Here is a 72,089-nt window from a genome sequence, read left to right as displayed (position 1 = left end):
TATGGAGATACCGAAACGGACTGTCAAGTGAGTAACTTGACGGTCCCTGAGGCTCCCCCCATACGTTTTAATAGGGTCGAGGTTGAGAAAGCTATACTGGCCACCACCAAGAATAAAGCCCCTGGTCCCGATGGGATACCAGCCGATTTTTACATACACTCACCAAAGCTATGGACGGGAGTCCTGGCCAATGTCTTCACCGCCGCTAATGGCAACCCCTTACCAACTACTTGGGTAACTTCCACCATCGTTCCCATTTTTAAGAAGGGTCATCGTGATGACCCAGGGTGCTATAGGACCATATCCCCTTTGGACTCTGCAATTAAGATCTTAGGCAGAGTCCTTTTGGTCAAGCTGAGGGATAGTGTTGAGAGCTGCGGGGGGCTGGCTGACATCCAGTACAGGTTCAGGGAAAGGAGAGGAACATTAGAGCAGTGCTCCAACTTACATCTGTTGATCTCGAAATACACGGTAGCCAAGGAGGGGTCATTATTCCTTGCGTTTATGGACCTCTCCTCGGCCTTCGACTTGGTGAACATGTCTAAGCTGTGGGCCATTCTCCTGAGGATTGGGATAGACGAGGCACTGGTTAGGTATATGGCTTCACTTCATCAAGAGCTATTTGCAGCTGTGCGGGTCACAAATGAGGGAAGGTGCACGCCCCGTTTTAACTCTATGCGGGGGGTCAGGCAGGGCTGTATATTGGCCCCCTTGCTCTTCACAATTTACATTAATGGCCTGGGCACCCATCTGGAAGACGTAGATGGAGACGTTCCGCGTGCAGGAGTAGCTAAGATCCTCGCTCTCCTGTACACGGACGACGCGGTGCTGATAGCTCGTACTGGCGTCTGTCTCCAACGGCTCCTGGACGCCTTTGGTACCTTCATGGACCAATTGGACCTGAAGATAAATACGAATAAATCACATACAATGGTTGTCGGGCGCCAAAGAAATAAGGGGATATCTAAAACTTTCAAGTGCAAAGGCAAAGTTGTTACTAGAGTCCCGACTTTTCCTTACCTGGGGGTGCTTTTTGATGAAAGGGGTTCTTGGGGCCCCCAGGTTAGGGTAAAAAGCCTGGTGGTGGCCAGGTCATCAGCGGCTCTTATGGGCTTTGCAAATAGGCTGGGAGCTAGGCCGATGGAAGCACTTTTAAAGGTTTATAATAGCAAATGTATCTCACTGGCAATGTATGGCTCACCCCTTTGGGGTTATGTAAATCTTGAACCAATACAGAAGGCAGAAAATAGATTTTTACGTTCCCTTTTGTCTGTCCCACAGTCCACACCGACTTTCTCCATACATGTGGAGGTGGGCTTGGATTTCGTTATCGATAGACTCAACATGGCACCTTTAACCTTTTGGCTAAAGACGTGGCTCAATAAGGAATTATCCCTTAACCACATGATCATGAATGATGTCATGTCTCTAGACCACTTCAAAAGGGTGCCATGGTTGGCCTTTCTGAATAAGTCTTTCACAGAACTGGGCCGCCCGGAACTCTTTACATCCCCTTTAGGTATTAAGAAACAGGATGTAGATATAATCAAGAAGCAGTTCATGATCAGGGCAAGAGCGGGGCGGGAGGAAAGGGAACTGCAGAAGCCGGCTGTGAGAAAATATTATTTGTTAGTAAATTCCATTGCACTTGCACCTTACCTTAGTTTTGTCACTAGGCCATTCCATTGGTTTCTCCTGACCAAGTTTAGATTTAACCTGATACATTTTTATTTGGGTAGTTTTAAAACATGGGAAAAACCAGAGTTAGCCCCCCCTGTACCTGTGATAACTTTTCTGTTCAAGATACCTTGCATTTTGTTATGTTTTGTGGTCTTTTTTTGGAGCCTAGAAAAAAACATCTGTTGCCTGTTTTAAAGGAGGCTGGTTTCTCTCAGGTGAGACCAGCCCTGCTCTATCTTCAATCACTGAGTAACATCCGTATTCCATTTTGCATGGCAAATTTTTTGGTGGCGGCAGCTAGAACTAAAACATGTAAAACAGTATTGGGCTTTTCCCAATGAGCTTTATTTTATAAATTTTTAAATACTGATTTTTCTTTTTTTTTTATATATATAGCCCAAACAAAAGAACCTTACCACATGTATTTGATTAGTATGAAATTGTACAATAGCTTTTTATCTGTATATAAATGTTTTTATCTCTTTGTATGATTTTTAACTAAATCGAATAAAGATTTCTTGACTGACTGACTGACACTAGCCATCTTCTTCCACCGCAAGATCGCTGACATCCATGACAGCTTCAACACCATGACCGTCCCGACTACGCCAGACCCCACCTCCCCTGTGTACACCACCAGCACCAACCACCTGACCTCCTGGTCCAACGTCAACGACGACGAGACACGCAAGGTCATGAACTCCATCCACTCAGGATCTCCGTCAGACCCGTGCCCACACCACGTATTCAACAAAGCAGACTCTGCCATCGCACCCCAACTACGGAAAGTCATCAACATCTCCTTCGAAACATTCCCGGAAAGCTGGAAACACGCCAAAATCAACGCCCTCCTCAAGAAGCCCAGGGTGGACCTCAAGAACTTCTGGCCCATCTCCCTGCTCCCGTTCCCGGCGAAGGTCATCGAGAAAATCGTGAACATGCAACTGGCCCACCACCTGGAAGACAACAACATCTTAGACCCGTCCCAGTCCATATTCAGACACAACCACAGCACCGAGATAGCCCTCATCGCCGCCACAGACGATATCAGGCGCCAACTAGACAATGGCGAAACATCAGCCCTCATCCTCCTGGACCTGTCAGCCGCCTTCGACACGGTCTTCCATCGCACTCTAAAGACACGCCTCCTAGAAGCCAGAATCCGAGAGAAGGCCCTTGACTGGACCATGTCCTTCCTCTCCGGCAGAACCCAGAGCGTCCGCCTCCCGCCCTTCCGACCCGAGACCACCAACATCATCTGCGGCGTCCCCCAGGGCTCACCGCTCAGCCCGACGCTGTTCAACGTCTACATGGCCCCCCTTGCACAAGTGGCCCGCCAGCATGACCTGAACATCATCTCCTACGCCGACGACACCCAGCTCATCTTCTCCCCCACCAAGGACCCGCACACCGCCAAAACCAACCTCCACAAGGGAATGAAGGCCGTCGCCAAATGGATGAGGAACATCTGTCTGAAGCTGAACTCGGACAAGACGGAGGTACTCATCCTCGGACCCCCCCCTCAACCTGGGACGACTCCTGGTGGCCGACCACACTGGGAATAGCACCGACACCCGCCAACCATGCACGAAACCTGGGATTCATCCTCGACTCCCCCCTCTCCATGTCTAAACAGGTCGGCGCCGTCTCCTCCTCCTGCTACAACACCCTCCGCATGCTCCGCAGGATCTATAAGTGGATCCTGACCATAAAAAGAAGAACGGTGTCACAGGCCCTCGTCAGCAGCAGACTGGACTACGGCAACGCACTCTACGCAGGAATCCCAGCCAAACACCTACGATGACTAGAACGCATCCAAAACGCCGCCGCCCGACTGATCGTCAACGTCCCCCGCAGCAGCCACATCACCCCCCACCTAAGAGACCTACACTGGCTCCCCGTCGACAAGAGGATCACCTTCAAGCTCTTCTCCCACGCACACAAAGCACTCCACAACGTCGGACCAGCCTACCTTAACAGCAGACTCAGCTTCTACACCCCCACCCGCCAGCTCCGCTCCGCCAGCCTCGTCCTTGCCGCTGTCCCCCGCATGCAAAGAAAAACCTCTGGCAGCAGATCCTTCTCCCACCTCGACTTGAGACCTGGAACACCCTCCCTACCCACCTACGGCAGACCCAGGACCTGCTCGCCTTCAGAAGAGAAGTAGTGGCACCCCCTCCCCTCAGCGTCTTGAGACCCTCACAGGTAAGTAGGGCGCTTTACATGTACTTTGATTGATTGATTTCATGCTTCGTTTCTACAGAGTTTACACAGAAATAGATATTGACGGCATTTCAATAAAAAGGGTTTATTGAACAGTCTTATTTCTCGTGCAAGAGATGAGCTGCTACAATCATAAGACAGAATGCGAAGTATAATACGTACAGCATTAGCAGTAAGATAAAATAATACCGCAATAGCATGGTTTGTAGCTATGACAGATATTTATAAAAATACATACATAAATAACACCCCGCAAGAAGAGTCAGAAACACTGGAGCTGGATACTCTGCGAGGAGGATGACAGCGTCTGGTCAGTGCGTCAGATGGGGGCTCGAATTCCTTCTGAACTTGCCGTGGCAAGCCTCATAGCTGGGCCGTGCAGGTATACAGCTGGACCGTACCGTGGTTTGCCATGGCAAGTGAAGGTATATTTATACCTTGAAGGTGTTTAGGAATGCCAGTATTGAACTAAAAGTCGGGCAGAGGAATATCATGAATGAACTCCTAAGAAATAGATGTTCATGCATAATAAATGAGTTCTTGGAGAAATCAATAATCCAAGCAAGGGGAAGTCCTAAAGGCTTAAGAGTCTGGTTTTCCAAGAACTCGTTGTGACGTGGATGGACAGATGTAGGTGGCCATGCCTGTATTTGGTTAGCATGGATAATGCCTAAATAAGGGTAGGATTTCTGTGCCTAAATAAGGGCAATGTGAATTGTGCCTATATAAGAGCATAAATCGGGAAACCTATATACGGTATCTAAATCGACACACAACGCCATAACAATTTGTAAAACACAGGACCCTCCAGCTCATCAATAGGCTGGCCCCCAGTGACAAAACCAGCCCTCAGGAATAAAACGGGTCCCCAAACTTCCAGGCTCCTGGGGAAACACCCGATGCCTGGGACAGTCTGTCTGGCCTTGCTTCAGGGGCTATATTATCAAATGTATTCCAGGGGAGTAACAAGTGTCTGTTCTTTCTTTTTCAGCCTTGGGGTACTTTGGTATTATGAAAGGAGTTGCAGACATTTGCACAGCCCCTTCTATAATACAGATCACTGGGGTGATCTCAAGGGTGTGGACCCTCATTTGCATGGGCTGATCCCATGCTAGCACAATAAGATGTGTTCTCACTACTGATCAAGTTAAAAGTCATTAGAATCCCATGAAGACTCTCCCTTGTATACCAGAATATTCCCTTTATTCTGAAACCATAAAAGGAATTTACCCTGAATAAGGTATTCTTGTCCCTACCTCAAGTTTGTGCAAAACCCCTCTCCTGCCTATCAAGAAAACCAAAGAGGATGCATATGCTTGGTACAGGATCTAGGAGCTGTGAACTCTGTTGTGTTTCCCAGTTTTGTTGTTGTTTTAAATTCATTCTGCAACCCTTTTGTTCAGTATACTGTTGTGAACCATTTTAGGACACTATTGTAAACTTCCCGATTCATGCCCTTATGAATATAAGGGCATGAATAAGGGCATGGTATAAATCTCTATGTTCTTATATAGGCATAAGAATCATAACCATATTTAGTCATAGCTCATGCAGTCCAAAAACGGCAGGGCTACTTCCACTAGTTCCGAAAATCTACAACGATTTCTTGAAAAACTCGGCTTCAGCAGCTAGGGATTTTCCCTTGCTCGAGAACTGACTTGTCCAAGAACTCATGGAGTTTTCAAAGAACTGAGAGTCTTTAATGACGTTATTATGTCCACCTTTACGTCAAACTCGGCAACTTCAAGGTATAAATATGCCCACACTTGCCTTAGCAAACACACGGTGGTTTGGAGCAGTTCGACTATCTACTTGCCCGACGCGCCCTGCTACTGCAAGTGCTGAAGGAAGCCGACCCTCCAGCAGACGCACTGAGAGAGACGCTGTCTTTTCTCCTGCCGAGAAATCCAGCTTCAGTGTTTCCGAGCTACCCTTGCGGGTTGTTGGGAAATCGAGTCCTGAGCCTGACCTTCTTCGTTCCAAACTAAGGTACGGAGCTGATTAGATCCTAAGAGAAATCTTGGACAGATTCTTGGCAAAAGAATACTACATTTATGCTACACCTCACTTACTTCTTCCCTCGTACCAAGCTTAGGTTAGGTACAGCGGGATAGGTGCATTTTAGGAGCACCAGTTGAGTACTTTTAGCCTCTGTTATTTATATATATATTTATCTATGGTTTAGGCACCATACAATGCTCTTACAGCATTATTTTATTCTACTCTTTATACTATATGCATTATATTTTGCAAACAGTTTTACGATTGTAGCAGTTCATTTCTTATGCTTGAGAAAGGCTCAAAAAATACTTTTATTGAAAACGCCGTCTCTCTATTTCTCTGCACCTCTGGTGAAACGAAGCATGCACGATTGACTGAGTGAAATATCTATCTATTGTTTCCACGACTCCGATGATCAGTTTTATCTTGGGGAAACAAAGTTGTCATGTTTATGCGGTTGTCAGAAATTAATCCCTTCTTGTGAATTCGAGAAAGTTTCTAGTGACCTCTGAGCTAGCTGGCACTCACAATTAAGTCTAATATATTCGATAGAGACCTAGTAGACCTCAGTCCTACGTCACATCTATAGGATATGTTATTCCAATGCGCAAATCCTATTGGGAATATAGGAACTACACTACATGGCGCCCAACGTTTGGTAAGGCACTAATTTAACGCTAGATACTAGAGTAACTCAGTCGTGCTTTTCACAGAGACCCCTTTATCCCGTAAATACTCCAATAGAAGTCTGGAGTGGGTTAAAGGATAAAATATCTGCCATAAACCGAGTAGGACGAAAAATCATATGTATTAGTTTTGGTTTTGTTCAACGTTGAAGGATACAGTGTTCCAACATATTGTGCACCTTATCTTTATTTCATTGAAACTTGCTCTGCAAACTTTCATTAAACAATGTCGAATAATGGCGACAACAATGCAACCGGTGGAACTGCAGCAGCCCAACCGGGTTTAGACGTTACAGGGTTTAATGAAGACGACAATGATGCTATAATCATCCCGGAAAACTTAAGAAAAACCATAGCTTATAGAAAATGGCCTATCACCAAGAGGTGGTAGAGTCATATTTGTCATAGAGGCACATGAATATCGGCAGACAGAGGTATTCTATTCATGGATTATCTTTCCACAAGCAAATCCAACAACACATGTGTTCCACTTCTACAAGATGGACCTCGAGCGGAATACGCTCCTTTCGAGGACGTTGAAATTCCACTAACTTACCAAGAGCATCAGCTCTGGCTTAAAGGCACCCTACAACATCAAAATCACATTACCAGGCTCGGTCCACTAGGTAGACCAGGAGCAACATGGCCGGTACTAGCCAGCTATACACCACATCCTGCCATAGAACGAATGACAGGTCCAGAACTATTAGCTCAGCTAAAACAATTAATTAAAATACATAGACGATTGGTACAATATGTCATGTGGACTTTAACAGTCCAACCTGCTATAAGAATTCCACAGCAGACCCCTCATCAGGGGAACACAAACAAAATCACATCACAGACTATATAGTCAGTCATCGGTAAGTTGCCCGCAAAAAGGGAACAAATTCCATTCTGGTTAGCCCAGAAAATTACTCAAATAGAGGCAGTATTTCCCGATAGTACACCTCATCTGAAACACAGGATTCTACCAATCTGTTTACCAATGGGGATTGCACCACACGTAGAGGACTGTGACACTTGGGGTACAGTCTTTGCTTCAATCTACACAAAAACACATGGTGTCCCGTCTATGGCGGTGATACCACACGTTCTGAGACAGATTCAAAATTAATACGATCCAGAACCAGCTTTGAATCTTGGTATGAAATTACTGAAAGATTTCAAACAGGTCTCGGCTATTCTATTAGCTAACATTAAAGGTGAAGCAGCATCAGTGGCAATCTGGCAAAAATTAAAAGAACTGGATATTACTGAGCAACCGTATGAACTTGCCAGAATTATTGAAAAATCTTATGAAGAACTAGGAAGAGATAGTTTGGGAGGGAAACCTGTAAAGCCCAAATTAACAGAAAATCCTGGAGTTTTATCAAAAATAATCTAACTACTCCTAAAAAGAAATGGGAAAATAGTAGACAGTCACTTCCTAAAGAGAAGCGCTCTCAGTCCAGAGGCAGATCTCCTCAAAAGGAACACTCTGAAAAGAGGTATAACCTTAGAAATAGGGATAATTTAAGAAAACCTGATAGATATCAAGATATTGATACACAATCCTCTCGTACCTTTCAGACTTCCTCGCAGTAATCCGAAAGAAGAGGACGATCAGAACACAAAGAAGAACGTGTGAAATGCAAGGACGATCAACACGTTCCAAAAAATAAGAAAACTCAATTCTCCAAAAAGAAGGTAGCAAGTATAAACATCAGACATGCCGAGGATCTTGAGGACACAACTCAAGAACCGGGAGTGGGCCCAGGCAATGCAGGACAGTGCAGCAGAGATCACCATAGCTCGCAGGATCCTGAAAGATCATCTGGAGACAGTGAATCTGAATGAATGCATTCAGGTGAAAACTGCTGTAACCAGGGTTAATGTACCACATAAGTTATATGAAGTAACACTCCGGATAGAGGGGGACATAACTAGAAAAATAAAAGTACTCTTTTGGGTAAAACTATCTAAGGGTTATGACATCCTTCTGGCTGAAAAAGACTGGCCACCTGAATTTGACAGGCAGTGCCCACATGGCGAAAAGATCATTATGCCAGCCTTCTCAAATCATATTCCTATTCATAAAACATACACCTATGCCAGAAAATGGGCTGTGGCCCAGGCTCCAGCATTATATAAAAATCATGTGGGATGGGATGAGGACTCTCCTCACCATAACATTCAGTTGAAAACTCAACCTACTGCTCAGAGGCAGTACCCAGTAAAGCAGGAAGCTAAAAAACTAGTCAGGGAGATCTTAGAGCAACTTGAATACCAGGGGATGATTGAAAAATGCACCTCGTCCATGAACAATCCTTTGTTTCCTGCCAGAGTAACAAACAGAGTTACTACAAACGTATGGTGATGAGGCATTATCTTATGTCGATGGCATCTATCTTACAGATGATGATTTGGACAGGCACTTGAACAGGGTGAACACCATAATACTTGGATTCGCCTCTGAAGGGTATACATTCAACTATAAGAAATCAAGAATTGCCCACCTCACCTCCCTTTTCTTAGGATACGAACTTTCAAGTGAAGGCAAAAGCCTAGCAGCCAACTTTTTCGAAAAATGTGCGCTGCTCCAACCTCCAAAAGCGCTGAAAAACTTACAGTCAATTCTAGGATTCCTAAACTTCGGAAGAACGATTAGGTGCTGCCTGGGGTCCTGACCACTCTCCGCCATCTTGGGTGAGGATTAGAGTGAGCAGACCAGTGCTCGGGCCCTCCCGCCCTCGACGGCATAAAATGGTTCCCCCACCTAGGAAGCGAAGCGGGCGCGCCGGTGGTGCGCCGAAGGATCGCCAAAGGCGAGCCCGTCTGCGCCTGTCCGCGACGGGCCGGGACTAGGGGCCACAACCCTTGCTTCTCCAACCATCGATAAATCAGGTACTCCTACATTGACAAATTCTAGAGGGGAACTTCTTAAATTCAATACAATAACACCACATGGCCACTCTCCATGCGCCAAAGTCGGACCCTTTAAAACCATGGGCCCCTTTGGCTGCTGGAATTGTAGATGGGATGGTAATCCCACAGATTGTCCAACATACAGAAAGCCCCCTAATCTCGAATTCTCCTGCATTAACCTCAATGCAAGGTCTCTTCCCAAACACTCTATCGAAATATGGGACACCTTACACGAGACTAAACCAGACCTAGCCTTTCTTACGGAGACTTGGCTCGACAAGCAAAGTTCCCCTGATATCGCAGCAGCACTCCCTACAGGGTATAAAATCTTAAACTTGAATAGATCAAACAAGAGGGGAGGAGGGGTGGCCATACTGTTTAAAGAAACTCTTACTTGTCACCAGGAAGCAGCCACACAAGTTGGCAAACATGAAGTTCTGATTATTTCAGTTTCCATAAACACACAATCAATGTTGGGTGGCGCAATCATTTATAATCCCCCGGGGAGCACAGCAGATTTCAGTACCCAGCTCCTTGCTCAAATCCTTCCTGTTTGTCTTAAACATAAAAACATTCTAGTTCTAGGAGACTTCAATGTCCGCTACGACTTGAATAATAACTCATTAACCAAACACTTAGCAGACGATATGGAAATTATGCAACTTATACAGAAAACTGAACGACCTACACACAGAGCAGGACATATGCTGGACCTTATATTCACTAACATAGTAAACATCACCATTAAAGATATAAAGCCGCTGACCTGGACTGACCATCACAGGATTGAATTTAGTTTTAACTTGCCCATACAGAGCACGAGACCAATTGTTCAGACCGTAAAAATTCCAACAGCATTTTCATTATAAAAATGATCCGGGATCCCCTAGCGAGCAGGAAATCCACCATCTGCTAAATAGTATTGGGAATGCTCTGGATCAGTATTCAACGCTCTGTACAAACGATAGACCTAGACGAACGTTGTCAGAGAAATGGTATGGCCCAGATCTAAAGGTTCTCAAAAGAAAATGCACCACATTGGAACATAAATGGAGGCTAAGCAAAACCCCGGATGACAGACTCGCTTACAAAAGGGAACTGAAAATGTATAACGCAGCTATAAGGAAAGCAAAAAAAGAATATTTCTCGCGAAGAATATTGGACAATAGAAACTCTTCCAAAGAGCTCTTTAAAATAGTTAAAGAACTCTGTAGCCCTCCTAGCCTCACTTCGAATTTGACCCCCTCACAAGAGAGTTGCACTAAAATAAGTAATTTCTTTTGTGAAAAAATCGATAAAATCTACTCTTCCTTTTCGAACAACTACCAGGAACAAGAGGAGTATCACTTAGACTCCACTCTGTTGGTTAGCTGCTCAACTTTTGACCCTTTCTCTGAAGAAGAAGTAAGCAAGGTCATGCTGGAAATCAAATCAGGTTCCCCGTTGGACCCATGTCCACATCATATTTTTTCACAACTCACTCCCATAATTTGCCCAGCAGTGACGCAAGTACTTAACCTTTCTCTGGACCGAGCTGAATTCCCAAATGTTTGGAAAAATGCAGTAGTCATCCCATTATTAAAAAAAGTTGGGGCTGATATAAATAATCCTGCCAATTATCGCCCCATCTCACAGCTACCATATTTATCAAAAGTCCTGGAAAAATTGGTAAATAAACAGCTGTCAAACTTTCTGGAAACCAATAATCTGCTGGATTTTTCCCAGACGGGCTTGAGGGCCAACAATAGTACTGAGACAACATTCCTAGCTGTGCTGGACGATATCAGAACTCTGGCTGATAAGGGTTGCCCTAATACTATTAGACTTATCAGCGGCGTTTGATACCGTGTCCCACAACCTCTTACTAAAAATGCTGGCCACAAAAGGTATACAAGCTAAAGCCTTGAATTGGCTGAAATCCTTCTTATCAGACAGAACACAATCTGTTTGTTTAGGCAATTTCACTTCCAACCCCCGGAAGATCAAATATGGGGTACTACAGGGGGCATCATTGAGCCCGACATTATTTAATGTCTATGTATCCTCCCTGGCAACTATTGGTAAAAAGTGGGGCATCAACATCTGCTCATACGCAGATGATACGCAACTAATGGTCACCCTTAATGGCGAAGAGGACGCCAAAAACAGGTTGCTCAACTGCCTCACTGAATTATCCAACTGGATGCACAGTCATTGCCTGAAATTAAACGCCGATAAATCGGAAATCCTCTTGTTCGGCGGATCCCAACAGCTCTGGGACAACACCTGGTGGCCTAATACTCTTGGCACACCTCGCTATCCAACCTTGACTGCAAGAAATCTGGGAGTTCACATTGACAATACTCTGTCCATGAAAAATCATGTTACTACAATATGTGGCATGGGCTTTGCAATATTAAAAATGCTAAGACGAGTTTCCCCATGGATCCCCATTGAATGCAAAAAGATACTAGTCCAGTCACTTCTGATAAGTAGGCTGGACTATGGGAACTCACTGTTTGTCGGCATGGCAGACTATCTATTCACGAAACTACAGCTTGTCCAGAATGCGGCAGCAAAAGCAGTTTGCAACAGGAAAAAAGTACGACTCCGCTAAGAGCTGTTTGAGAGCTTTACACTGGCTCCCAATGAGGCAAAGAGCATCTTTTAAAATGTTATGTATTACTCATAGAGCACTGCATAAAACCGGCCCAAACATCCTAAAAAACAGGATCAAGTTTTATGCACCGAACCGGAACCTCCGCTCACACCTAGCCGCTAACATCTGGAACGATCTGCCAATAGATCTAAGGCTCACGGATTGCTACCTTACTTTCAGAAAACAATTGAAAACTGTGCTGTTTCCCAAAACAGACTAAACTCTCCAGTTTCAGGTACCCGCTCACCGCACACTGTTATAATCTTAGCGCGTGATATCCTATTAGGATGAATGTTGCGCTTTAGAAGTACGATTAACATAACATAACATAACATACATTATGAATTACGCAGAAAGGGTTAAGCCTCTCTACGAACTAATCAAACCTGATTTCAAACATACAAATTGGACTCAAAAACACACAGAAATTTTGCGTTCAGTACAAACAGACATGTTGGCGACAACACACTTACAAACATGCGACAATGTACGCAACCTTGTAATCCGAATCATCCCAGGGAGATGCGGATTCACATACCTAACCTTTAATGAAGGTGAAAAGGTACCAATAGCTTACAAGTCACACTTGTACACACAAGCTGAAATGAAATTCACTTCAACAGAAAAAATTCTGACAGCGGTTCAAACTGCGGTAGCAAAGGAGAGAGCCCTCGCACAGGGTAAACGCATTAAAGTCGTTACACCTGTACCTGCCTGAGAGGCAGTTACGAAGGCAAGCATTCCAAATGCAAAAGCTCTAAATCCAAGATGGATACAATGGGTTAATTCTCTTGCTGCAACAGACGTTGAATAAATTTTTGACCCTTACTTAAAGAATTTCTCCAATACGAACAAGAATGTCCTCTGCCTACTGAAATTCTACCTCTAGAACATTACGGCTGTATAATTTATACAGTCGGATCAGCACAACCCGCAATTGGGGGTAAACAAGCTTATAGTGCAGCGTGCGCGATTGGTAAAGGTCGCTGGCAGGATGGAAAATTCAGACCCATGGTCACAAAAACTCAATCTCTCAGAGACTGTACAGCTCAGCGAGCTGAGCTACAGGCTTTCAAGATGGCGCTTGAAAATACCGATTGCGAATTCCCCACACTCATAGTGTGCGATTCGTATTACTGCGTCCAGTCTTACAATGAATATCTGCAGAACTGGGTTCAAAATGGATTTAAAGACGCAAAAGGTGGCACAATCAAGCATAAAATGCTTTGGGAACAAGTAGTTCTTTTGCAGAAAGAACTACAAAAGACTCACATGATCCATACACTGAGTCATCAGCGTGATGGCGTTCACGTTGAAGGGAATTCATTGGCTGATGAAGCCGCGAAGGCTAACCCCAATGTTGACATTGACATGAGTCTACTTTTAACATCACATCTTCTAACTTAAAAGCCCAGTTATACAAAACGATCTATAATTTGTACTATACCCCTGCTAAGCTACATGCATGGGGCAAAAGAATAAATGATGAGTGCCCCAAGTGCGGAGTGGGTCCAGCAACCCTAATACATATGTTTTACGAGTGTGATAAATTAACACTACTCAAGAGGATGCTATCAGAATTCTGGGACGAGGTGTTTGGGCATAAAGTGGCGGAATCACCCACTCTTTTCATTCTTGGCTATGATAGCACTCTCAGACTAAGCATAGAAGAGGAATCATGTCTTTTTGTGGGTACAGCAGTTTATAGAATAATACTTGCGGCACGCTGGAAAGACCTGGATCCACCGACCTTCCAAATGTGGTTAACTCGCTTTTTGGGGGTGTATAATCAGGAAAAAGCCATCTATGCTACTAGAGGAAGACATTCTAGAGTACGTGGCAGTAAGATCTGATCCCCAATAGCGGCCTGGAGCAGGGATATAAGAGGTGTGTAAGACAGATTGTCCCCATTATAATATGTATATTATTGATGTCCTGGAATGAAATGAGTGTAATGTAATGAATTGTATATTCTAGTTATTTTTTATTAGCCAAGAAATTCAAAGAAATTCCTTCTTTTTAATATTTTGTACTGATGTATATCTCTATTTTTTTCTACATGTAATAAGTGGAGTTGTTTAATAAAAAAAAAAGAAAAGTAAAAAAAAGGGGGAAAAAAGGCAGCTGTGCAAACGGCTTCCGTAGCTGCAATTACTCGTTCAAAAACGAAAATAGACAGCGAAATAATGCACTAAACTACAAGGAGCCTCAGGGGGAAGGAACAGGGGATACAGGCCGCCCCCCACTCACTACATCATAAACAATCAATGGCCTGCCCCAAAAAACTCTGGGGTCGGTGACCCCTAGTTGTTAATATATTGCTTATCCAAACAGAGGGTACTCTACAGCCTTCTATCTGTGTGTGCTGATCACAGTCACTAATTTCAAAAGTAAAAACTTTAAAACACACTATGTGTATGCCTGAAACCCCAGTGTTATCCTTATTTCCTTAGCGAAATAATGCAAGCAGTCACTGCTTCAATAAAATACAGCGGTAAAACACTACCAAAAGGCTATCCACTCAAGAACTCATATATAACTGATGCAAATAATGTTCCGTTTGCTCGAATCCCTGGAGTGGGGGATAGAGCAATCCCAAACAAGGAACACAGGTCATGACTAATCTTAGCAGCACATAAAGGGCTTGCCTGTGCACACGCAGGTGTTTCCGCCACAGTTTAATTATTAAAACAGCGATACTGGTGGCCACGCATGAGGAAACAAACCAGAAACTATGTTTTGGAATGTGAAATCTGCCAGAAAATGAAAGTTTCAACAGTGAAATGACCGGCGCAGACACCCCTTCTGATTTCAGATAAACCACTAGCGTGTGTTTACCCGGACCACTGTGGTCCCTTACAAAGGGATGGCAACTATAAATATATCATGGTCGCAGTGGATTCATGCGCAAGATTCATTTGGATGTGGCCTCAACGCTCGGCTGACACCCGAACTGTTATAAAAGATTTGCGAGTCTTTATCGGCACATACGCAATCGGCATGCTACATTCTGACCAGGGTCCTGCTTTTAGCTCTACGGCTTACAAGGAGGCCATGGCCAGCTTGGGTGTTGCATTGCGATTTTCGAGTCCATTCCATCCTGAGGGAAATACGGTTGTGGAGAGAAAAAACTGTGACATAAAGCAATCTATAACAGCTAGGGTATTAGGTTCGAGTGATGGGTGGGTCAAACATCTAATAAATGTCCAACATAGTCTTAATAACCTGCCGAGAAATTCTCTGGGTGGAATAACTCCATATGAAATCCTTTTTGGTACTAGAATGTTGGTTAAGGACCTCGATCGTCACACTTCAGTGGTGGAACAAAAACCATTTGATATCAAAGATCGTTTGGCTGTTTTACAGGACTTAAATGAAACAAGAAGAAGTCTAAGCAACGGCCACTGAAGAAAACCACCTGTCCCAGCAAGACCTGTCTGGATTCCATAGTTTGGGGAGCTGGTCAGGGTGAAAATAGCATACAAGAAGGAATTTGGGCCTTCTTACAGAAAACCAGTACCTGTACTAGCAATCCATGGTTCAAGAACAGTGCTACTGCCGCCCCTTGCCGGAAGAAAGGAGAACAGGTCTGTATCAATTGACCTGGTAAAACCACACCATGTGGCCGATAATAAGTAGTAGGCCCAGCGGGCTCCCAAGATGTAGCAGACGACCAAATCTTGCTACTATCCAAGAGGTTCAAACTGAAAGACTCATCACCTTTGAAGATTCTAAAGTAAGAAAAGAAGGACTATGCAACAAAGGCATGGAACTTGTGCCTCTTGAACCCCAAACAGTTTGCCAAGAAACTCCTGTCTACAATGAAGTAGCATCTGATTATACAAACATGTCAAGGGAACAAGCAACTCCAGCGATTTCAAAGAATCCGGATGCAATACCTACTATTGACACAACTGCCTCTGGCTATTTTATCAACTTTGATAACTTTTCTGAGGACCTCAGTGAACCTGAAACTGCGCCAGCAAATAAAACTTTCAAGGAAAAATTAATGGAACTTGGTCAAGAGTTTGCAAAAACATATCTGGTTTCACCATGGGTTGATTTTTGGATTGTATTAGGTGTATTTTATCTCCTGCTATGGCTCATTCTTGTTTTAAGTTTGGGAAAGATGATAGATGGAAAACACATTAAAATGGACACAGCAAGTAAGAACATCAACTTGCTTCTGATGCCACACAAATCATCTAATCGTGGACAAGACCTGTCATCAGTGAACATCACAGTGGTTCCTCTACCTGGTGGAATAGCTTGGGATACAACTGATTATGACATTTATGGCCCTGTCGAGCTGCTGAAAATTCCACACCAATTTAAGGTTTCCTTGAGTGATTTCATTTCACCCAGCACATTTTCTGATGATTGGGGCTTTGAAACTGTTAATAACATGATGGCAGACTTAGAAATTTGAGCAAAATGTGCAAAACATGAATACTTAGAAGGTACATCAAATTATGAAGACATTTATTGTTTTAATCATTTTGGTCATCATTACTTGCATAAATCTGCAAACCCTAGAAATGTTTTAATTTATAATCAATGGGAACATTGTCCAACACCTCCAAAAGGTAGTTCTAAAACATTTTAAAGAAAATGTCCATATTTTACAGGTTTTAATGTTACAAACCTAGAAAGTTTTTACTTAAAAAATGTTAATAAGACCGGCATGAAAAGTATGTTGGCAAATACTAAACAAACTTATTCTGCGGCCTTTTATGCTCAATTGTCCACCTTAGGCTTTGACTTTTGGAAAGACAACATTGAGACAAAAACTGTCTGGGGCACAAAGGACTGGCAGGTACAAGGTTTAGAAACATTGTTCAGAGCCTGCATCATCCCAGAACAAATACTGTTCTTAAATGAAACTGTTCAACAGACATCTTGTCTTGGCCTGGCTAAGATAAAAGATTTAAACAAACCGTCCATACCTAAGCCCACACCTGATAGTAATTTAACTACAGTTGAGGAGGTAGACGTACATTACATTTTACTACAAAACAGAACACATCCTGATTGGAAAAAACTTTTAATCTGGCCAACAGACACGAATAACTGTCAAGATAGATTCCTGAACAAGACACAAAGGGTTCACAGTAACTCGGCCAGATCCAAGATATATCCAAAGACAACATCCAGGGATTATAACAACTTATAGTGTAGGAAAACTATGCCTTGAGTGGCTACAGAGATCCACACTTCCAGAAATAAAACAACACTTATCTTTGCTTAAAGATGGCGTTGATTTACGAGAATTCTTACTGGGACCTCGTAATCCACGTCATAAACTGTGATGTATTCCTATAGGTTCTGTATCGATCCCCCTATTCCTGACCCTGTTCTGGTTAACAATTAACTAGCAGCCATCCCATGATGCAAAAAACGTTATCTGATTAAGCCACACCACGGCACAGGAACGCGTTATCTGATTAGGTCATAACGCTTGCCATCTAATTAGGCAAGCACTATTCCTACAGCCCCTGATAAGGCATACGGAGTTCTCAAAACAAATCAAACCTATGACAAACTGGGAAAATCCCTGCGGCCATTGTTTTGGTTTCACCGAGAACTTCAGTAAAGAATGTGCTAACGACCAGTTCGTATGACATCCTTATTGACGTATCTATGTCCATCCTTACGTCAATCTCGGCACCTTACAGGTATAAATATTACCGACATTGCCTTAAGCAAACACACGCGGTGGTGACGAGATCGGAGCAGCGAGACTTGCCGAAGAGGCCAGCACAGAGCGGACCCCGCTGGCGCTGCCCCGCCTTCCTGACGCGCTGAGAACGAGACGCTGCTTTCTCCTGCCGAGAAATCCAGCTCCGGCGCTTCCAAGCAGCCCTTGTAGGCAGCCTGGAATATCGAGACCAAAGACGAGTGATAACAGCCCTCAACCATTCTAGATCTAAGGTACAGAACTGAATAACCCCTTGCAGAGAATTCTTGAGTCAGTCACTTGGCAAAACAACCTTAACTTAAACTGCTACTTATCTACTCCCGCCCACGTATTAGGCTTAGGTCAGGTACACTGGGGTAGGCGTAGTTAGAAGCACCAGTTGAGTACGATTAGTCAAATGTATATATGTATGTATCTATTTTATCCATTTTAAACAACCATATGGCTTAGAAACCATATCAATGTTTTTACAGTATTATTTTATACTTCTGCTTTTATTGTATACACAGAGTTAGGTAACAGGTTAACAGGGCGCACTGCAAGAAGTAAGGCCAAGGTACAAATAGAACAAATTACGTTAGGTGCTCCATGCAAGAGAGGGAGGTTACCTCACTCCCCCAAAATTCATTGCTCCAAGCAAGAGAGGGAGGTTACCTCACTCCCCCAAAATTCATTGCTTTTATTGTATGCACTTTACTTAACCATAAGTATTGCAATAATATCGATTCATTTCTCTTGTACGAGAAAAGAGACTGATCAATAAATAACATCTTTTATTGAACACGCCCGTCTCTTCCTTTTCTCTACAATCTGGTGAAACTAAGAATGCACTGAACTGACTGAGTAAAATAAGTTGTCTTTTGTTTTCACACAACTCTAGAGATACACTCTTGATTAGGGGAGAGCAAAGTTGTCATGTTCTATGGTTGTCAGAAACTAAATCCCTTCTTGTCTATCCAGGGAGGTTCAACTCCTCCTTGCCTATTCGAGAAAGTTTCTAGTGAACTCTGAGCTAGCTGGCAAACCCAAAACTTTAAGTCTAATATCGTCAGTAGAAGACCTAGTTAACCTCCGTCCTAGGTCTATACTATTGAAGGTATTATTCCAATGCGCAGAGCCTATTGGGATAATAGGAACTACACTACATGGCGCCCAAACGTTTGGAAAGGCGATAAAACTAACGCAAGACATTAGAGTAACTCAGTCGTGCTTTTTCACACAGAACCCCTTTTTCCCATAATACTCCAAAGACGTCTGGAGTGGGTGAAAGGTCATATCCGCCAAACCTCGCAGGAGGGAACTCCTATGTATGGTCCTTGGTTTAGTCAACGTTGAAGGATACACTGTTCCAAAATATTGTGCATCTAATCTTTGTTTCCATAAGAAACCTGATCTGCAAACAAACGGAATAACCATCCTGTCGGTAAAATGGTAGACAGTGATGAAGAAAGAGAGACAGCTAGAATAGCAGCTGATCTAGAAGCAGCTGATAATACTATGCAAGAAGCAGACCCGGATATAATACTCATCCCGGTCAACAAAAGGAAATCTGTAACTTTAAAACTTATAGAAAATGGACTGACACCTAGAGGTGGCACAGTCATATTCGTAATAGAGGCACACGAATATCGGCAGACAGAGGTATTCTATTCATGGATAAACTTTCCAGCAGCAAACGCTGTAACAAAGGTCTTCCACTATTACAAAACAGAGGAACCTCCTGATGAGTACATTCCTTTCGAGGAGGTGGAAGTACCACTTAAATTCCAAGAGCACCTGCTCTTGTTTAATGGCGCCCTAAAACATAATAATCACATCACCAGGCTCGGTCCACTAGGTAGACCAGGAGCAACGTGGCCGGTCCTAGCCGGATACACACCACATCCAGACATCGATGGTATGTCTGCAGCAGCTCTTTTAGTACAACTAAAACAATTAATAAAATTACATAGACAATTAGTCCAATATGTAATGCGGACTTCAACAATCCAACCAGCAATCAAAATTCCACAGCTGACCCCTCATCAGGGGAACACAAATAAAATTACACCACAGAACATACAGTCCTGTCTAGGTAAAGTGCCTGCAAAACGGGAACAAATACCTTTCTGGCTAGCACAAAAAATCACTTAAATCCAGACACCACTCCTCTTCTGACTATCTGTCTTCCAATGGGAGTCGCACCACACATAGAGGACTGTGACACTTGGGGTACAGTCTTTGCTTCCATCTACACAAAAACACATGGTGTACCATCCATGTCAGTAATACCAGATGTGCTAAAACAAATTCAAGATGAATATGGTCCAGAACCCGCTTTAACTCTTGGTATGAAATTACTGAAAGACTTCAAGCAGGTCTCGGCTATATTATTAGCCAACATAAAAGGAGAAGCAGCAAATGTGGCGATCCGCCAAAGGTTAAAAGAAACAGATATAGCAGACCAACCAACTGAAATTGCCAGAATCATAGAAAAATCCTATGAAGAACTAGGAAGAGATAGTCTGGGTGGAATACCGGTGAAACCCCAACTAATTGAAAGTCCTGAAAAAGTATTTATTAAAAATAATTTACCAACACAAAAAAAGAGCTGGGAAGGAAATAAACAATCCTATCCTAAAGAAAAAAGATTCCAATCCAGAGGAAGGTCTCCTCGGCGGAGAGAAAGATCTCCGAACCAAGGACGCAGGTCTCCCCAAAGTGAGCCCTCTGGGAAAAAATACAACCTTAGAAATAGGGATAATATAAAGAAACCTGATAGATATCAAGATAATGATACACATCCCTCTCAATCTTTTCAGACTTCCTCGCAGAAATCGGAAAGAAGAGGACGATCAGAACACAGGGAAGAGCACGTCAAGTCCAAAGACAAGGAACCTGCTCATCCAAATAAAAAATTACAATTTCCAAAAAAGAAGGTAGCCAGCATTAAAGTAATCAATAATGCAGAGAATACTGAGGACACAACTGAAAAACGGAGAATGGGCTCAGACAATGCTAGACAGCGCAGCAGAAGTGAGCATAGCTCGCAAAGTCCTTATGAATCATCTGGAGACAGTGGACACGAATGAATACATTCAGGTGGAAACTGCCGACACCAGAGTTAGCAAACCTCACAAAATATATGAAATAACATTACGTATAGAGGGGGATAAGACTAGAAAAATAAGGGGTCTATTTTGGGATAAGCTCTCCCAGGGCTATGACATCCTTCTAGCTGAACGAGACTGGCCACCCGAGTTTGTCAGGGAGTGCCCTCATGGCGAAGAAATAATTATGCCTGCCTTCTCAAATAATATTCCAATTCATAAAAAATATACACTTGCAAGAAAGTGGGCAGTAGCTCTAGCTTCTGCTTTATATAAAAATCATGTAGGATGGGATAAGGACTCTCGTCCTCATAAAATCCAGTTAAAATCACAACCTACTGCACAAAGGCAGTACCCAATCAAGCAAGAAGCTAAAAAACAGGTAAAAGAGATCATAGATCAACTTGAATACCAGGGGGTGATTGAAACTTGCACCTCACAAATGAACAACCCTTTGTTTCCTGTCTCCAAACCAGACAACTCATATCGTCTAGTTTTGGATTACAGACACCTTAACTCATGTTGCAAAACTTTTGCAGTACAAAATTCGCATAGTGCTGCGCTAATGAACAACATAGTGCGCAAAAAATACAAAACAACATTAGACATCTCTAATGGATTCTTTTGTCAAAATATAGCACCAGAGAGCAGATATTTGACTGCGTTCTCGGTAAATGGCTCGCAAAAAAGTTTCTGCCGTTTACCCCAGGGGCACAAGAACAGCCCAGGATTATTCTCAGCGAGAGTAACAGAATTACTACAAACATATGATGACGTGGCATTATCCTATGTCGACGACATCTACCTAACAGATGATGACTTGGAGACTCACTTGAAGAGAGTGAACACCATAATACTTGGGTTCGCATCAGAGGGTTACAAATTCAACTTTAAAAAATCAAGAATTGCCCATCTATGAGTTTGGGATGGGAGGATCGATTGACGCTGGCAACGCCGCTTTATGCCTCGGAACGATTGGGCTGTCTCTGGTCTACCAAGGGTTTCGACCGCTGGGATATGATTGGGATTTGTAAGGTGGGTGATGTGTGCTCGAAGGGTAGTGTGAAGTCGTTCCAGGCCCTCCAGGCGGAATATGGTTTGAATGGTAGGGAATTTTTTCGTTATCTGCAGGTCCGGCACGCCCTCGCCTCAGTTTTGACTCCTGATGAGGCCCTGCCTGAGTCTTCCCCCCTCGAAGATCGTGTCCTTGATGGGCACCTGCCTGATAGCACTATTTCCCTGATCTATAAGAAGCTGATCGATAATCGGGCGGACTTATTGGTCCGACTTCGGGAGGCTTGGGTCGGCGATGGGTTGGAACTAGACGATGAAGATTGGCAATCGGCACTCTCTTCTCCCAAGGAGGTAGCCATTCCTGCCCGTCTCCGTTTGGTTCAACTTAAGATCCTTCATCAAGTGTATGTCACTGGTCCGCGTCTGGTGAAGATGGGCTTTTCCTTGGATGGGTTATGTAAGCGTGGTTGTGGTTCGAGTGCTACCTTTTTACACATTCTTTGGGAGTGCCCGGTTGTAGCGGCTTACTGGACTGCTGTGCTTGAGGTGATGACTGATGTGACTGGTGTGGCCCTGCGGCCGGAGCCTCGACGATGTCTGTTGAATGTTTGGGAGCCCACTGACTACTCTGTGGCCCAGACCAGATGGGCTACCTTGGGTAACATGATAGCGAAACGGGATGTTGCCCAACTTTGGGGCGCATCCAGGCCCCCTGAGGTCTCGAAATGGGAGGACAACATGGACTGGTCCATGTTTCGTGAGAAGACTGTTTATGTGGCCAGGGGCAGACCCGGGGCGTGGATGAAGATTTGGGGCCAGTGGAATGAATATCGTGGGGATATCTGTACCCCTCCCCTTGTAGGCACTACTGAGGTTGTCTTATCTCCCTAGGCGAGCGTTCCCGGAACCCTTTCATACTGTTTTTTTAATTTCCTATTCTCCCCGCTGCTCCCCCCCCCCCGACCTTGTTGGAGCCTCCGGGCTCTGGGTATGTTCTCCTGATCGTGAACCATCCCCTCCGTTCTTTGAGCTGACCTTAATTACCGTGCATTCGCCTTTAGTGTTTGTTTTTTCTTTTTGTATAAAATAAAAATTCAAAATGCTCTGTGATATGTTGGGGGTAATGCTTTGTGCTGGATTCGTGCCTGACCACGGGTGTACATTCTACTTTATGCCTTGTGCCTTATTATTAGCGGCCAGCCCGTGAGGTTGTAGGCCCATTCTTGTATTTTTCTATGCTTGCTCAAATAAAGGTTTTTGAAGAAAAAAAAAAAAAAAAAAGAATTGCCCATCTAACAGTCCTGTTTTTAGGATATGAATTATCAAGTGAAGGCAAAAGCCTGGCTGACAATTTCCTAGAGAAATGTGCGGTACTCCAAGCACCTAGAACACTAAAAAACCTACAATCAATTCTAGGCTTCCTAAATTTCGGAAGAACATACATTGCAAATTACGCAGAAAGGGTAAAACCCCTTTATGATCTAATAAAACCAGACTTTAAAAGAATCAATTGGACTCAAATACACACAGAAATTTTGAGATCTTTACAAACAGACATGTTAATTAAAACAAAAGTAGAAACACGTGATAACACACGCAATCTTGTAATTCGAGTCATCCCAGGAAGATGCGGATTCACGTACCTGACCTGTAATGAGGGAGAAAAGGTACCAATTGCATATAAATCACACTCGTACACAGAAGCTGAAAAGAATTTCAGTATTAAAGAAAACATTGTTCATGCAGTTCAAACGGCTATAGTCAGAGAAAAAGACAACGCTGACGGTAGACGTATCACAGTCAGAACAGTGGAATCAGCCTTTGAGGCATTAACAACCCCATGTAATTTACCAACAATAGCGTTGAATCCAGAATGGATACAATGGGTGAATTCAATTACAACGGACAGAGTAAAATACTACTTTGATCCAGAATTAAAATATCTAGAATATGAAATGACATACCCTCTGCCAATCGACATTCGGCCCTTACAACAGTACGCCTGTGTAATTTATACAGACGGCCATGCTCAACCACAAGGGTGGGGAAAACAAGCATATAACCCCACATGTGAAATCACAAAAGAAGTGTGGCACGGAGGGAAACTGAGACCTCTGCTAATAAAAACACATTCAGTAGAAACTAATTCAGAAGAACAAACTGAAATAATAGCATTGAAAATGGCGCTAGATAATGCAGATCGCGAATTCCCGACACTTATAGTGTCCGATTCATATTACTGCGTCAAATCATATAACAACGTTTTGCAGAAATGGATTCAAAACGGTTACAAAGATGACACAGGTGCAACAATAAAGCAAAAAGTGCTTTGGAAACAAATAGTTCTTTTACAGACAGAACTACCAAAAACTCACGTGATACACTCACTGAGTCATCAGCGTGATGGCGTTCACGTTGCAGGGAATTCATTGGCTGAGACAGCCACAACGGTAGCAACTGAATCGGCTTCCGTAGTTAGAAAAAAGCGTGCAGTAAAATACATTGACGGTGAAACAGTGCTGGCGGTGAAAACGTCATCAAAAGGCGAATGCTCAGCGCTACCGATCAACTATCCACTCAATTATACATACATGATCGATGCAAACTCCATTCCTTTTGCTCGAATCCCTGGAGTGGGGGACAGAGTAATTCCAAACACGGACAGGAGAGGCTTGTTAATAGCAGACGCACATATGGGTGAGGGTCTCAGACACCTCAAACTAAAAGATTCTCTGGAAGAATTACAATCAAAGTACTGGTGGCCAGGCATGAGCCTGCAGCATCACATTTTTGTAAAGAAATGCCCTAACTGCAACAGAGAACGCAGTGGCGAGAGAAACGGTATATTACCATGGCGTTTCACTCCAGAATGGATCAACAATAAAAATTCATGCGTCCAATTAACATATAAAGACTAGTTTCCACTTGTAATGTAGATCCCCAGCACTCGGCTGACGTCTGAACTGTTATAAAAAGATTTACGAGTCTATAATGGCATATACGCTAGAAGCATGCTACGTTTGGCTAATGTTTTTTCTCTTGCCCTAAAGCGTGTGGGAAACATGGTCAAATGAGCATAGCATAGCGGGACTCTTTTCACTTCCTACCTGAGGGAACGGGATGGTGTAAAGAAAAAACCAAAGGCATAAATTAATCTATAACAGCGAAGGTATTAGGTTCGGGAGCTGGGTGGGTCAAACATCTAATAAGTGTCCAACGTAGTCTAAACAACCTGCCAAGAAATTCTCTGAGGGGATTCAGTCCGTACGAATTATTGTTTGGGACTAGAATGATGGTCTTAGATCTTGACAGTCAGACTTCAGTGGTTAAAGAAAAAAGCTTTGATATCAAAGATCGTTTGGCTATTTTGCAGGACTTAAATGAAACAAGGAAAGACCTGAGCAACATAAAGTTGAAACAACAGCCAACGACCACTGAAGAAAAACCACCTGTCCCAGCAAGACCTGTCTGGATTCCAAAAGTCGGGGATCTAGTCAGAGAAAAGATTGCGGTAAAGAAGGAATTTGGGCCTTCTTACAGAAAAGCAGTTCCTGTCTTGTCTATCAACGGGACAAGATCAGTAGTACTACCGCCCCTTGCTGGTAAAAAGGAGAACAGAGTTGTATCAATCGACCTGGTAAAACCACAATCATGTGGCCGATAACAAACAGTAGGCCAAGTGGACTCCCGATAAGTAGTAGAACACCAAGGTTTGCTACAAACACAGAGGTTCAATCTAAGAGGCTACTCACATTTGAAATGCCTACAGAACAACAACAAGGACTATGCAACAATGCTATGGAACTTAAACCTCTAAAAACCCAAATAAAAACATTTAGCAGAGACACACCAATCTACAATGAAGTAACAAATGACTATGCTGCTGCAACAAAACACACTAAAGCAAACAGTAATCCTGAAGCAATTGGAACAATAGACAGAACGGCATCAGGCTACTTCATCAACTTCGATGATTCATCTGAAGATCTGAGTGAATCAAAGAAACAGACATCAACAAAAACCTTTAAAGATAAAGCTAAGGAACTTCTTCAACATCTGAAAGAAACCTATCTGATTTCTCCATGGATTGAATTCTGGGTGGCCTTAGGTGCACTTATCCTCATACTTTGGCTCATCATGGTACTATGTTTGGGACATTTCATTGAGGGAAAATATGCTAAAATGGACACAGCAAGCCAGAAAATCAACTTGGTCCTCAAACCACACACATCTTCACACGTCGAGAAAAGAGAACTTTCTTCAGTCAACTTCACAGCCAATCCCATACCCGGTGGGGTAGCATGGGACAATACTGAATATGAAATCTATGGTCCGGTCGAAATCCTGAAATATCCACATCAAATTAAGATCTCATTGAGTGACTTTGTAAAACCAAGCTCATTTGCTGATGATTGGGACTTTGAAAGTATTAATGATATGATGTCTGACCTAGTAATGTCTGCTAAATTTACAAAACATGATTATTTGCAGGGTTCGTCTAATTATGATAAGATGTTCTGCTATAATCACTATGGTAACCATTATCTGCATAAATCTGCACAACCTAGAAATGTTTTAAATTATAATCAATGGGAACACTGTGCAACCCCTCCAAAAGGTAGCTCAAGAACCTTTTATGACAAATATTCATATTTTTCAGGGTTCAACACAAGTAATGCAGAAACATTTTATTTCAAATTGTCAAATAAGACAGGTACGAAGACCATGCTTACAAACACTAAATTGATATATTCAGACTCATTTTTTGAGCAAATGAGTACATTTGGTTTTGATTATTGGGACAAAAATGTTGAAGTAAAAAGTGTTTGGGGTACAAAAGAATGGCAAGTACAAGGTATAGAATCATTGTTTAGAGCCTGCATGATCCCAGAACAAATTATATTTTTGAATGACACTGTTCAACAAACTACCTGTCTTGGCCTAGCCAAAATCAAAGACTTAAACAAACCGTCTATTCCAAAGCCAACAACGAACAGTAATAGCTCTATAGATGAGGAGATAGACGTACACCATATATTAAGCCAAAACAGAACACATCCTGATTGGAAACAATGGTTGATCTGGCCCACAGATACTAATAACTGTCAAGACAGATTCCTGAACAAAATACAGGGGTTCACATTGACCAGGCCAGACCCTAGATATTCCCAAAGACAACACCCAGGGATAATTACCACGTACAGTGTGGGCAAGCTCTGCCTTCAATGGCTACAAACATCCACACTGACAGAAATTAAGCAACACCTAACTTTACTTACTGATGGTGCTGACTTGCGTGATTTCATTATGGGACCGCGCAAACAGCGTCAGAAACGCTTCATAGCAGCCTCTGTATATGCAGCTTATAACGAAGCCTGGAAAATAACTCAAATTGAAACATCAGAAAGAATACGGGAAATTGACCGTATTAATTTGGAAAAATTACTTTCTGTAGTGGACAATGGGTTAATGACTCTGTCCTCCAGAATATACTCTTTGGACAGCATTGTGTCTTCAGCAATCGACATAATATCGCAAGACTTACTGTTGTTACAACACGGTCAGTCCCAATTGCGTTCTATTGTACAGCTTGGCTGGACGTTACAAAATCTGCGTTCAGGCTATGTGCCTTGGCGTTTAATCAACACAACGTCACTATTCAATATCTTTAACCTTACTGATAAACAAATCAGTATGGCACAGAAGGGTGCTGATTATACAATCCTGAGCATTGAGAAACTCGAGAGATTACCATTGACAATGTCAGAACGACCTGTCAGTGAATGGATAATACATGGGATAATTAATATTCCAATATCTACTTTCAGGTTTCAATACTGCCAAAAATATATACAGGCTGGCATGTACGAAAAATTGGGTAAAGGGTACATTAAGTCAACATGGAACTTGCCCTATTCACATGCATGTATCAGTAATAAAGGCCAGAAAGTGTTTCTTAGTGGCAATAATTATGCGATGTCACTAAGCGGTACACTTCTGTGTAATGGAATTAGTTTACACGGAGCCTGTGAAGGGTCCTCCAATAACCTTTCATGCCACCAGCTAGGCGCACCTGCAACACAAATAGAACCATTTTTTAGGAGACTATCGAACGGGAGTTACATTATAATTGCAGAGCGCAGATGTTGTAGTTTGGTGCCCGGAATACCTTATCTCGTAACTACGACTGCGAAGGTCATGTGCTGTGAACGAGTATTGTTCCCCAGCGCAATGCCAGACAGGGAGGCAAGGTTATGGCCGAATTTGAAAATTGCTTCTATTCGAATTGATACTTTAAGCAGAATGAAAACAGTGCTCCTTCAGACGCCGACTAGGCTCACGTCATCAAAAGAAACGTATGATCTCCAAGTTGCAAGGACAACAGCAGAGATTCATTCATTGTTATCAACTAATTCCCCCATACATTTCGCAGAAATCCTGAACGAAATCTTAAATATTTCTGATACCAGCGGAGTCTCAAATATATTTAAGACAGTGTTTTCGGGGGCTTTAACACCATTTAAAGCCATTCTGGGTATTTTTCCGGACTTTGTCCATTCCATCTTTGGTGGACTTCCTCTCCTTTTGGGACTAGTGGCAGGAATCCTATTTTTGATCCTGTTATTTCGCTATGGCGGACCGTGTCACAGACAAAACACCTGCGACAAGGGAAGAAACAATCCTAGCCATTGGATACCGGGACCGGATATCTAAGATCCTTGGACTATCCCGGCTTAGAGACCTGAACATGACTTGGTTTCTTTCATTTCGACCAATGTGGCAAAGATGTGTTTTACCTGTATTAAGGTGCTTGCTATGCGGAGAAGAATGCGTGTTGGACACCTGTCTGACGCTACAATCGGATGCGCCAATGGATGCAGAAACTTTGTTGGGTCCGGTCACGGCTCATGCATTGTGCTGTCCCCAGCGGCTACCAATCCTGATGACGGCATTCGTGGAAACTTCACCACTACGATTGAGGGGTAGTGAGGTTCAAGATGAAAGCAGCATCGATCAGGTACGACCTTCTGTCAGCTATGCTGATCAACACATCAATGGAGGCAATCATGCTCATGAATGCATGGTGACCACTTTTTCAGAGTTAGTGGAACTTTCACAGGAAGCTGTTGACAGCTTTTTCGACAGTCTAAATGATATGATGTTCTCACCAGAGCAGAAATAATGACTTTTGAGCAAGCTAGCACGCGGCGTTCCAAACACCGTGAATTTGGCCTTCAACTTTAATGATAAAGTAACGTGAACAATTTTCTCCAGTCTACGGACAGCAGATTTTTTCAAAACCCCCAAAATATTTTTTTTTAACTTTTTCGGGACACTTATCTTCTGCTTAAAGTAGAAACTATTCTTAGAGAACTAAATTTCTATTTTAGGAACTTTAGAGACATTAGCTGTCTTCTGGCATGTTCATGGATATTTTATTTTGTGATGAAATGGTCTCGCATTTTTTCTTCTGTATTAAGAGCCATTTCATGTGTTATTTTCATATCTTATTAATAGTGATGTATACATATGCGTGATTAATTAGCATTTCTCTACTGCTTATGTGCATATAGTGCATATGATTATATTTTTCTCGTATATTACATAATTTCATAAATTCAAAATGCATATGATGTATTATGGGGTGGTACGGTATACACATACGTCACTGTATATTTACTATGCCTAGATTAGTAAACATGGACATAGTTAGCGTGGAGTGGGTGTGATGTATTCCTATAGGTTCTGTATCGATCCCCCTATTCCTGACCCTGTTCTGGTTAACAATTAACTAGCAGCCATCCCATGATGCAAAAACCGTTATCTGATTAAGCCACACCACGGCACAGGAACGCGTTATCTGATTAGGTCATAACGCTTGCTATCTAATTAGGCAAGCACTATTCCTACAGCCCCTGATAAGGCATACGATGTTCTCAAAACAAATCAAACCTATGACAAACTGGGAAAATCCCTGCGGCCATTGTTTTGATTTCACCGAGAACTTCAGTAAAGAATGTGCTAACGACCAGTTCGTATGACATCCTTATTGACGTATCTATGTCCATCCTTACGTCAATCTCGGCACCTTACAGGTATAAATATTACCGACATTGCCTTAAGCAAACACACGCAGTGGTGACGAGATCGGAGCAGCGAGACTTGCCGAAGAGGCCAGCACAGAGCGGACCCCGCTGGCGCTGCCCCGCCTTCCTGACGCGCTGAGAATGAGACGCTGCTTTCTCATGCCGAGAAATCCAGCTCCGGCACTTCCAAGCAGCCCTTGCAGGCAGCCTGGAATATCGAGACCAAAGACGAGAGATACCAGCCCTCAACCATTCTAGATCTAAGGTACAGAACTGAATAACCCCTTGCAGAGAATTCTTGAGTCAGTCACTTGGCAAAACAACCTTAACTTAAACTGCTACTTATCTACTCCCGCCCATGTATTAGGCTTAGGTCAGGTACACTGGGGTAGGCGTAGTTAGAAGCACCAGTTGAGTACGATTAGTCAAATGTATATATGTATGTATCTATTTTATCCATTTTAAACAACCATATGGCTTAGAAACCATATCAATGTTTCTACAGTATTATTTTATACTTCTGTTTTTATTGTATGCACTTTACTTAACCATAAGTATTGCAATAATATCGATTCATTTCTCTTGTACGAGAAAAGAGACTGATCAATAAATAACATCTTTTATTGAACACGCCCGTCTCTTCCTTTTCTCTACAATCTGGTGAAACTAAGAATGCACTGAACTGACTGAGTAAAATAAGTTGTCTTTTGTTTTCACACGACTCTAGAGATACACTCTTGATTAGGGGAGAGCAAAGTTGTCATGTTTTATGGTTGTCAGAAACTAAATCCCTTCTTGTCTATCCAGGGAGGTTCAACTCCTCCTTGCCTATTCGAGAAAGTTTCTAGTGAACTCTGAGCTAGCTGGCAAACCCAAAACTTTAAGTCTAATATCGTCAGTAGAAGACCTAGTTAACCTCCGTCCTAGGTCTATACTATTGAAGGTATTATTCCAATGCGCAGAGCCTATTGGGATAATAGGAACTACACTACAAAACGTTTCATATACGCCGGTATATACGCTGCATGCAATGAGGCATGGAAAGTCACACAAATGGAAACAGCTGAAAGAATACGAGAAATTGATTGTATTAATTTAGAGAAAGCACTCTCTGTAGTTGACAATGGATTAACAACTCTGTCATCCAGAATATATTCTTTGGACAGCATTGTATCCTCTGCCATTGACATAATGGAAAAGGACTTGCTAATGTTACAACATGGCCAGTCTCAATTACGTTCTATGATGCTGTTAGGCTGGACGTTGCAAAACCTACGTTCTGGCTATGTGCCTTGGCGTTTAATCAAAACTACGTCATTGTTTACTGTGTTTAACCTTACAGATAAACAAATCTCGTTGGCACAGAGGGGAGCAGACTATGCGGTGCTGAGCATAGAAAAACTGGAGAGATTACCTTTGACCGTTTCTGAGAAACCATCGGTTGAACGGATAATACATGGCACCATCACGATGCCAGTGACGATTTTCCAGTTTCAGTATTGCTTAAAACACATACCAACAGGCCTGTATGAAAGGTTGGGTAAAGAATACATTAAGTCGACCTGGGATTTACCATACACACACAAATGGAGTGGGGGAAAGGAGGTATTTCTTAGTGGTAAAAATTGTAAAAACTCACTAAGCGGTACACTGTTATGTCACGGTATTAATTTACACGGAGCCTGCGAGGGTTCTTCCAATAACCTTTCTTGCCACCTGCAAGGTTCGCCCACAGCGGTGATAGATCCAATTTTTAGGCAGCTTTCCAACGGTAGCTACATTATGTTAAATGATCACAGCTGTTGTGGAATGATGCCAGGAATAGGCTATCTCAATAGTGTGTCAGCCAGGGTCACTTGTTGTATGCAAGTATTGTTTCCTAAAACCAAGACAGATGGGGAGTCGCCACTATGGCCTTCACTGAACATCTCTTCTATACGAATTGATACTTTAAGCAGAATGAAAGCCATTCTTTTGCAAATAACGGTGCCACTGACCTCGTCCAGAGAGACGTATGATCTGCAAGTTGCAAGGTCCCCTGCAGAGATACATGCATTATTATCAACAAATTGCCGAATACATTTCGCAGAAATGTTAGGTCGTATCTTTAACATGTCGGATACCAGTGGTATTTCACATGTATTTAAGACGATTTTTTCGGGACTGTTAGCACCCTTTGAAGCAGTCCTGGGCATTTTTCCTAACTTCTTACACTTTGTGTTCGGCGGCCTGCCTCTCATTTTGGAACTCGTAGCAGGGATCTTATTTTTATTCCTCCTGCTCCGTTACGGCAAATCCGGCCACCAGCGATACCCAAGTCAGCATGGAGAATGCGCTCCAGGGCCAGAGGTATCGTGACAGAATAACACAGATCCTTGGCGTGGCTCGTTTGAGAGATCTGAATACCACATGGTTCCTGTCATTCAGACCATTCTGGCAAGATTGCATCTTACCTGTTCTACGATGCCTGCTTTGTGGAGAGGAATGCGTGTTAGATATCTGTCTAACACTATCATCGGCTATGCCAACAGATGTTGATGCATTACTGGGTCCGGTAGCGGCTCATGTGTTGTGTTGCCCCCAATGGCTACCAATCCTGATGACAGCATTCATTGAGATCTCACCGGCAAATCCAACTGGAGGTGAGATACACGGACCGTCTGCTATGAACATTGCTAATGCGGCTGACGCTGACGACGATGCTTCACATCTGTGTACAATTGACCTTCATAATGAAGTAGTTGAACTTTCATCTACTGTGGTAGACGATTTCTTTGCCAGCCTTGACGACTTAATGTTTTCTCCTGACACCGAGAATAACTTTTGAAATTAGCACACAGCGTTCTTTCGAACGCTGAAATTCGACCTTCACTTTTTTCAAAACAAAAACTTCCAAGTGTGGAACTCTATTTCACTACAATTTAATTTGACTTTTTCCGAAACAGACTGAACTTTGGCACAAAGCAATCTGCTTAAAGTAGAACTATTCTTAGAGAACAATAATTCTTTGACTACTTCCTAGAAACAATATTGACCTAATGCACAAATAATACTAACTAGTATATTCTGCTATGGGATGGTCTCGCCTTTTATTCTATATCTAGAGCCATTTCATAAATGTAAATTTCGTGATTCATTTGGTTAGCATTGCCAATATCATATCATATGCTTAAAATGAAATCATGGCCCTTAGATGCATATTGTACAAATGCTCATTTTGTGTACGACCATTTTTGTAACACATTTCATGTATTTTTAGGGTGGGATTGTAAAAACACATACCCTAGCTTTTTATGTTTAGTACTTAATATTAGATTAACATGATAACATGGAGTGGAGTGGGTGTTGTGAACCATTTTAGGACGCTATTGTAAATTTTCCGATTCATGCCCTTATATAGGTATAAATCACTATGTCCTTATATAGGCATAAGAATCATAACCATATTTAGTCATAGCTCATGTAGTCCAAATACGGCAGGGCTACTTCCACTAGTTCCGAAAATCTACAACGATTTATTGGAAAACTCGGCTTCAGCAGCTAGGGATTTTCCCTTGCTGGAGAACTGACTTGTCCAAGAACTCATGGAGTTTTCAAAGAACTGAGAGTCTTTAATGATGTTATTATGTCCACCTTTACGTCAAACTCGGCAACTTCAAGGTATAAATATGCCCACACTTGCCTTAGCAAACACACGGTGGTTTGGAGCAGTTTGACTATCTACTTGCCCGACGCGCCCTGCTACTGCAAGTGCCGAAGGAAGCCGACCCTCCAGCAGACGCACTGAGAGAGACGCTGTCTTTTCTCCTGCTGAGAAATCCAGCTCCAGTGTTTCTGAGCTACCCTTGCGGGTTGTTGAGAAATCGAGTCCTGAGCCTGACCTTCTTCCTTCCAAACTAAGGTACGGAGCTGATTAGACCCTAAGAGAAATCTTGGACAGATTCTTGGCAAAAGAATACTACATTTATGCTACACCTCACTTACTTCTTCCCTCGTACCAAGCTTAGGTTAGGTACATCGGGGTAGGCGCATTTTAGAAGCACCAGTTGAGTACTTTTAGCCTCTGTTATTTATATATGTATTTATCTATGGTTTAGGCACTATACAATGCTCTTACAGTATTGTTTTATTCTACTCTTTATACTATATGCATTATATTTTGCAAACAGTTTTACGATTGTAGCAGTTCATTCCTTATGCTTGAGAAAGAAGACTGTTCAATAAATACTTTTATTGAAAACGCCCGTCTCTCTATTTCTCTGCACCTCTGGTGAAACGAAGCATACACGATTGACCGAGTGAAATATCTATCTATTGTTTCCACGACTCTGATGATCAGTTTTATCTTGGGGAAACAAAGTTGTCATGTTTATGCAGTTGTCAGAAACTAATCCCTTCTTGAGAATTCGAGAAAGTTTCTAGTGACCTCTGAGCTAGCTGGCACTCACAATTAAGTCTAAGGGGGCCCTAGCACTCTTGGGGGTAAATCGCACCATCAGTTACCTGCTGCTAGGGGTCCCGCAGACGCCACTCTTCTCCCCTGCTGCCGCTGTTGCTAACGCGGTCGCCGAGAGGTGAGAGAGGAAAAACTACTGCACCCAGCATTCCCTGCTTGATTGGTACGCCGCCTGCTAACACCCACTTCCGCGCCCAGAGGCGCCTAAAAGAGAGCCGCCCCTCCGGTGGAGCGGGGGCCCTAGCACTCTTGGGGGCAAATCGCACCATCAGTTACCTGCTGCCAGGGGTCCCGCAGGCGCCGCTCTTCTCCCCTGCTGCCGCTGTTGCTAACGCTGTCGCCGAGAGGGGAGAGAGGAAAAACTACTGCACCCAGCATTCCCTGCTTGATTGGGACGCCGCCTGCTACCACCCACTTCCGCTCCCGGAGGCGCCTAAAAGAGAGCCGCCCCTCCGGTGGATCAGGGGCCCTAGCACTCTTGGGGGCAAATTGCACCATCAGTTACCTGCTGCCAGGGGTCCCGCAGACGCCGCTCTTCTCCCCTGCTGCCGCTGTTGCTAACACGGTCGCCGAGAGGGTAGAGAGGAAAAACTACTGCACCCAGCATTCCCTGCTTGATTGGGACGCCGCCTGCTACCACCCACTTCCGCGCCCGGAGGCGCCTAAAAGAGAGCCACCCCTCCCGCGTCACGGGACCGCACGCTGGCCAAGCCGGGCTAAGCCCGGGCAAAGGGCAGGCCGTCTGTGGCCGTCTGTGGACGGAGGAGGACGGGACGGGCCCGACCACTAACATCTGCGGATTGGGAAGTGACTGTGAACACCATTGGACAAGCATCGGGTCAGTACATGGAATAATCTTACATAATTAAGTAACGAGAGATGCTGTGAGTCGCCACTGGGACTAGAGACGCTCGGGAGTGATAGTGGGCGGCTGTAATTGTTTGGACATTTAGCTGTGCAAAGTGTTTTTGAACCCGGGTAACCTCCTGTTGCCCCATTCACTTATTAATTTTGACTAGCACACTGACATGGCAAGTGCAGTTCAAACCAGGTTGTCAAAACTACCTAAGTGTACTCCCCCAGGTCCCTCAAAAAGTAGTAAATCTAAAGGAATGCCTACATCGATCCTGGATAAACCAACTGCTATTGACAGAATGTTACATAAAGTATTGGGGGAAGTAGCATCTGAGATCGAGCGCACGGAGAGACGCCTCTCTTTAACCCCCCAAACTGTTTTACCAAGCCTGGAGCAGGATCTAGAAGCCCAAATACTTTCACTGGCTTCTCCTGACCTCGGGATATTTGATATCCCTTGTGCTCAAGAAGGGGACCTTATTGGTACAGGAGACAACACCAAGGGGGGAAACACCACAAACGGGCAAGATCAGGAAAACTAACGGGAAAAAGACCAGGCGTAAGAGGGTCACCCCGAATAAGGCCCCATTAGATACCGCCTCCACAGAAGCAAGGTCTCCTGGAGGGATTAATTTAAATACACAAACGCAACCAATGTGGGTAACCCAAATAATATCTAACCTACAGAACCACCTAGAGCAACTCATCGCCAACCAAACCAAATTGATCCTCAGCAGGTTGGATAAAGTAATAACTCTGGTTAAAACAAAGGGGTCGGTTGGCAGCAGCAATCCCCCCGCCTTGGGTAACAACCCATTGGGGGAGGGTGTTAGCACTAGTCCAGAAATACCATCTATAATCAGGCCCCGAAATGACCAAAGCAACATAATCACACATTCCTTGACCCCCTTGAACACACAACCAGCAGGCTTGACACAGGCCCCCCCGAGTTTGCCCGCCACCAGCCGGGAAGTTCCCCAGGGAGCGCCAAAAGGCATACATCGGGCGATGGTCCATAGACAAGCTTTGCCCCTCCCTGTGAGCCAGAGCCAACTAGAGAATTCCGCTACTAAGGGGCACTCCAACACGTCTGTAACTCTAAATCTACCTCCTGACGCAGCCCCTTATGTAATTATCCTTACAGGAGTTCCAGTGCTGAGACCAGATCAACTGGAGACTTATGGCGAGCTCAAAAACAAAACCATGTTTTGGTTAAATAAGTGTAGGCCCCTAGTATGCATGGGACAGGGGAAAATACTAATGGTCCGGCGGGTGAACTGGGTGGGAACTAGGCCCAAGGATAACACCGGGGATTGTGTGGTGATGAACTTTAGAAATATGCAGGTTGTTGACCAGATACTAAGGTGGGCCCAAACACGGGTTCGAGCAATATCAGGTCTATGCCCCTTATTTTCTTTTACCCCAAGGAGGCCTATTACTGGGGGCGTGCCAGGGATGGTCTGAGAGGTAGGGAGTGGAACCTAGCTGGGCATAGTCGTAGACCTCACTATGTAGCTATGAGGAACCAGGGTGGGATTGACCTGCAGAATAGATTCGACCTCTTGTCCACCCTAGAAGAACTGGATTGACTAGGGATAGACACAAACCCCAGGCATAACCAAGATAGGAATAAGAGTTCTGAACAGAATAAGGCACCCCTGACTAAAACATTGCGATGCGAGTTATTGCAGAGAAGGGACGATAAGGGGGTAACTATTGCAGAAAGATCACAATCATGTACTGCAGCCGAGAAAGAGATAACGGGGCCAGATAGTAGTGCTTTAGGCACCCAACTAACACATTTATATACCTTAGCTGACCCAAACGAAATCTCGATAATTGAGGGAAACGTAACTACTCACCCCCTCATGGCTGGGGCAAGAAGACCCATCAGGCAGGACGGATTAAAAATAATATCCTGGAATGTAGCAGGACTTGCTGCCAAATATGAGGAACAGGAATGGGGACAAAACATTACAGGGTTATATGTTATATGTCTTCAGGAGACCTGGATGATTGATTGTAACCATTTCTCCCTGGAGGGGTTTAATTGCTTCTCAGTCCCTGACCAAAGGTCAGCTTCAGGGAGAGCCATGGGAGGGTTGATCATATACGTAGCTCTTCTTATAGAAGGGGTTTGGTCTAGTCTCAAGTGGGCATCACACAACGTGCAAGCTGTGGGCTTCCGCTCAAAAGGGGTAAACATCACCCTGGTTAATTGGTACAATGCCGTGGGAGTAAATGGGAAGGGAAACACAGTAAAAGAATTAGACTCTTGCCTAAATACCCAGTTGTCGACTGCGAAGTCGGTAACAGCTTCATCTGTAGTTCTTGTAGGTGATTTTAACTGTCATCTGTGCACGAACTTAAGACCATTTAACAAGGATTGGTCGCGGTGCACAGTGGAGAAAGGGCCACACTTCCTGCATTCACCGGAAGGGGCGGACTTAGACAAGGTGCTGAAAGGCCACAATTTGGTCCACACCATGGACCTGATAGGAATGGGTAGTGGCGGGGAGCTTAATCCCACCTTTAAGGGCAGAGGATGTCGATCTTACATTGACTATATCATGGTTTCACCTATACTTAAAGCCTGGGTCAGCAGGGCAGATATAGAAAGAAGCATATTTAGTGGCCATAATCCCCTGGTGTTAGAGTTAAAAGGCCCAACTATCAAAAATGTATCACGTGTGAGAGGTTCTGTGGAGACGATATCAGACCAATGGAGGAGACTCAGATGGTCCAAAATAGATGGGGATAGTTTTTATAAAAGCTTAATAACCACAGGGGCAGACGCATTAAATGAGGGGGCTGCGGTAGTAACTGCATTCGTAGAGATGGCGCACCTCATTGAAGAACTATTAAAGACCACTAAGACTAGGATTTTAACAACTACACCTAGATGGTTTGACAAAGAATGCTCAAAGGCACATAAAGAGCTTAAATCTAGCCTAAAATTGCTTCCCAGGGATAATATTTATATAGCCCAATGTAGGCTGACATATAAGAAGGCACTAAAAACCCGCAAAACTAGCCTCCAAACGTAAGCCTGGGTGGACCTAAGGGAGGCGGCGGACAGAAGAGACTTGACTGATTTCTGGAAAATTATAAATAAACCATGTTTCCAGGACTCAAATACCCCACAGATTTTAAATACTATTTTGCCAGAGCAGTGGTATTCCCACTTTAAAATCTTATATAATCATACGGGTGAAATTAACAATGATGAGGGACAGAGGCTAAAATTGACTGCAAGGCTAGAGATCACCCTGGCAGAAGTGGAAGGGGCCATCCTGGGTCTAACCAAAAATAAGGCGCCTGGCCCAGATGGCATTCCTCCCGACCTATATCGTAGTAAAGTGAAGTTGTGGGCACCCATTCTTACGAGGATCCTGAACGCGGCAGTGGAGGCGGGTCTGCCGCGCTCTTGGTCCTCGGCAACAATAGTGCCAATATTTAAAAAATGAAACCGGGATGACCCCCAATGCTATCGTCCGATATCCTTGATTGATGTCACGGCGAAGGTGCTGGGCCGTGTTGCCCTAAATCGCCTGACTGAATGGGCAGATACCCAACAGATAATAACGGACACCCAATATGGGTTTAGGGAGGGAAGGTCAACCACGGACCAATGCCTGAACCTCTACTTGCTGGTCGCTAAGTATACCATAGCCAGCAAGGAGGCGGTCTACTTGGGGTTCATGGATCTCTCTGCGGCTTTTGATCATATGAACAGGGAGAAGCTATGGGCCCTGATGATAGACCTAGAGGTAGACAGGGATTTAGTCAACATCCTTAAGGCCTTGTACTGGAACACAACTGCGTCTGTCCATTTTAACCAAAACGGAAGTAGGACTTCATCCTTCCCATGCACTAGTGGAGTGCGGCAGGGCTGCATTTTAGCTCCCTTTTTGTTTTCACTTTAAATCAATAACCTAGATAGGGAATTATGTAAACTTGGAGTGGACTCTCCTCAAGTAGGCCCCCGTCCAGTCCCCGTCCTGCTCTACCCGGACGACGCGGTGTTGCTGGCCCGGACACCGCGGGGGTTACAGAGGCTGATTGACGGATTTGTACGTTTTATGTCCACACTTGATTTATCAGCAAATCTGGACAAATCGTATGTCATGCTTGCGGGGGCCAGACCAGATAAGAAATTTTCTTATAAGATAGGAACTCATAAAATCGGCCTGGTCCAGTCCTTTTCCTATTTAGGTGTATTATTTGACGGGCTTTTAAAGTTTAGACTTCTGGTGGACAAACACTGCTCAAAACTGGTGGCTTCATCTGGGGCCATAATGGGTTATGGGAGAAGGTCGGGAAGATGGTCCCCCAAGCAAGTGTTGAATTTGTATAGATCAATATGCTGCGCTAAGGCAGCCTACGGGGCTGAAGTTTAGGGTTTTGCGAACTTACAACAGGTCCAGGCAGAGGAAAACAAATTATTTAGAAGGATACTGAAAGTTCCGCATAGTACATCTGCCTACATTATACATGAAGAACTGGGAGAACCATATATTGAAGATCAAATCAAGGTCAGGCCGCTTTTGGCCTGGGTGAAGATCTGGTCTAACCCCGAGGCAGGCCTCAGTAGACAAATTATCACAGATTATCTGAACCGAGACAAAGGGAGCTCTATCCCCTGGTTAAAATATATAAAGTGCACCTTAGAGGTCATTGGTTGTAAGAACCTCTTCACGGAGCCTGAAACCCTCACTGCCCAGAAGAAAACGATAGTCAAGAAAATGTTTGGGGAATGGACATCTGCAAGCAGGGCGGCCTCTGAAGAGCGCAAATCCACAGTTGCGGCTTATTGAAAATGGAGAGTGGAAGGGAACCCTATATCTCACTTACCCATAATGCCAGGACAGATTTTATATGACCCGTTTTAGGTTTAACCTTTTGCATCATTTATTGTCCGACCCCCCCGGTTTTAACTTAACGGTTGAGCAGAAGGGTACCTGCGGCTGCGACAATAGGTCTCCATAGGATACCCTTCATTTTGTTTTGTTATGCTCATTTTATACATTACCTAGGCGCAAGTTCCTAGTGGGAATCTTGAAAAGAGCTAAGTTTAAACACGCCAAGGTAGCTTTATTGTTCTTGCAAAAGGCCAATGATGCATATACCCTGTCCTGTATTATGAGTTTTATTAAGATGGAGGTGAGGATAAGGAATTCGAGAGAGATGAGTTGATTGTAATGCCCTGTATATAGAGACTCTGGATAATATGAAATGAAATGCCGTGAATTGAACTGTTTTTTAACATGTTTTTAACTGGTTTCATGTACTTTTATGGTATCTTTTCAAGTGCCGAATAAAGAAATATTTGATTTGATTTGAAAGTCTAATATATTCGAAAGAGACCTAGTAGACCTCAGTCCTACGTCACATCTATAGGATATGTTATTCCAATGCACTATGTTCCCAATATTGGGAATATAGGAACTACACTACACAATGTATTCCAGGGGAGTAACAAGTGTGTGTTCTTGCTTTTTCAGCCTTGGGGTATTTTGATATTATAATAATAATAATAATAATAGGCAGTCTTGTAGAGCGCAATGGTGACGCACAACGGCGTGTCCCCGCGCAGAGATGCGAGCGTATTCAGAGGGAGTTCTGAGGGGAAGGCCCACTATCTGGCATAGAGAAATGTTTTCAGCTTGGCTCTGAAGATAGACTCTGATGGTTCCAAACGCAACGCTACCGGAAGTTTATTCCGGCAGGATGCGGCGAGGTACCTGAAGGATCTGCCACCCATCCTTGCTCTGGACACCTTTGGAATAGTCAGGCGCCCTGAGCCAGAGGATCTTAGCGCACGGGATGGCTCGTATTGTGTCAAGAGACCCTGAAGTGGAAGGGGTGCCCTGCCATTAATGATCCGATGGCAGGTGCAGAGGGCCTTGAATTCTACCCTGCTCCTGACCGGAAGCCAGTGCAAGGCCTGGAGCGCGGCTTTGGAGGCTGATCTTCTCGGTAGTCTGAGAACTAGCCGGGCAGCGGCGTTTTGCAAGACCTGTAGGCGGCTTAGATTCTTCTCGGGGGTTCCTTAATAGAGAAGGTTGCCATAGTCCATCTTGGACGTGACTAAAGCATGCACTAGTGTTCGGCGGGCTTTGGTGGGAAGGAGCTCCAAAACCTTCCTGAGGGTCTTGAGGATCCCGAAACAGGTGCCGACCACCCGGTTGACCTGGGGGCCAAAGGTTAGATCGGAGTCGAACCAGACACCTAGATTCCTCGCCTTATGAAAGGAGTTGCAGACATTTGTACAGCCCCCTCTATAATACAGATCATTGGGGTGATCTTAAGGGTGTGGACCCTCATTTGCATGAGCTGATTCCATGCTAGCACAATAATATGTGTTCTCACTACTGAGCAAGTTAAAAGTCATTAGAATCCCACGAAGACACTCCCTTGTATACCAGAATATTCCCTTTATTCTGAAACCATAAAAGGAATTTACCCTGAATAAGGTATTCTTGTCCCTACCTCAAGTTTGTGCAAAACGCCTATCCTGCCTATCAAGAAAACCAAAGAGGATACATATGCTTGGTACAGGATCTAGGAGCTGTGAACTCTGTTGTGTTTCCCAGTTTTGTTGTTGTTTTAAATTCATTCTGCAACCCTTTTGTTCTGTATACCACCAAATCATACCTAGTTTATTGGGGTTAATTTGTTTTCTGCATTTTTTTCAATTCAAGTATATATAGAGACCTGATTTCTTTTCACTTTTAAGTTTGAACAGAGGAAATTAATGTGGACCCGACTCCTACAAGGCTATTCAGAATCACCCTCCATTTTCACCCAACCCCAAATATAGGCCTCAATTATATCCCTTTCTTTCATGGTTATGATCTTATCCATTATGCAGTTATAAGTTGCCTCAGATTTCCTGGACTAATGCAAATGTGATTTGTTTCATTTGCTCACAGATTTAGCTAAGGGAGGGGGGGGGGGGGGGGGGGTTCTCCAAGGAAACATGTCAGTTTTTCCTTTTTTTTCCTTTTAGAGTTTTACAGTTTTATATAGCGCAAACTAGACCCGAAGGTATTGGGCATCAGAGCGCTTTATATAGCAACCAGTTTCATTTCAGCCTTCCCTGTGTCCACTATTTAGGTCATGGTATTTCATATGGAGAAAGGCACCTGTCTTCAGATCACATTCAGGTGATCCTTAAAGTTCCTCGTCTTTATGCCAGATGCTCTTCCTTTAAAGAATAACAGGTTATTGCCAAAAATGGAGCTTAGGTAGACTGCTTTGCCTTCAGAATTTGTTGTAAAGCTACCAAGTTATTGTAGGACTTTTGTATTATCATGAAAATTTAGGCTTTGCCCTTGGAGTATTAACACAAGAAAACAGTTGCTTATTTTGTGGTAAATAAATAAATAATACCCTATTTTTGACTAGACTTATAGCATAACAGATAGCTCAATAAATAAGAGTCAAGATTCGAGGTAGTAGGAGTTTCTGCAGGTTTATTACAGCATAAGGACAGGATCAGGACAACCTGCATGGGAATAGGACAATAAGGCCCAGCAGGACAACTGGGGCCCAGCAGCTGCCGGGGCTTGGTCTGGGATGAGCGCGCTAACATTTAATAACAAAACATTGACTTATATACATAGCGCAAACACATAGCATTACATTGCAGTAGGCGTAACAGTAGGTGGAGTAGAAGGCGTGACGCGTAGCAGTCGCGAGAGATAACAGTAATAAGAGGTGTAACTGGGAGTTTACTTAGACATGTGATGCAAAACGTAACAGAATATGTCATGAATGGGCGGACACATAGGAGGGGGCTACCTGAGGAGCCGGGACCTCTAATCTAATGGTGCGCGAAAACTAGCAATGACGTGTTACTAGGAGAAGCTGGGGGCTACGAACTCTGTGCTAGGAGCAGAGACTAGAGTCTGGAGGGTCGGAGCGACATGTACCTAAACCCTATCTGGTATCTAATGTTTAGGGAACATGTTGATATAAACTAGAAGTCATGAGGGGAAAAGCTAACTTGATTCTAAGACTGGACCATGCATTATTCTACATGTAGTGCGTGAAGAGTATTAAATGACCATTAAATACAGTATTTCTCTAACGTGGAGACGAGAAGGCTAGACAATGACGGAAACTATTGATGCAGTTCAGTAGCTTAGGAATGCAAAGGAGGAGGACTGAACTGATAGCAGGAACTATAACATACTTTTGGCAGACTCAGAGGCAGAGCCGGGGTGCACCGGGCACTGCAAGGCAGGAAGTAAGTGAAGGGTCGAGGATACAGGTGGGGGCTGTATCGCTCCTCAGCGAGGCTTTCAGGAGACAGGAGCTGAATCTGTGGTCCGGGCCCTTTTTGAGGCCTGGAAACGGGGACTTTATAATTGAATAACGTGCACACTGAGAAACGTGGCAACATTACTTACATAGGCCTGATATTCGTAGTATTCACGAGGACTGGAAACTAACATACTAGAGGTGGACACAACTGTAATTGCGTCTTTAATCAGAAATGGGGAATAACATATGCATATTGATCATGCACACATAACACATGATGGATGAGGCGTAGGGACACAGAACATGGCAAAATTTACTTTTCCACATTCCCTCCTTGTCACTACGTTTCCATCAGGAAACATCAATATTCATGATACCGTCTATCATTTCATACAGTACCATTTGCTCGTCTCGAATTGTCTTGGAACGAGATTTAGAACGGGGCTTGGGAATACAAGAAGTAGCACACATGCTGCAAATCGCAGGGCCACATTGTATACAGAGGCAGCAGCTAAATATGATCGCTACTGCAATACCTAAAAAGGACAGGACTTTCCAACCCCATGCGGAAATTATATTCCAGAACCAACCGGACCATGTCCAGGTGCCTGGATCTTGGTGTAACAGATGGGCAATTTTATGGAGTCTGGTTATAGCTGAATAAACAGACGGCGCGTTATTAGGAATGAAAATACAACAACTGGATCCGAGAATTCTACAGGCCCCGCCCCTATCGGCCAGTATGACGTCAAGGACGAGACGATTCTGTAAAACGACAATTCTCATAAAGGATTGCTCTTCAGTTAAATTACCTAGAGCAGAGGCAGTCTCATCTACTACTGCTTCAAGGGTTCTTGTTAACCTACGAATGAGCTTACTATTTACAACTGTACCTAAATAAGGGAAAACACCTTTATCTATATCAATGAATTGCTCTGCGGCGGTTTCAGTATAATCGACAATCGGGAGATTTCTCTTGTGTCTAGTGTGTACTAAGAAAGAATTCCTATGATAGTCAGGTGGGGCTAGAAAAACAGGTGGCAGTAGGAAAGCAATGTAACAGGTTCCCTCCCAATCGAGGGGCAGACGGACATATGCAGTTTGACCACAAATAAAATAAGAATGACGTGAAGCTTTGAAAACAGATTTCCTACTGTCACTATACTTGATAACAGTAGTACAATCACTATGACCTATATGTACAGAACCATAACTACGGACACATAATTCGCCTTTGACTGGTAGTACTGAAATAGCGGGTGAGTCTGGAGTAGTATCAGACTGAACATTCAGAACCATGAAATTCGACGAATAATTTCCTAAATTATATACTTCATTTTCTAAATCTAAACCTGTTCTGTGGGGGAAACCTTGCTTGTCTGGGAAACATGTACTGTTAAGAAAAGACATATCTGTTGAGGATGACGTTAACGTGGACCATGCTCCACACGAACCATTGTGTGAGAATGGATAAGGAAAGAGTGGCAGAACTCCCTTCGGTGTCTGGAAAGGGGGGAGTCGACCACACACCCAACAATTAGTGGCATTGCTGGTCTGGTGTGAATAATGTAACATACGGATAAATGTGTTATTACGCATGGCGAGGCGGTATGAATATTCGTGAGGAGGCAGATCACTAAACGTGTGCTCTACTGTAGCATGAGCAGACATATTTACATGAGGAACTGGAAAACACAGATAGAAAGCATAGCTGGTGCAGGAAATCATTATGCTGATGAATAATACGAAACTCAGAAAAACGATACATTTGATTGAGCTTTGACTGACTCTCTCACTATGGGGGTCTATTTTATACATGTCAGAAACAGTCTAACCGTTTCACCTAGGGGAGGACTTATACAATCAAACTGGCTGACTTATTAGACCTGAGCTTTAACTTATACTCCTGTTGCGGAGTTTTCTCTAACAAGGGAGGGGTTGTAATAATGTCTTGTGCGGGACAGTCCTTTAAAACAATGTTCTGGCAATCCTTCGAATCCTGGGAAATGTTCTTGGAAATGTTTTTCGATCCTTTGAAAAGTTTTACATGAGAAAGGTGGACCCACCCCTTCCTGCCTTCCAACTTGACGGCAGTTCGGGTGGTCAAGAGGACCTGACGTGGCTCCTTCCAACGTGGTTCCAGCGGACTTGACCTGTCGAAATTTCTGATCATTACAAAGGAACCTGGAACGATCTCGTGCGGTGCCACCTCGGTATTGTCTGGAAATGCGGCGGCAACCTGTGAACGACATGAGTTGAGGGCAGACATCAAGGAAGCTAGGTAATCTGTCAGCATATTACATGAAACATCGGTAATACTTCGGGGTCTAGGAGTACCCCACATGTTAGGGGGGCGGCCGAAAACGACCTCATACGGGGACAGACCTGATCTGGAATGTGCGACCATACGCATGTAAAACAGAGCGACTGGCAAAGCTACTAACCAATCCACACCCTTGTCTTTACAGACTTTTGCTATACGGATTTTCAGAGTCTGATTATGCCTTTCGACTAGTCCAGCTGCTTCTGGATGGCGTACACAATGGAACTTCCACTGGTACCCTAACAAAAGGGAAACATGTTTCATGAGTTCGGATGAGAATGGCTGGCCGTTATCAGAATATACGACTCTAGGGAGTCCATATCTAGGGAAGAATTCACGAACCAACTGCTTGGCAGTGGTCGCGGCTGTGTAATCTGGGACTGGATATGCTTCTGTCCATCTGGACAAGGCGCATACAACTACAAGGACATACTTGAAACCTCGACATCGCTCCATTTGAATATAATCCATCTGGAGGACCTCAAAAGGGTGGTCAGGGGGCTGGAAACCACCTTGTTCCACCGGGACACTTTTACCTGGATTAAACTGACAACATATCATACAGGTACGGACTTTCTGCTTGGCTGCAGCTCGTAAATGCTTGTTGAACCAAATGTTCTGGATACTGTCTAACATAGCTTTTTCTCCTAAATGTGCTGGACTATGTGCGGTATTGATAATGACTTGAACCATAGAATCGGGGAGAAACCATGTGGCTCTACCCTTCGTTAACCATCCTTGATCTGTCTGGACCCCTCCTTGTACAGACCATTTCTTGATTTCATCGGGGGTAGCATGTGACTGGATATCTATGACATCTTGAGTAGGGTCCTTAACTGTCATGCATGTAGTCAGATCTGGAATATGTGTCTGATTAACTGGAATGTCTGGAGTCTGTGCTGTAAGCTTGGCTGTGCGGTCTGCTAAATCATTACCTTGGGAAATAATGTCAGTAACTTTCGTATGTGCTTTGCACTTCATGATAGCAATAGATGTCGGTAAATGTATGGCATCTAACAGGGCTTGAATAAGGAGACCATGCTGAATCTTGGTTCCATGAGAAGTCATAAAACCTCTCTCCTGCCAGAGCACTCCGAAGTCGTGTACAACTCCGAATGCGTAACGTGAATCTGTGTAAACATTAACTTTCAGGTTTTTGGCATGTATACAGGCTTGTGTCAGAGCGACTAGCTCTGCTGCTTGAGCGGACAGGGTATCAATACGGTGTGTTTCAATAACTTCAGTGTCAGTAGTCACTGCATACGCGGCGACTAGTTCTCCTGTACTAGTTCTCATACATGAACCATCCACATAAAGTGTCAGGTCAGGATCTGGTAACGGAATATCTGTCAGGTCTTGCCTTGGCTTTGTCGTAATGTTAACTACTTCCACACAATCATGTGTGTCTGGATTTGAACTAACTGATGGTAACAGTGTAGCAGGATTCAGGACGTTGCAGCGTCTAATTTCTATGTGTGGCTGGAACAGTGTCAATTCATAACCTGTTAAACGTGCAATTGTCAAGTGCTGAGTTTGTGTTCGGTTTAAAAGAACTTCTACTGAATGTGGGACCTGTACTGTCAGGGAATGTCCTAAAACTATGGAATCACTTTGTCTGATAGCTAGTGCTGTGGCTGCAACTGACTTGAGGCACGCAGGCAACGCCTGGGCGACTGGATCTAATGTGCTCGAAAAATAAGCACAGGGCTTGTATTGACCTGCTTGATCTTGTGTGAGAACAGATAATGCTGTACCTTCGCGTTCTGTAACGAAAAGTGTAAAAGGCTTACTGTAGTTCGGTGTAGCTAGAACTGGAGCTTGACATAGAGCTTTCTTTAACTCGTTGAAACTAAGTGTATGGTCAGATGTCCAAGGGAGGACAGTCGATACGGCTGCCTCCTGTGTCGTTAACTGTATCAGTGGCTTGGCTAGGAATGCATACTGGGGAATCCATTGTCTACAATAAGAAGTAAGGCCGATAAAGGCACGTACCTCCTTCTGGGTTCTGGGCTGGGGAAGACTCGCTATTAACTGGATACGGTCGGGTGTCAACTGCCTACCCCTCTTGGACAGCAAGTGTCCCAAGTATACCACTTGCTGGACACAGAATTGAAGCTTCGAAGGTGACACCTTGTGCCCCATATCGGCTAGAAAATACAGAACTGTAAGTGATGCACGCTCGCAGTCACGTTCAGAACGGGCTGTGATCAGTAGATCATCGACATACTGGAGCAGGGCAGTGTCAGTTGGCATGTGAATGTTGTCTAGTTGTCTCTTGAGTGCTTGACTGTAAATACTAGGGCTTTCTGTGAAACCTTGAGGAGCGCGTGTAAACATATAGCTCCTTCCATTTAAACAAAATCCGAAAAGAAACTGGCTGTCTGGATGAATTGGAACACTAAAAAATGCATTCTTGAGGTCAATGACAGTGAAAAACATGGCTTCGGAATCAATGGCTGTTAACAGGGAAGAAATGTCTGGAACAACTGGGTACTGAGGAATAATACATTTATTAAGCTCTCGTAAATCAATCACTAATCGATATACTGGGGGTGCATTTGGATCAGTACGTTTCATGACTGGAATGATCGGAGAATTACACACATTGGAGTCAGTTTCTACAACTACTCCTTGAACCATGAGCTCGTCAATAATTTTGGATAAGGCTGCTACAGCCTCAGGTGGCAATCTGTACTGCCTGATTCGTGGTAACACTACACCTGGTTTGAGAGTCACACGATAGGGTGTGATTTGCATGTAACCTACATCAGTTGGACCTTGCGCCCATAAATGCTGCGGAACATTAGACAATCTGGAATCAAAATCTCGTAATACATAGTGACCCTTAAAGTCACGTAGGAACAGACGTATTCCCTCTGGGGAACAGCAAATAACTGCACCTAATTCTTTCAGTGTCTTAATGCCTAATAGATTTTCTGGACATGACTTAGTAAGTAACAGATCAGTAGTACGGGACAATGGACCTACTTCTAGAGTAACTGGTTTTGATATCTCATTAACTATGGGTTTTCCTGAAAATCCAAGGGAAACATTTCTTGAGCCTGAGAGCGGAGCCCCTGGAACTTCGGCGTGACTAATTGTGGTCCTACTTGCCCCTGTATCGATCAAAAACTTTCTGTCTTTCCCTAATACTTGACTATGAACATAGGGACCTTCTTGGTCTACAGGTATCTCGATGAGAGGCAAGCCTACCTCCCTCTCTAGGCTGTTTCATGAATATGACTGGTACTCTGGATACTCGGACTGTGCATACTGGTACATCTGCGATGTAACGTGCTGTGTTGCAGCAATAGGCTGCGGTACTGTAACTGTCTGTGGTGCATTCTGTGACTGAGGAGTCTGTGAAACTTGTTCTTGTCTTGGCGGACGTGGTCTTTCTTTAGTCTTACCAGTAGCTATGTTGTGTTTCAGAACTGCACACTCGTTTATAAAATGACCTGGCTGTTTACAATAATTGCAGTTCCCTTTAACGGGAGCCGCAGGATGACTGGCTTGATTCGGACCCCTCTTCTGACTGTCTTGAGGAATAGATTGTGCAACTAGCACTTTCATTTTCGTGTCTTTCATACGTTTTCTTTCGTGTTCTTGCTCTTCTCTGATTCTATTCTGGTGATACTGGAGCATCTGGAGCATCTGGGACGGAGTATTTGCTTGCCAGGTGCTTTCGACTTTCAAAACTCGGTTTTTAATTTGTGGACTTGAATTCTCGACTAATTTGGTAACGAAAAGATGAGGGTATGACTCACTACTTGTCTTGAGACCACTGTTAATACTGAAACATTTCTCAAATCTAGAATAAAAATCACTAATATCCTCATCTTGTTTCTGTTTACAGGCTGAGATTGCATCCCAGTCTTCTTTCCTAGTTGTCAGTAATCTGGGTAAAACTTGAATCAATAATTCTGGTAATTCTTTACATTTATCTCCAAGACCGGTACCTGGTACTCGTGCCTTGTCTTCAGCTTCTAGAGCTGTCCAATCGATCTTTTTCTCTCCCACCTCCCATTCTTTTTCCTTTAACTTTTCATACACCCCTGCGGGTAGCAGGACCTTTAACATTTTAATGATATCTGGGTAAGTGTATTCTCCCATACGGAGCATGTCTTTTAATTCTCTATGGAACCCTGCTGGATCTTTGTCATGACAGGGAATTAATTTCTTCATTTCAAGAAGTTCCATCTTTGATATCGGAGTGTATACAAACACTCGTTGCATTACGCCACCCGCCCCTTGGACTGGGTGGACTTCTCGTAGCGGATTCTGTCTGTCTATGTAGAATGGTTTACTTTCTGGGGGTGAGACATGAACAAAATGCGGGTTCAGGAACGTTCTATACTTGTGGCGCTGTTCTAGAATGACACTAATTAAATCGGTACCTAGACCTCTCCATCTGTACTGGAGTAACTCGTTCAGGATATCATATAACGGTCCTGGATCAGAATGTTGACCCTCATACAGAGTAATGAGGTGCTGGATCATATACATACCCACCAGTCGTTGCTCGGCTGGGGGCAGTTTCAGAAACATTTGTGCCACTATTTCGTCTGGAAAAGTGGTAGAATCAGTAATCCATCGGACTGCTGATCGGGCTAGTTCTTGTTCGTGCATGGTACTTAATTCGCTATAACCGACTCGTGATTTCAGAATGTGATCGGTAGCTTGAAATACTTGTTCTAAAGAGCCTCGTTCTGGTGCTAGATGATGAAAAATAGACTTAGGTTCTGGACGTAAATGGCGATCTGGAAATCTGGATTTTCCTACATACGCTATTCTGGCGGGATTCTCGTCTTCCTCTTCAGGATCAGAGATACTTTCTTTCTCGCTTACTTGTGCTGCTTTACGCTGTTCGTGTAACCTTATTATTTCTTTACGAATCTTCTTGTACATACTTTCCATGGCACTAATGGTCTTGTGCTTACCCTCGGCTATATTATCACTCCACCTTGTTAGGATTCTCATTTCGGCGGGATCTTTAGACGGGTAATCTTGTTCTCTTATTAAACAATTGATCAGGAACTTTAATATCATGAGCTGAATCTCGGCTTTCCTTTGAGACATAATCTCGCCAATACTTTCTGGATCATCCCCTGTACGGATGAAACGATATATTCTGTCTAGATCTTCTTTCATATTTGGTAAGGTGACTAGATACTCGGTCACCCTTCTTACGCGTACGGAATATAAAACCATATTATACTCGCCTGGGACTGTGTCATAGACACATTCGGCAAGGGCTTGTCTGATTTCTGTAACAGACTTATTACTTTTTGGAGTACGCTGTGATGCTTGAGCATGTAATTCGAGTGCTGATAAACGCTTGTGTGGCGGCGGGGTTTGAGGAGGACCTCCTCCTGCGGCCCCTAGACTAGAATCGTCGACTGACATTCTTCGTGCTTGCAGGGTCGGTAATTGTAACGTGGGCTGAACTTGTATGGCAGGCTGACCCGGGGGTACCGTAACAGGTACTCCGGTGTCTGGAGGAACGGGAAGTGCCTGATTTACAGGGACAGGTGGAGCGCGAACTGGATTTGCATATTCTGGAACTGTGTCGTCCAAATAGGACGAAATAAAAATATCAGCTGCGGTCGGTTTATGACGTAGCTTGGTCGGAACTAATGGTGGCGGGAAATTACTAGATGCCTCTGGGGTCGCTTTTGGCAAGCCTTCGGCAAGGAGAGGATACATACCCTTAATAAGGGCATGCCTCTGTCTGTCTGACTGTTCGGCTTTGACTTGTTCACCTATCTCGATTAATTCTCTTTCTTGGGCTCGTTCTTGGGATTCTCTACTTAACTCTGACTTTCTGACTTCCTTTTCCGTTCTTCTATGCGCTTCCTTACGCCATAACTCGATGGCATCTTTCTGTGACTGTCTGGCTTTCTTTTTCCATAATGCTTCTTCTACTCGCATGATACATTCGGCATCCCATGTACCCGATACGGGCCATCTATACTTTTCTTCTAACTGTTTGGTATACTCTACCCATAAATCTAGATACAATATGGCACTTATGCCATGTTTCTGATACATAAAGTGACCTGGACTGTCCCTAGGCGGAACAGGAACTGCTGCTTCCAGCAGACCCTTTCTAGTTTTTAACTGACGTAACTTGGAAAAGAGCGGCATTCTAAACTTGAATCGGAACACAATACAATACACGAAAAACAGTAACAATTGGGAAAACAATTCAGGCATACCACGACATTGGAAATACATTAAACAACATTATAAATAACAGTTCGAACAGAATACTACCTGAAAATACTGAAAACAGAAACAGAACAGAATTCTCGAGAACGGAACAGACTAGAGATACTGGATGCACTGCTGTAACAGTACGGAACATACCGGTCCCATAAAGGAACACATCAAGACCCGTATCCACCTAGGTGAACACTTCGTTTGTGGGCTTGGGTACCACCAACCCACGGACCAGGAGTCAATTTAGACTGACCCTGTCTAGACACTACCCCAGCAATGGTACTCACCGGGCAGCACGGAACGGAAGGCCTCGGACTGGACTGGACGACGACGACGAACTTCGGACTTCGGACTTTAGTTACGGGTGGGCCTCCGGATACCTCGGACCTTGGACTCTCGGCTTGGGCTCTGGTCGGGACTCGCCGCGTTCCTCCACCGTCTCGTTCGGATGCTGGACCGCCTCCTCCGTCTCCTCCGTGGGCCTGAGGGATTACTTGAAGCAGAAATATCTGCACTTGGCCAGTATGGTTCCGTCACGACTGCAGAGGGTCAGGGGGTCGGCGTGGCTTCACCGACGCGTGGGGAAAGGGCAAGTCCCTATTCGGGCGCCATTATGTGGTAAATAAATAAATAATACCCTATTTTTGACTAGACTTATAGCATAACAGATAGCTCAATAAATAAGAGTCAAGATTCGAGGTAGTAGGAGTTTCTGCAGGTTTATTACAGCATAAGGACAGGATCAGGACAACCTGCATGGGAATAGGACAATAAGGCCCAGCAGGACAACTGGGGCCCAGCAGCTGCCGGGGCTTGGTCTGGGATGAGCGCGCTAACATTTAATAACAAAACATTGACTTATATACATAGCGCAAACACATAGCATTACATTGCAGTAGGCGTAACAGTAGGTGGAGTAGAAGGCGTGACGCGTAGCAGTCGCGAGAGATAACAGTAATAAGAGGTGTAACTGGGAGTTTACTTAGACATGTGATGCAAAACGTAACAGAATATGTCATGAATGGGCGGACACATAGGTGGGGGCTACCTGAGGAGCCGGGACCTCTAATCTAATGGTGCGCGAAAACTAGCAATGACGTGTTACTAGGAGAAGCTGGGGGCTACGAACTCTGTGCTAGGAGCAGAGACTAGAGTCTGGAGGGTCGGAGCGACATGTACCTAAACCCTATCTGGTATCTAATGTTTAGGGAACATGTTGATATAAACTAGAAGTCATGAGGGGAAAAGCTAACTTGATTCTAAGACTGGACCATGCATTATTCTACATGTAGTGCGTGAAGAGTATTAAATGACCATTAAATACAGTATTTCTCTAACGTGGAGACGAGAAGGCTAGACAATGACGGAAACTATTGATGCAGTTCAGTAGCTTAGGAATGCATAGGAGGAGGACTGAACTGATAGCAGGAACTATAACATACTTTTGGCAGACTCAGAGGCAGAGCCGGGGTGCACCGGGCACTGCAAGGCAGGAAGTAAGTGAAGGGTCGAGGATACAGGTGGGGGCTGTATCGCTCCTCAGCGAGGCTTTCAGGAGACAGGAGCTGAATCTGTGGTCCGGGCCCTTTTTGAGGCCTGGAAACGGGGACTTTATAATTGAATAACGTGCACACTGAGAAACGTGGCAACATTACTTACATAGGCCTGATATTCGTAGTATTCACGAGGACTGGAAACTAACATACTAGAGGTGGACACAACTGTAATTGCGTCTTTAATCAGAAATGGGGAATAACATATGCATATTGATCATGCACACATAACACATGATGGATGAGGCGTAGGGACACAGAACATGGCAAAATTTACTTTTCCACAATTTGGGTATTGCTTATTATTTCAATGCTTTGGACCCTGTTGCTACCGAATTTCTTCCATGTTTATGTTCAGAGGTGGCTGCTACCCACTTTGTTGAAGTGTTGAAGAATATAGTACTGGGTTATCAACTCACACTTGCAGTACCTCACTCATTTGTTTCACTCACTATTGATTTAAATATTAATTTTCCTTGCTTCGATCTTCGAGACATTCAAAATGGCACCATTTTCACCAGGAATCAAGACAAACTCACCTGGTGCACACAAGTCGAACAAAGTTATTCTCCACTGCCAACTCTTCAGAGCAAACGGCTGATTCCAAGGGTTTCGCCTTTTAGGACCCCAGCCGGTATGACCACTAGACGAGGCACCGCAAGATCAGACAGGCGGGGCAGCTGTGAGAACCAAGCTCGGCCATGTGGGGATCCCCGATCTGACCCGTCTGACCCTGACGTGGCCCGTCCTCCACACCCAATTGCAGGCGAGATGGGTCACCTGGTGGAGTCCCTGTTTGGGCGCCAAGTGAAGGAAGTGGCCCAACTAGGGTCACTCGGATCACTCATGACCACCTCTCTGCCGTCCCAATAAATGAAGAGTCGAAAAGACATTACAGAATACAAACTAGTCAGTTTATTGCTAATACGCTGCTGTGGAGCCCAGTCTAACCAGTCTCCTGAGACGACTGCCGAGGGACTGACCCCCGTCTACACAGTAACACAAAATATACATTTCCATCCCTTCCAAAGACCCGCCCAAACTGTAATTTTCCAGCTCAGGCTATGATGAACAAAGAAGGCACACAATTATGAACTGTGGCACAGGGCTAGGAACATGCTATCTCGACCCCAAGGTCACTTGGCCAGTGCCTACCATTCTAAGATGCGGGAATGTGTCTCTCTAGCAGCAAAAGGTATGCAACAATAAATGGTACATTCATTAGTGCAGTGAAGCTTCAACCTTGAGAAGTACAGGCTGGGAGCGCAGGGCAGCTTTTCTTAAATGGGATCAAATGCAATCTGCCATCCCACTTCCTTACCAGCCAAGATGCTCATGGAGCGGTAATGGATTAAAATGCTCTCATCATGGAGCAGCATTCCTTTCTGCTGCATCATGTGAGTGGACACTGTCCTTCCTAGGGAGGAGGTAAGGAACACCATCTGATGACCTGTCACCGCCGTGAAGAATCCAGAAAAGTGAGCTGGCATGTTCAACTCGGTTGCACTTAGCTGCTCTCAAAAGGACCCCAGTTTTCCTGGGAACATTTTCACCAGAGGCAGGATGCTAGCCCATAAATATTTTATTCTCAGTCACAGTAAATAAACTTTACAAGGATGTTGGAAAAATGCAACAGCACTTCTTTGAAGATAATTTGAAAGCAGTCTCATTGGAATACGATTTAGCTGTCATGCACCAAAAATGACCCAGCTGGGATCCATGACACCTTTTAATACATTATTACAATTTTTAAATGCGGTGACAGTGCATCAGAAACGCTAATCCTATGCGCTGTTACATTTATGTAGGTTTTAGGCATTAATTTGTCACCTATAAAGTCACACCGTGGCTTGACGCCCTCTGCGCCTTTTAATAATAACAGTCTACCTTCACTGAGTGTTATCCTTCACAGTGGAACACATTAGAGATTGGCATGAATCCAGATTCATAACCCGAGTGGCACTAGAAGCGTAGCCTACAACGAATAAATTACCCCTCAATGTGGAAGCCAGTAACTTTTCAATGGTTTGCAATCGGAATTAATCAATCATTGTAACATTTGATACTGTTCAGTATTTGGAAAGGACGCCATCCAATTTACCAAATTGGTATCCAGTCACAATCTCATTTTAAGAGTTGGTGAAACTTTACTGACTCCTAAAATGACTCCTAAAATGTATTTTTTACATGGCCAATACATTTTTGTATTCTCAAACTCTGATTTGGATTGTTTGTGAGTGCAAAAATGTTTTGTACAGCTGGTCACATGTTTTCAATCTTTTCTTTTTAGAACCAATATATTTCATGATGATGTAGTTTGGGGGTCTCAAATCTCATTCACAAATCACAATGTGGAGGGTGTATGAAATTAGTTATTTTCATGAAATTGCCTAGTACTACATGAAATACATTTTACCTCTATCTCAAGTAACTTTTCTCGGCAAGGGTAATCCTTTCACAGAAGAGTTTGTGAGACAGCAGCAAGGGGGTGGTTTCAGGAGAACATTTCTCTTGTTCAGACACTTTCTACTCAAATCACCTAAAAGTTAGTGTTATGGAAAATGGCTCTTTTTATCATTATTTTGAATAATGCAGCATTTGGAAATTTCACAAAATTAGGCTGGCATACAAAATATTTTGCAAAATGGACACGGCCTAGTGCAAAGGACCACTCATGCAACTACCGAAGAACAATCAAACAGGCTGAAACAAATATTAAGTTGTGCCAACTACCTATATCCGTGTAACAGACAGGGCTGGACTACTTCTATTTCTTCTGAAAGAGCATAATTTACTTTGATTATTGCAGGCTAAAAACCCTTCGGTCCATTTTGAAGTATTATTGAATCTGTTTGTCTCATGTCTGGGCATCTGTCGAATATTTGCTGGTACCCACACACTTGTCCCACATTGCCGTCCTGCAGACAGGAGTTAGGTATTCCCCTGAGGGACACAGCTTCCTTAAGGAACTAAACAGGACCGACTGGGAACAGTAACCAGCCCTGGTAGATTGCTGCTCGACCCACCCTGGGAGCGGGAGAGGGGGGGGGGTGAGGGGTTGCTAGTAAGAAGCGCCTCTCCCGCTTTTGTTACAGGGTGGGATAAACAAACGGATCCTCTGAAGCTTTCCCTATCTGCAGTAGTGAATGGGTGAAAAGGTTTGACCATAAGTTAGGTAGTTAAACCTTTGAGCCATTGAGCAAAGTAATGCAGAGTAAGTTTATTCCACAGACCCTATGTGGAGCAGAGGTGTTGGCTGTGGACAGATGGGTCATATGGGAAGGGCTAGAAGGTAATTCCCTAAAACTGCTTCTTGCTCTCCCTAAAATGCTATGATCCAAGCTGTAAGGAGGTAGTTGAGATCCGTAGCCTGGAGTGTGCTGGCGGATGACAGAGCCTTGCGTTTCTGTTTGTCTCTTAAAAACGGGGTCCCTGGCGATAAATTGTCGAAGGAAATTTCACCGGAGATAATTACAATCTTCACTGGTAAAAGGAGTCCAGTGGCAATGATGCTAAAGTGTTTGAACGTCCCAAAGAGGTGCATCGAAGGAGGGATGTGGTTCTGATCAACCAGATTAAGAAAGACAAAGTGACATAGAAACTAGCTGGACTGAGGATTTGCACTACCTTAAAATATAGAGCTCAACTATTCCTTTCTTAATTTCACAGGAGAGCACGGATTTGTTTGCATACCTATATAGTATCTCAGACAAGTGCTTGAGGATTGAAGTCTTGTGCTTAAGGGTGGGAATTGACCCTGGTGGCATTTAAGGGATTAAAAACATAGGTTGTTAAGAACAATAGCCAGTGCCCCTGTAAGAGAGGCAGGAAATATTCAGCGAGTCACTTATTGATGGATTGTGTATTCCTGATTGAGGTAATGAAAAAGGTACTTCGGCCTGTGTTTAAAAAATACAAGATTCAAACTAAGGAAATGGGGCTAGTATTGATTCATAGTCTCAGGTCCCCAGATGTAGCTATTGCCTTTGGCCAATGTGTGTGTAAAATCATAAAGACTCAGTTGGTATTATCTCCCCTTTAGTGTTTAAGATCTGGGTTGGTGTGGGTGTGTTTATACTTAGTAAGGTCATGCCAAGTAAACAAGAGGATCTCATAATAGAAAGGGTGTGATAAGCTGCTATGCATATTGCACTTTAGAATCTTGAGTGGGGCAAAATGCATTGTTTGCTATTTTTAAACGTCTACTGCAACTTAAAATGCTGATTGGGGCAGAATGAACTGTTTTGCTATGGGTCAAACTCCTATTATTTTTAGTCAAATGTTTTAAATATATGTGAAACTATGGGCTGTTGATTGTATTGGGTTTGTGCAGGGAGAAATGTTAATGTTTATTTAGTTGTAATTGTATAATTTATAATTATACATGGTTAATGATGTAACCATGCATTGTTGTTTTAGGTCACTAAGGTTGTCTATTTTTAGGAATTGGAAATGTGTTTAATATTTCTATAAGAATATATTTCTTGGAAATAAAGTATTTCTGAATCTGAATCTGAGGCTTCTCAACTTTGAGGAAGCATGCCATCCTTGCATACAATTCCTAGTGCGGAAATGCCTCTGTCCAACAATGTGACTTGACTTCCAACAAGTATGCCTGGAAACTTGTCACTGGCTTTTGCAAAGTTTTGTCAATTTTACAGCAATGTTTTTCTAAATTGAAGGCTGAAGTGGTAAAACATTTATACTTTTTTGTGATTTGGCCCTTTCCCTCCTCTGGTGGTTTAAAGGAGCGTAATCCTCACATTAACAATTTTGAAATTACATATATGGAATAATATTGATGGATTGACAGACAAACCATATGTTATGTTTGATCAGTACAAGCTTTGAGGCCTATTCACAAATGTATTTTGCAGTACATAAAGTAATATGCCTATAGTGCTCTTTTACGTACTTACATGTCTTTATGAATTCCTCGTAAAAGATCTATAAATGGGAATAACATGGAATCATTTGGGGAATATTCACATACAAGTAGTACAAACAGAAAGGACTGTGCCCTTTTTGCACTTTTAGTAATAGGTAATTGGATGTTTTGGAGATGATTCACTAAGGCATGTAAGAGAACGTGAAAGAGAACTCTTTTTGTGCTACTTATCTTACTCATAAATGCTTTTGCTAATCAGTCCCAGTTACTTTAGAAACTGAACAACAGGTCAGATGTACTAAGACTGCATTTGCAAAAAGCAGTCACAAATTGCACACCAACTTTTTTGTAATCCAATCTGATTTCGCGAACTGACCTAAATAATAGTTTGCAAAAGAGGGAATTTCATGGGGTCACAGGACAACGTGTCTTAATAATATTGATTAGGCAGGTCCTAATTTGTGACCCTGTGCGAATGGCTACAATCACAGGGATGGTGACCCTCAAAGGGCAACAAACCACAATCCCTTGGATTGCATTCAAAAATTGAATTTGAAAAAAATCAAGCCACATTGTTGAAGTAGCTTTTTGACCATGGCCCAGCTTGAAAGGGCAAGTGTGTGGGCTTTTGTTTTTTTGGTCCTGTCATGGACTACGACATAAATAAATGGCTGCCTTTTAAAGTTCGCCCAGATGACAGTGCTACACTGCAAGAGTACCTGAAAGGCCAGTTCAATGCGGAACAGCCATATTTTAAAGAAAAGTGGCCGCATTCAAAATATCTATTTTAAAACTCTTCAGTGAGAGTTGGCAGTGGTTCCCAGAGTCAGTGATTCCCTTTTCAAGAATCTCAAAATGGAGGTAATACATTTTAAAAGGGGATTTTGCTCTGGCAAGCCCTGTGATTTTGCGAATCACAGGGTTTGTGAACACAAAATCCCTTAGTACATGTGGCCATAAGGTACTTTTCTCCGAGTTGTTGTGAATCAGCCCCTTTGAGGCTCGAATTCCAGAGCTAGGGACACAAGTAGTGAGGGGTGAATCTATTAACAGGTACTTGGTCCAAGAGAAATAAATCTGTGGTTATCAATGGTAATGAGGCAGTTTAACCCTCTCTCCCTTTCTAGATTGTACATCCTCTGCCTGGTCGAGGTGGCGGTGCAGGACAATTACTTTCTATGCAACGTGAAAGCCAACAGCATCTAGAATGTTCTGGAAATCTGCAGAAAGGCTGACAATGTAGTAATGAGGTGATACCACACCTGCTGCATGACAACTTGAAAAGTAAGAAAATGCCCTTGGCTGATCCCGTCTCTTGCTGGAAATTGGGCACTGGTTGAGATTAGGTTAATTAAGCTGTCACAAGGAACTGTCGTTTAATACATCACCACAAACCCCGCGTCCTTACCTATTTCTGCTCCCTCTGCTGGATCCACAAATCATGCACATTAGGATTTTTATTGTAATATATCATTCATCATTTTTGTTTTTCCGGATTTGTTTACCTAATGTACTAATTGATTTTTAGCACTCTTCTAATTCTCCTGCTTTTAAACATTTTACTTTCACATGCTGTTGTGGTTAACTCAATTTCTAATTGTGTCCTATAGTACAGAACTGTGCGGGTTTTATGATTTCTTTCATTAATGAAATTACACTTCTTTAGGTTGTTTGTACTTTCTGGCCTGCTGCTGCGAGATGGGGTTCTTGTTCTTGACTGCACAGCAGTAGCAGGAACGGTGAAAAGGATTTCAAGGATGGAAAATTGCATCTCATTAGCGATGCAAAGTTAGGCGCGCTGGGAGCGGGCGCTAAGTATGCAAAACACGCGTTAGCGTGTCCTTGCTGATGAAGCGATAAAGTTATCGCCGCTTTTTGCCTGAAAACAGATGCTAAAGCAATGATAAGTTTATTGCCAGTCCTTGTTAATATGCCCCCAGGTTCTGGAAATACTGAATCTAGTCTTACTGTTACAGAGTGAGAATATCCATCTGGGAAACCACTACTCGAGAATAACAAGGCACGTGGCCTGAGCATCATCAGGGGAACATACAGTTCTCCTCCAGCTCGACTACAGACTGGCATGGCCACAGATGCCTCCCGGCCTCTGTCTGTGATGATGGCTTTATTGTTTGATTAATTAAAACCATTAGAATCACATAAATAAGAAAATAACTTCTGAAACATAGCCATACATGCTACTTTGCCATCCATAATTTCAAACCATGAGTAATACAGATATAAAGTGCCGTGCTTAGCAGTATGTGGAAAATCTATGCAGTTGCAATGTGGTGCATACTGTCAACAACTAAACATCAGAAATCTCAGTCAGGAAGCAGTTTAAACTGTAAATGATACGTTTGCAATAAACAATTTTAAAATGCAGAATAGATTTGTTCGGATACTTCAACCTGGCAAGTAAATAAAATAGTTATAATATCCCAAAGTGCAGTTGCGTGTGTATGGACTGGTCCCCAATTGTTCTCGGACCATCTAAATTGGGCTACATGAAAGCCTCTGTGTTAGTACTATGTTTGGCACCATCCCTAACCTGGGACCATTCTAGGGCAGCTGAGAGGTCCAGAATATCAGCCAGTCCCCTGGTCAAATGTTTGTTCTACGATTTTGTCACACGCTGTTAGTTGGGTTACAGAGCTATAGTGTTTTTGCTCATTCAGTTCCACATTATTTTATTTTGAGTAGTGGTGTACTACTCTTCTTTGTCGGGTTGTGTGTTATCAGTAAAAATCTTTGTTGTATGATAACCTAAAATCTTTTACAAAAGCAATTGCATAAGAAGGCACTAAATATAAAAATATAACAAAACAATTTAAATTGTGCCGTAAAGTGACACTGTATAAAAGTTTGAGGTGTCGCAGCGTTTATCGCCGAGCAGGTTTGACAGCGCCTCAGCCCACACCCTCGACCTGTTCTGGCCTGTCCAGTTGCCACTTACTAACTTCATTCACTTGGGCAAAGGCCATATAAAAAGACCCAGTCAGTACTTAATTAAAAAAATAAGTGCCAGGACTCTCATCAGGTGGCCACTGTAGCTTGCACCAACCATTTCCCCTGCCAACGCTGCCAATGGTAGTACCAATGCAGCTACTAACCATCACACTTCTGCAAGTTTGACAGTTCAGACTATTCCAGACCCCCAAAGCTATAAGAATGGCTTGGCCTGCAGCTATTAGTAATTTTGAATGTATATTGCCTTAATAAACATCTGTTGTAGTGCTCATCTTTAAATTAGACAAACACTGCCACCATGTGGTGAGTGTCATAAGTGCTGGGGTTGACAATTAGGTGCCGGTGCCGAGCACTGGAAACCACCTGCTCAAATTAAGTACTCTGAATTTTACAGCCATAGTTAAAAAGCAGCTGAAGAGAAACAAAAAAAAGTAGATTGTAAAGTTTGCGTGTATATAAAAAAGTTGCTTTAAACTTATTACGTTTTCTGTTCTTAGCAAAGGAACAAGTTACTTAATACGAGTCAGTCTGCAAAAAGTACAAAAAAACATAAAACACATCATGTTTTGCACCCAACAGGCCATAGCCTCCTTTTGTATAGTGGAATAATTACCTTCTGAACTCTTCAACATCCTAGACGCAAATACCACTACTCGGTCACATCCATTTTTAAATTCAGTAACTTTGCATAAAAAAGTACATACTGCCCTCTGCTGCAATAATGATGGGGGTCAATGATATCAAATGGCTTAAATTCCATAGCTTTTATAACACATCGTTTGACATCATCAAAAGCGTCTTGGCTTGCTTGTGGCCATACATACTATTCACCCTTTTTCATAAATTTTCTAAAGGGCTGCATACATTCCGAAAAATGATCAACAAACGTAGTGTACAATTCTGATAAACCAAGAAAGACCTTAAGTAGTCCTTGTTCTGAGAATAAGGAGTCTCCTCTACGGGCTTCAACAACTTCAGTTTAGGTCTGATGCCAATAAATGATATGGTGTGCCTAGGATATTTTAGCCCTCCTTTGTAGCAAACGTATTCTTATTTAACTCCATATTGAGTCCGGCCTTTTGCAGAATATCAGTAACTTTTTTCAATAGCTCATCATGTACCTTCTTGTTTGCATCCAAAACAAGAACATCATCTTGAAAAAATCTTACTTCTCCCAAATCACCTAACCACTTCAACATGATACGTTGAAAAACTGCAGTCGTGGAAGCAAAGCCAAACGACATCCAAATAAAATGGAATGCACCTTCTGGTGTAATACATAATGTTAAATTCGAGACTCCAGTAAAATTGAATTTGGTGGTATGCACTGAACAAATCAATGTTGGAAATATATTTCTCTCCCTTACCAAAAGACAATAGTTCATTGCTATTAGGAAAAGGATGTTGATCCACCCTCCTGTTGTTATATTGGATATCTTAAATTGACATGTGTCTTAATTCTACAGTTGGCTTTATGCACAAAAACAATCGGGCTTAACTTCTCTGATGCCTCTATAAGCTCAATGATGTTTTCATTATATAATCTCTCTAGTTCCTCCTTCAGTGAAACTCTTGATGTCAAGGGTTACAAACAATATACACTGATGGATGTATACCTTCTTTTAATGTGATGTTCAAACCCAATTGCTGTCGAAACAAACCAGGAAACTCAAGCACTACATCCAACATTTCTTTTTCAGTTGTCAACATCTGTTCTTTCCTAATGGGATTTAATGTGATGCCCAAAATGCCCAAAACACGTTGTTCCTTCCACCATAATTTCCGAAAGGAAATTATACACATTGTCTCAAGCACATCTATCATTCAAAGACAATTTAGTTTTGAAACTACCTATGATGGGTAGTTTCCCACCACAATATCCTTCAGGTTGTATAGCAGTCTGCATTATGTCCTTTTTTCAACATTTCCTATGTTTCTTCATCAATTAACGTGTATGGCGAACAAGAATCTGCACATGTTTCTACCATAGTGCCACATACACCCACTTCATCTTTTGGCAGCCTATATAGTTCATCACCAAAATTCCTTTCAACTTCATTCTTAAAACCAGGTATTGTTTTTAACTCCTTTCAATGCCTAAAATGTGCTTTAGCATAGCCAGCTTCATTTTAGGAATGAACACATATCTTCCAATTGCCTCCAAATAAGTCTTACTGGCGTCATTTCAATTCTCCCATGGCATAATTGGTTCACCAGGAAAGGGAAGAAAAATAGGATGTGGCTATACAGAGGGAGACTGAATTATTTTGCTACAATCAACCTGCTAAGTGCCTCTTTAAAAAAAAATAAGGGCTGATAAAAAGATTTAAAATTTGGCATGCTCAACTACTAAATTGGACATCCTCATTACAGAAATATAAGCAAGAAACTAACAAAAAGACTAGTCAACGTTGTTAATGGAAGGTTCTAATGTACTTATAACCTCATTTTGTCACCACTTCCTAATTTACCATTGTCATCACAGCAACCTTAAGTGTTATTATGTTTTAGTGTACATATTGAATAAACCAGCAACCAATCAACTTGCAGATCACCAAGTTGGAGACGTTCTAATCAATATACAGAGAAGGAAGAGTAGTGAACAAGCAATCCGCATGTGAAGTAGTGCATAAGATCCAGTCAGCATGCTAGACTACAATTAGTGTACCAATCTTAGCCATGCAGCCTGTGGCACTCTTTTATTTATTTTTTTATTTTTTTTAAATAAAATTTTATTGAAAGAAAAATCAAATAATCAGAGCATAGCAACGATACATTAGCACAAGAGCATAAAATGTGTCAGTAATACGAGCAATAAACATACTAATCATATCCATTGAGGATTCGGCGTCAGGGTCCCGCCTGAAAATCAAAGCACAATCAACATTACATAGAAGGGCTCGATATACAAAAAAAAAAAAAAAGGGGGACAACCAGGGTGTGTCAATTGGGGTCGTGGCGTGTGAGTCTCGACCCATCCATCTATGGTAGGGGAGCTACAAATCTCTCCTCTATATGCATTCCACTTTCTCCACTTTTTATCCCATTTGTTGGGGCACCCCCTAAGTTTGTAAACGTTTTTTTTTCGCAACCATAGCCCTATCCATTTCTGCCAACCATTCCACCACTAACGGACGGTCAGGAGCACCCCATTTCATCGCTATCGAACGTTTTATAAGGAGACATCCCAGAGCCAGCCATTGATGTTCTACTCCATCAAATCTGTCGCCCCCCAGATATTCAGGAGGCCTCCCCTAGATGTCAGTGGGATTTGCTTCCCCAGCGCCCCCGCCATTTTGTTGGTCGCTCTGGTCCATAAGAGTTGGATTATGGGGTACCAGTCAAGCCGCAACCCCGTAGGCATAGGTCGGTCGGGTGTCTACCAATTTTGGCCAGTAAAGGACCAGACATATATGTTCTGTGTAAGATTTTAAGTTCTATCAAACGGAAACGGTGACTAATTGCCGATTCCCGTGAGGACATCAGCGCCGTTTGCCATTCTTCATCTTCTAAGTGGTCCACCTGCCTTTCCCATTTGTCGCGCAGAGCTTGAAACGAATTAGGCAAATTATTACAAAGCTTGCGGTAAGTACAGGAGATGGTTTTCTTTAGGAGGGGTTCGGAGAGTAACCTATCCTCAAGGGGCGAAGCCTCGGGGAGGGAAGAGGGTCATGCACATTTGTGAGGATAGCATGTTTGATCTGGAGATATCGGAAGGGCTCCCCCTGTGTAAGTGAATGTTTCTGTTGTAAATCTGAGAAGGATAGGAGTGCCCCCTTATGTAGTAAGTCTCCTAACGTAGATATACCGATGGTGTCCCATTTATCAAAGCCCAAGTGAAAGCAAAGGGAGCCAAGGGCCTGAGAGGACCAGAGGGGAGTGGCTTTGGTAAATCTGTCGGACCAGCCCAGGCTCTTAGTAGCCTGGTGCCAGATGGCTGTCGTCTGGCACATTGGTCCTACATATCGGTTACAGGCGGGTCTACTATATAGTGCTCCTAAATGGATGTATGTCGTTACGATGCATGCTTTTACAACGCATGCCTTTACCACGCAACTTTTAAAACGCAAGTCGTTACAATGACTTGCGTTGGGGGGCGCTGGATAGTGAATAGTTTAATTTACTATTCCAACTCCAATCCCCGTGGATAGTAGGGAAGGTGTTGGATAGTATATTAAACTATTCCCTATCCTACAGCGCCCCCCAGCGCAAGTCGTTGTAACGACTTGCGTTGTAAAACTTGCGTGGTAAAGGTAGTACGTGGTAAAAGTTGCGTTGTAAACGCTGTTCCCCTCCTAAATATCCCTCGCGCCCAGTTTGGTATCTCTCCAAATGGAATGCTGGGTTTGCGGGGGATCCATGATCCAGGTATTAGTGGCTACTAGTTGGGATGCCCAATAATACAGACGCATGTCGGGCAGAGCAATGCCACCATCGTACCACCCCTTGGTGAGCTTACGGACGGCAATACGTGGAGCTTTTCTGTCCCACAGCAGTAGGCGCATTTCCCCTTCCAGTGTGTTGAAGAATGAGTCTGCAATAGGAAAGGGGCAGTTCTGGAAGGCATACAAGAAGCGCGGAAGTGCTAACATTTTGAACAGGGCTGCTCTGCCAGGGAGGGAAAGAGGCAGCGCTCTCCAATGAGAAACGTTATCATGCAGGCGCTGCATTGGGCCTTTTAAATTATGGTTGTAAAAAAATTTCAGGTCCGGAGTAACAAAGATCCCGAGGTATTTGAAATCGTCATGTGCCAAGGGAATTGAATAGCCTCTGGGCAGGACAGGTGGGGGGCCATGTAACATGTATAGGACCGATTTCGACCAGTTGATGGCATAGCCAGAATATTTCCCAAAATTTGTGACGACATGGAAGAGGCTATTAATGGAGGTTTTCGGGGATGCCATGTAGACTAGGACATCATCCGCATAGAGGGAGATTTTGTCAGTTCCATTTAAGGCCCCGAATCGAGGCATCTGCATGGATCCAGTGAGCCAGCGGTTCCAGAGTGAGGGCGAACAACAGTGGCGACAGGGGGCAGCACTGCCTGGTCCCTCTGTGCGGTGGGAATTGCCGGGAGGTATGGTTATTGACTCGTACTTGTCCAAGTAGGTCGGTATATAACAACCTGACCCACTGTATGAATTTAGGGCCGAAGCCAAATCGTGTAAGGACGGCAAATAGATACGTCCATTCGATAGAATCAAAAGCCATCGTGGCGTCGAGGGAAAGGATTGCGGCATCCTTATGGATATAGGGCACCCTGCCCAATACGTTATTGACCCTACAGAGATTCAAGGCCGTGTTGCGGTCTGGGAGGAATCCTGATTGGTCGACGTGGATCAGTGATGGAAGGACCATCAGGAGCCTTGTCGCCAGGAGCTTGGCCAGCACCTTGGCCTCCGAGCTAATTAGCGAGATCAGCCTGTATGAGCTACATTCCGTGGGCGGCTTGTTCGTTTAGGAAGTACCACTATGGAAGCCAGTCTCTGATCGAGCGGTAGAGTACCTCTATCCCGACTCTCTTCTAACATATTTTTCATGTGAAGAGTTATACCTAAAGCCGTGGCCTTCAGGAACTCAATCGGGACTCCGTTTAGGACCCATGGCCTTGCCGGATTTTATCGCAAAAATGGCATTGTTGACCTCTTCCAATGTGAGGTCCGCTTCCAATGTATCTCTCTCAGCTTCGGAGATGGTGGGCAGGTGCATTTCCTCCAAGAGTTGCCGAGGTTCGTCGGCGGTATAATATGCTCTGGCTATATAGACCTGTTCAAGGTGGTCGGCGAAGGCTTCAGCCACTTCCTGAGGGTCCGTAACACGGGAATTATTAGAACGGATAAGCAAGGGAACCCATCTCGATCCCTGTTCACGACGTTCCAACCATGCCAGCATTCTACCCGCACGGTCTCCAAATTCGTAAATTCTGTGGCGGGTGAGGAGGAGCTGAGTCCGCGCCATCTCCGAAGCCAATGTCTTATACTCTAACTGCTTCGTTTGGAGCCGACGGGCCATATCACCAGAGGGATGAGCATTATGGGCAGACTCAAGGCGGAGCAGGTCAGCCTCGGCCTAGAGTATTTGTTCATTGTGTTTGCGCACATACCCAACTTTGAGGGCCAGCGCCCTACCTTTGATAACAGCCTTGTAAGCCTCCCAAATCGTAACCGCCGACTGCACAGAGCCAACATTTTCAGAGAAGTAGAAGTCTGTTCGATCAAGTCCTCTTTAATGTCGGCGATCTTCAGGATCCACGGGCTGATAATGATCGGCCCACGAGTATATTGTTGATGATAGGTGAGTTCAACGCTTAGAGGGGAATGGTCGGAGATACCCCTAGGGAGTCCCCGAATATTTCGGAGATAGCCCACATCAGCCAGGGGACAGAAAATATAATCAATACGGGACATACTATTGTGAGCATTAGAGTAATGTCTGTCAAGGAGGTCTGTCATGTTGCTGATGGAGGTAAAAGCAAGATGGATGAGCGGGGCCGATGTCCCAACCACCTCTGGATGATGCCCGGATAAAAACATGATAAGATCCTCGGGAGACCCACAACTCCGAACCCTGTAGCCAATACATTTCAAAACAATAATATGCTCTGTATACAAAAATAAAAATTACTATCAAACCAAACAACACCCCAGCTCCCCACCCACCACGCCCCTCCCCCCCACCCTGCCTCCCTGCCTGCGGACTTAGAACTATCCACACCCCAACTAGGCAGAGTGCCTGTCGCCCTCCCCACAATACACGGGGTACCTGACAAGCCACCGTGCCATTCGCCATTACTTAGCTAAACAGTGTAAGTCAATAACAATTCTAGCAAAACATACCAGTCCAGGTGCTAAGATACCCACAGGATTAATGGACAAATGGAGACCATGTACCACACCACGGGTCCAAAGGGAACAGGAGCTGAGATCCAGCACAAGGGTGGCGGTCCCCGCTATTGACAACAAATGAAGAATCGGGCAAATCATTTAGGTGAAGGGGTGGTATCCAGATATGTCAAGGCCCTGAGTTAAAGAGTCTCTGTGGTACCCCATTAGTCTCCACGATCTGCCCCGGCGTTCCGGGCTGCACGCTCCGGTGAATGATCACTGCGTGTCTCCGCTCCAGGCGATCCATGGTCGTTTAAGGTCCTCCTCTCCGTGCGCCATCCTTCCAGCCACTCCCATGCCTCCTCCGGGGAGAGGAAGAACCAAGTTTTGCCGTCCAACTCCACCCGCAACTTGGCTGGGAACAGCATCGAATATTTGAGGCCCTGGTCACGCAATGCCTTTTTCACCTCGAGGAAGCCGCGTTGACGAGCCTGCACTTTCACGGTAAAGTCCGGGAAAAACGTGATGATGGCATTTTCGAGTTTCAGCAGTGCATTTGCCCTGGCTGTCTGAAGTATGACGTCCCTATCCCGAAAGTTGAACACCCGGGCCAGGATCGGGCGTGGAGGGGCCCCCGGTTTCGGTCTACCCCCCCGGGACTCTATGGGCCCGCTCAATGGAAAAGTAATTGGAGAGACGTCTGGGCTGGAGGTGTTGCAAAACAAGATTTTCCACAAAGAGGTCGGCCGCCTGTACCTCCATTTGCTCCGGAACCCCCAGGATACGGACGTTATTGCGCCTCGCCCTCCCTTCGTAATCATCCAGCAGTTTGCCCATCTGCTGCTGTTGTTTCTGGAGGTGGGCCACTTGCTGCTGAAGAGTCGAGGTGTCGTCTATGAGGGCTGCCGTTTTAACCTCGACGTCTTTAACCTTAGAGTCTATCTTGCGGAGATCTGCGCGTAGTAGGGTTACCTCGATATTAACAGAGTCTATAAGCGTCTCAAGGGAAGTGCGCACACCTGCTATGGCTTCCATGACATCTTCTAGAGTCAGAGTTTTCGTGGCAGGCGTTGCCTTCGGGTCTCCCTCGGGTGCCAGCTCCTTGGTGTCTCCCTTGGTATTCAAAGAGAATTTAGTAACTGATTTCTGTGGCATCGACCTATTTCCTCTGTTGGACGCCATTAGGGCCACCTGTGAGTCGTCGCGTCGCAGGAGAGGCAGATCCAGTGGCCTCCCTTCTTGAAGGCGAGCAAACCGTGGGAAGCGGCCAATCCCCAGGGTAATCCCAACGGGCCAGAAGGAAGAGGGCTCTGTGCAGTTCCGGCAACTATTAGTCAATGGAGAAACAAGCCCACACTAGCAGTGAGAATTAGGTAAGTCTGCACTTTGCCCGCACCCCGTCCACAGAATCACAGTATCACGGGGGCAGGACTGGACCGGAGGGGACAGCAGGCGGTTTCTCAAGGTGGCCAGAGGCAGAGCCTTTCAAGATGGAGGCCCGGGCCGCAGGAGCAAAGACACCAGTGTACATCCAGCAATTCAACTGAGCGGGGGTCAATCGGAGAGCGGAGGGTGTATACCTTTGGCGATTTCAAGGCAGGAGGGCCCTCTGTCATACAGGCCGCATATGGGGCTTCAGTCACTAGTATATGGCAGGCCACTTCGCCGCATAGGTAGAGCACAGTGCACCCCCCCTGGCCACCCCACGCAGGGGGACACAAGAGTATCAAAGGGAGGGGGTGGAGCACGGTCTTAGAGGTAGGGCTCGGTGCGGTGGCACCAGGAAGGTTGCGGATTCCCCACCAGTCGCTGCCTTCTGCCGAGGTAGGCCGGCGGAGCCCGGGGGCTTGCGTAGGGGCGTCCCCGGCCTGGGAAACCTTACCGGTCGCTCACTGCCGACGGCTCCACCAACCAGGAGGGCGAAGCGCTCTCCTCGAAATGAACGCCCAGTCTTCTCCGGCACTCAGGGAGATCCGCGGTTGCTCCTCAATACCTCCGGGCGACCCAGGAGACCTCAGCCATTCCAGTGCGCCGGAGCAGTCAGGGAAGCTCCAACGCCGGTCGCCATCTTTGGAGCAGGGCGGCCCCTGCCGCGGATGGAGTCTGCAGCCACGTACTCGTCTGGGGCTCCCCAGAGCTGATCTAGCGCACCCGGACTGGTCACTGTGATCCCCCAATGCAGCGGGGGATCAAATACGGCAGAAAACGAATGTTTTAAATGGATGTTTTAAACGGATGTGTGTGGCGATGGCTGGGGAGCCGCTTTAGGTAGCGACCTAGCCACGCCCCCCCAGACTTTGGCACTCTTAATGTCTTACCAGCACTCTGTGATGTACTCAATAAAAGTAACAAGTCCTCCTTAAAGCCCACAAGTTCTGATAAAAGTTAATTGCTGTGTTGAGGCTTTGTCTCCCCTTTGCTGCCTCACTTCCTTCAAAGATATGGCTGTCCAGTTGCTGCATAAAAGGGCCTCCCATCATCAGCACCACTAAACACCTGGGGCCAGATGTAGGTATCCAAATACCGGTCGGTAACGGCCGAAAATACCGATTTTCGCCCGTTACCAACCGGTATTTGGATACTGAGATGTAGGGCGTGAAAAAATACAGATTCACTAATTTTACCGAATCGGTTATTTTACTGATTCGGTATATTTACCGATTCGGTAAAATTACCGATTCGGTAAAATTACCGAATCTGTATTTTGAAATGTAAGTAGCACTGTAAACAGTTCTACAGGGCTTTAAGAATTCGTTATTTACCACCAACTATTAGTTGGTGGTAAATAACGAATTCCTATGTAAATGCAAATATGTGCATTTACACCTGTGCCATGTGGCACACATACATGCCCTTAGGGTGCAACAGGGTGTCAAAGTGACACCCTGCCACCCTTGACTATTTCACAATTTTACCGAATCGGTATTTACCGATTCGGTAATTGACATTCATTCCTATGGGCCTCCAGGCCCATAGGAATGAATGGCAATTACCGAATCGGTAAATACCGATTCGGTAATTACCGAATCTTAACGATTCGGTAAAAAATACAGAATAATTACCTACATAGGTTTTACTGATTCTAAAACACCGAATCGGTAAAATTCGGTATTTTAGGATCGGTAAAACCTTTTTACCTACATCTAGCCCTTCATCTTTCAAATAAGGAGAAAATCTTTTTCGGAGGCAAAAGTTTATTTCTCATGTACAGAAGCACACGACCAGCTCCAAGTACAGCACCACAGCAAATGCCTGGAGTTTGAACATAAACATTCTTGTAATGTAGATCATACAGAAAGCTGTATGATCTACATTACACACAGAATGTAACAGTAGTAACTGAATAATTACACAAAGAGAAGAAAAAAGGGGGTCTTAGGGAACTTTTTAAGACCTAGCGTGAATATATTCTCCAAATCAACTATATATCACAATTAAAGTATCCATGGGTCTATTTGAATTTAGAACTACACTAAGCTTTGCTGAATGTGACCATGTAAAGAAAGAATGACCAGTACATCAGCCTTGGCAATCCTTTCAGGAGTAGTGATTCCCATCACTCACCAAGGTGACATGCTTCATCATCTGGGTCTCCTCCTAGCGACACACTAGTGGCGCCAAGGGCTACAACCCTTACAATGAGAAGGGGAGTTCACAGAGGCTTTTCACTAATTCTGACTGCGCGATAGCGCGCTACTGTCTGA

Source organism: Lissotriton helveticus, chromosome 9 (genome assembly GCF_964261635.1).
Source record: "Lissotriton helveticus chromosome 9, aLisHel1.1, whole genome shotgun sequence".
NCBI lineage: Eukaryota > Metazoa > Chordata > Amphibia > Caudata > Salamandridae > Lissotriton > Lissotriton helveticus.
Note: the sequence above shows the minus strand (reverse complement) of the source record.